We start from the raw sequence: 72089 nt of genomic DNA, 5'->3' as shown, positions 1-72089 counted from the left end.
CTTGAACCTGTTGATGATATGAAAATCACATACAAGCCATTGTATGATCAGTTCAAGTATGGTCACTCCTATGATATTAGGATCACATCACATGCCAAAAGCTTTCACATAACACACACTAATCATGTAACTCAGAACAAAGATAATCATGTTGTTCCTCATATCTTTTATAATGCTAAACCCAAGTTCAATCAGAACTTGAGGAGAACTAACAAGAAAGGACCCAAGAATATGTGGGTACCTAAGGAAAAGATTATTCCCGTTGCAGATATCCTTGGCTGCAAAGAAGACAAAGAGAAACAAGTCATGATACCTGGACTTTGGGTGCTCTCTACACATGACGGGAAGAAGGTCTATGCTCCAAGACCCGGTGCTTAAATCTGCTGGAGTAGTTAAGTTCAGACGAGATCAGAAGGGCAAGATAATTGGCTCTGGAACCATCAGTATTGGTAACTCTCCTTCTATAACTAATGTTCTTCTGGTAGATGGATTAGCTCATAACTTATTGTCCATAAGTCAATTAAGTGACAATGGATATGACATAATCTTTAATCAAAAGTCTTGCAAGGCTGTAAGTCAGGAGGATGGCTCAATCCTATTTACAGGCAAGAGAAAGAATAACATTTATAAGACTGATCTTCAAGATCTTAAGAACCAGAAGGTAACCTGTCTTATGTCTGTTTCTGAAGAGCAATGGGTTTGGCACAGAAGATTAGGACATGCTAGTTTGAGAAAAATTTCTTAGATTAACAAACTAAATCTTGTCAGAGGACTCCCTAATCTGAAATACCAATCAGATGCTCTTTGTGAAGCATGTCAGAAGGGCAAGTTCTCCAAACCTGCATTCAAGTCTAAGAATGTTGTTTCTACCTCAAGGCCGTTAGAACTTCTGCACATTGATCTGTTTGGCCCTGTCAAAACAGCATCTGTCAAAGGGAAGAAATATGGATTAGTCATAGTAGATGATTAATGCCGCTTTACATGGGTAAAGTTCTTAAAACACAAGGATGAGTCTCATTCAGTGTTCTTTGAATTCTGCACTCAGATTCAATCTGAGAAGGAGTGCAAAGTCATAAAGGTCAGAAGTGATCATGATGGCGAATTTGAGAACAGATTATTTGAGGAGTTCTTCAAAGAAAATGGTAGTGCCCATGATTTCTCTTGCCCTAGAACTCCACAACAAAATGGATTTGTAGAGCGAAAGAATAGGACTCTACAAGAAATGGCCAGAACCATGATCAATGAAACCAATATGGCTAAGCATTTCTGGGCAGAAGCAATAAACACTGCATGTTATATTCAGAATAGAATCTCTATAAGACATATTCTAAATAAGACTCCTTATGAATTGTGGAAGAACAGAAAGTCCAACATTTCATATTTCCGTCCTTTTGAATGTGTATGTTTTATTTTGAACACTAAAGATCATCTTGGTAAGTTTGATTCTAAGGCACAAAAGTGTTTCCTTCTTGGATATTCTGAACGCTCGAAAGGCTACAAAGTATACAATACTGAAACATTGGTTGTAGAAGAATCAATCAATATCAGGTTTGATGATAAGCTTGGTCTTGAAAAGCCAAAGCAGCTTGAGAATTTTGCAGATTTAGATATTGATATATCAGAAGCTGTAGAACCATGAAAAGCATCAGAAACTGAGAATATCAGAAGCAAAGAATCAGAAGATCAAGTTGCTACATCTTTAGAGAATCTGAGAATTTCTGAAGAACCAATAGTTAGAAGATCTTCGAGACTTACGTCTGCTCACTCAGAAGATGTCATTCTTGGAAAGAAGGATGATCCTATCAGAACAAGAGCATTCCTTAAGAACAATGTTGAATGTCAATTAGGTCTTGTTTCTTTGATCGAGCCAACTTCTGTTGATCAAGCTCTAGAAGATGCAGACTGGATAATTGCCATGCAAGAAGAGTTAAATCAGTTTACAAGGAATGATGTTTGGGATCTTGTTCCTAGACCTAAAGGCTTTAACATTATAGGTACAAAGTGGGTCTTCAGAAACAAGTTAAGTGAAAAAGGAGAAGTGGTAAGAAACAAAGCCAGACTGGTGGCTCAGGGATATAGTCAGCAAGAAGGGATTGACTATACAGAAACCTTTGCACCAGTGGCCAGGTTAGAATCTATTCGTCTATTAATTTCTTTTGCCACTCAACATAACATCACTCTATATCAGATGGATGTTAAGAGTGCCTTCTTAAATGGTTATATAGATGAAGAAGTTTATGTTCACCAACCTCCTGGTTTTGAAGACTCTAAGTCTCAAAATCATGTTTTTAAACTAAAGAAGTCATTATACGGATTGAAGCAAGCTCCTAGAGTTTGCTATGAAAGACTGAGTTCTTTCCTTCTGGATAATGGTTTCACTAGAGGAAAAGTGGACACTACTCTCTTTTGTAAAACCTTTAAAAAGGATCTTTTAATTTGTCAAATATATGTTGATGATATTATCTTTGGAACATATAATGCTACACTTGGAAAGGAGTTTGCTAAGTCTATGCAGGCTGAGTTTGAGATGAGCATGATGGGAGAACTCAAGTACTTTCTTGGGATTCAAATTAATCAAACATCAGAAGGAACTTATGTTCATCAAACCAAGTATGTGAAAGAACTTCTGAAGAAGTTTAATCTTTCTGATAGCAAAGAAGCAAAAACTCCTATGCATCCAACGTGTATCTTAGGTAAGGATGAGGTAAGTAGGAAGGTAGATCAGAAGTTATACAGATGTATGATTGGATCTCTTTTATATCTTACTGCTTCTAGACCTGATATTCTATTCAGTGTTTGTCTGTGTGCTAGATTCCAATCAAATCCTAGAGAATCTCACTTAACAGCTGTTAAGAGAATTCTTAGGTATCTAAAAGGTACTACTAATGTTGGTTTAGTCTATAGAAGATCTGAAGAATACAACTTAGTAGGTTATTGTGATGCTGACTACGCCGGAGATAGAATTGAAAGAAAGAGTACTTCTGGAAGTTGTCAATCTTGGAAATCATCTAATCTCTTGGTACAGCAAGAAGCAAGCTACCATTGCTCTATCTACTACAGAAGCAGAATATGTTGTTGCTGCTGGATGTAGTACACAGATGCTCTAGATGAAAAGTCAGTTAGAAGATTATCAGATACGTGAGAGTAACATTCCTATCTTCTGTGATAATACTTCTGTTATTTTTTTGTCTAAAAACCCTATATTACATTCCAAAGCTAAACATATTGAGATTAAACATCATTTTATAAGGGACTATGTTTAGAAGGGTGTCCTTTCCATAAACTTTTTGGATACAAACCATCAATGGGCTGATATCTTTACAAACCCCTTACTGAAGATAGGTTTAAGTTCATTCTGAAAAACATCAGTATGGACTTATGCCCAGAATGAGAAGATGAGAAGTTCTGATATATGGATTAGCTCTGAAATGATTTTGTTGTGTTATAAGAAGTTCTGATGATGGTCAATTAGAAGTTCGATTCTGTTATTACTAATGTTTCATTATCTAAGTTGATTCAGAAATTCTTTTAAAGCAAAACATTTGTCACTAGCTTTCCAGATGCTAAACACGTGTTTACTCTATTTGGAAAAGCATGCTCTCAGCTAAGGAGACTCCGCCCTAGGTAACTGTGCTAATCACTTCTTTTATCATAATTCTCTCACCTAATGTCACGTTGCATTAAATGCATTTCATCATTTCTTTTTTAATCTCTCATTCACATTTCATTTCATATTCATTTACCTTTTTCAATATTTCTTTTAAAATCATTTCATTTCTCTCTCTCTCCATTCATCGTCTTTTCATTTTTTATCTCTCTCTCTCTCTCTCTCTCTCGTTTAAGCTTCCTCATAGTGCATATACCCAGTTCTTGACCGAATCTCAGAAACCCTAAGTTTATTCATCTCCTTGCTTTCAACATGACTTCAACACAACTGGTTCACCATAAGTTTGTTTTCTCTCCTTTGAAGACGTGCTCCATTCCTGTTAATGAACTGGAAGTTTTGTGTGAATCTTCGGTAGAGTTTGAAAATCTAAGGTTACATGGTTTCAACACTGATACTGAAACAATGGCAGAAGGATGGTCAAACTACCTTGATAGATTGGTTGGACCCATTTATCCTGCTCTAGTAAAAGATTTATGGGTGCATGCAACAGTTACCCCCACTGCAATCATCTCTTTCGTGTTAGGGCATGAAGTTGTGGTTATTGAAAAGTTAATCAGGAAGCTGTATAATCTTGATGATTCAGAAGGAATCACATGCGCTGAACCTGGTAGAATTTGTTGGTCAACAATTGAGAGACAAATATCTAATGCTTCTGGTATTGAATCTCATAATACTGGTTTGCTAAAGTCGTCCTACAAAGTTTGGACTGAGATTATTCTAGGATCTATCTATCATATAAAGAGATCTTTTACCTCAACCTACAATAATCCGGATCATAAGTATGCTCTTTTCTGCATTGGAAGATGGATTGAAGTTAACATCTCAAACATTCTGTTTCAGAATCTGAAAACAAGTATTGAAGAATCACGAGATGATGAACGAGAGAAGTTTCCAGACTCCAAGAAGAATGCTATTCCCTTCGCCATAATGATTTCAGACATTCTGATAGAAAGTGATTTGTTGGATCCTCTAAGTACTATTGGATCTTCCAGTTTCTTTGGTGTCATTCAAGGACACGTTATGAATGGTTTTGATCTACAAAGGGTGCGTCTAATTGAGCGGTAACTACTGTTCCCAGAATATTTCCAGATATTTTGACCAGAAGGGTTCCTGTTGAAGGCTTTGTTTCCTTGTTCAAAGAAGAACTTAACAAGGCTATTAAACATTATTTGAGCACTCTTCCTGTTGAAGGATTCGAGGAAGAGTGCTTCCTACTCTGGCTGAGCTGCAGTAGAAGGAACAGAAGAAGAAAGAAGCAAGATTGAAGAGAAAAGCTTTGGAAGAAGAAGCTAAGCAAGCTAAGAAGCAGAAGATTACTTTTGATCCTTACAAAGTAAATTCTGAAGAATTCAAACAGAAGCGCATCAGGGATTCTTTCCGTGCTTCAAGAGCTGGTAATTACTCTAGGCAAGTATACTCACCTCCTTCTTCTGTACCTCATAATTCTCTCACCATCCCTGATATTATCCAACCACCTCCTTCTCCTGTTATTCTTAATCCCCAACCTCTAAATATCATTTCCCCAAATCCTTCTGATATTCCATCTTCCTCCACCTGTACCACAGAATCTACACCGTCTATTTCACATCCCCTACCCTCCAGAACATCCAACCCATACTGCCTTCTCTACCCAGACTACAAATTTACCTTCAACCCTCCTAAACATTCTTCTCATATCTACTTTGAGTTGTTCAAATGTGAATTCACCAGCTGGATGAAGATTCTGGCAGATGCCTTCTACAACAATCTGGATGAGAATTCTTCTCGAAACCTTTGGAGATCTTTTCGTCAGGCTTTTCAGGTTGAATCTATGGAAGTCCAAAGAAGATTCATGGCTGATGCACCTGGTGCTCCTGGATGCTTCTTGGAAGATCCTGGTGTATACTATCATCCCATCAGAAACAGGAGAGTTCTTGAGGAGAGAATGTATGTAGATGAGCTGGATGGAAATCCTTGCAGAGCCATTGTGGTCTAAAAGCCTCATTATTTTGTGTTGACTGGAGACTTTCTATGGCTATTCAACTGGATAAGAATGAATCCTTCTGAGGAAGCATCAGATTTGGTCATTCCTGAAGTTGTCTACCCTGCAGAAGTTGCTGGTCCATCTCCTCCAAGCAATCTGGCTGCTATTCTTCAAGCCTTGGAGAATGGAGATTCTGGGATTCCTGATCCAGAATATGCTGAAGTTGTTTCTGAGTCAGAGTCAGGTGTTGAAATGGAAGATGCAAATGCTGAGATTCATCCTGCTGAAGATATTCCTGCTGAGGAAAATCATAATGATGATCTCACTATGGATGATGTGGAGAATGTTGTCCCTCTGAACAGAAGTGGTAAAGCTTCTTCTGGAAAACCCTCTCTTCTGGTGAAGACCTTAGAGGCGATCCAAAAGAATCAAGCTGACCTAGCTTCTCGCTTGGACAAGCAAGAAGATACCAACAATGAGTTCTGCTCATTCATGCAGAAGCAGTCTGAGAGCAATTCTGAGAGTCAAAGCCTTCTAGCCACCATAGTTTCTAAACTAGGCTAGTCGTATTCATTTGGTCTTAGTTGTCTCTTTTTTGTTTGCATCTGTTTCTTATGCATCTTTTGTATCTTCTGCTTCTATCAAATTAATGAAATCGTCTTTCTTCTCATATTTGTTTGTTCTTTCATCTGAATCTTTTATGCTTTTTGATGTTATGATAAAAAGGGGGAGAAGATGTGATAGTTGATTTGATTAATTATATCAGTTGCTGGGAGTAAGTCTCCACATTCCTAACAGAATTTGCAAGCTCTATGTTTTTGAGATTTTTGCAGGATTGAAGATATTCTAAAAAAGCTCAACATGAGAAGCAAACTGAGTGGAATTTGAAGCAAGCTGAGTTCTGTGAAGCTTCAAGATCAAAAGCAAGAAGGACGAATGTTTTGATATTCTTGTGACATAATATGCTCTAACACATTCTCACTCCTTATATGTTCTGATACATTTGTTTTATGTGCTCTGATACATATCTTATGTTCTGATGCATTCTGTATGCTCTGATACATATTATATGTTCTGATTCATTCATGCTCTAACTCTTGTTGTCTAGTTTGTTTTGAAACATTTCAGGATGTAGAGATGCTCTGATGACGCTCTGGTACATTCAAGAATGTTCTGATACAATCAAGCATGCAATGACTCTAGAAGAAATTCAAAGCTCTGAAGCTGTCCTATGGAAGCAAGAAGCAGAAGCTCTGAATGTTCTGAAGTTATAAGCTTATGTGAACGTCTCAACTGAAATGAAAAATAATCAGGGAAGTCCTGTTAGAACAAGATTTGTTCTGATCAATTATCTTAGTTTTGATGATAACAATAATATGAATTTTGCTTAAGATAATATGGTACTCTAATCCAATGCAATTTCCTTTTCAGGAAATATATAAAGAGTATGCATAATTCAGCGCTCAGAAGCTTTGTCTCAAATGATTCAGCATGCAACATCAGAACATGGTCTGGCAAGACATCAGAAGATGGTCGAAGCAGAATCAGAACATGGGTCTATGGAAGCATCAGAAGAACATGAGATCAGAAGCACTGAAGTTCTGATGGTATCACGCTCAGAAGCACTTCAAGGTCAGAAGATCAGAAGATGCTTTGCACCAAGCTGTTTGACTCTGATGATATTCAAACGTAGTATTCACAAACATCAGATCAGAAGGAAGTACAAGTGGCAAGCTACGTTGACTGACAAAAGGAACGTTAAAAGCTATTATAGGCAACGTCAGTAGACACAGCGTGAACAAGGCTCGAGGTAGTTGACAAAAGCGTATAACATTAAATGCGATGCTGTACGGAACACGCAAAGCATTAAATGCACTCAACGGTCATCTTCTCCAAACGCCTATAAATATGAAGTTCTGATGAGAAGCAAGGTTAACGATTCTGCACAAAACAACTCATATTAACTTGCTGAAACTCTGTTCTACTCAAAGCTCAGAATCTTCATCTTCATCAAAGCTCACTACATTGTTGTTGTAATATATTAGTGAGATTAAGCTTAAACGTTAAGAGAAATATAACAGTTTGTGATTATAGCTTTTAAGAAGCAATTGTAATACTCTTAGAATTGATTACATTAAGTTGTAAGGAACTAGAGTGATCGTGTGGATCAGAATACTCTAGGAAGTCTTAGATGTTATCTAAGCAGGTTGTAACTAGAGTGATCATGTGGATCAGAATACTCTAGAAAGTCTTAGAGGGTATCTAAGCAGTTGTTCCTGGAGTGATCAGTGTGTGATCAGAAGACTCTGGAAGACTTAGTTGCTGACTAAGTGGAGAACCATTGTAATCCGTGCGATTAGTGGATTAAATCCTCAGTTGAGGTAAATCATCTCTGCGGGGGTGGACTGGAGTAGTTTAGTTAACAACGAACCAGGATAAAAATAACTGTGCAATTTATTTTTATCTGTCAAGTTTTTTAAAGCTACACTTATTCAAACCCCCCCTTTCTAAGTGTTTTTCTATCCTTCAATTGGCATCAGAGCGCCGGTTCTAAGGTGCAAGCACTTAACCGTGTTTAGAAAAGATTCAGGAAGAGAAAAACGCTTCAGTAAAAGATGGCTGATGAAAGTGCAAAGTCTACACCTGCATCTACATCTGGCTCTGCTGAGCAACACAACGGTAACAATGGTTATACTAGACCGCCGGTATTTGATGGTGAAAACTTTGAATACTGGAAAGATAAACTGGAAAGTTACTTTCTTGGTCTAGATGGTGATCTATGGGATCTTCTGATGGATGGTTACAAACATCCAGTAAATGCCAGTGGCGTAAAGCTGACAAGGCAAGAAATGAACGATGATCAGAAGAAGCTTTTCAGGAATCATCATAAATGCAGAACTGTTTTGCTGAATGCTATCTCTCATGATGAGTATGAGAAGATATCTAACAGGGAAACGGCCTATGACATATATGAGTCCTTGAAAATGACTCATGAAGGAAATGCTCAAGTCAAGGAGACTAAAGCTCTCGCTTTAATCCAGAAGTATGAAGCCTTCAAGATGGAGGATGATGAAGACATTGAAAAGATGTTTTCAAGATTTCAAACTCTTACTGCTGGATTGAGAGTTCTTGACAAGGGATACACCAAGGCTGATCACGTAAAGAAGATTATCAGAAGCTTACCCAGAAGATGGGGTCCTATGGTGACTGCATTCAAGATTGCAAAGAATCTGAATGAAGTTTCTCTGGAAGAGCTTATCAGTGCCTTGAGAAGTCATGAAATAGAGCTGGACGCAAATGAGCCTCAAAAGAAAGGTAAGTCTATTGCATTAAAATCCAATATCAAGAAATGCACTAACGCTTTTCAGGCTAGAGAAGAAGATCCTGAAGAATCAGAATCTGAAGAAGAAGATGAACTGTCCTTGATCTCCAGAAGGCTGAATCAACTCTGGAAGAACAAGCAAAGGAAGTTCAGAGGCGTCAGAAGTTCAAAGAAATTTGAACGTGGAGAATCTTCTGATGACAGAAGATTTGACAAGAAGAAGGTCATGTGCTATGAATGCAATGAGCCTGGACACTTCAAGAATGAATGTCCAAAACTTCAGAAGGAAAATCCCAAGAAGAAGTTTCATAAGAAGAAAGGTCTTATGGCAACCTGGGATGAGTCAGAAGATGATTCAGACTCTGAAGATGAGCAGGCTAACTGTGCGCTGATGGCGACAGAAGATGACGGATCAAAATCTACATCAGAATCAGATTCTGAAGAGGTATTTTCTGAACTTACTAGAGATGAGTTAGTTTCCGGTCTAACTGAACTTCTGGAACTCAAGTCTCAGATCAGTCTCAAATACAAAAAGCTGAAAAAGCTATTTGAATTTGAAACAAAGAAGCTTGAGTTGGAGAATTCTGAATTAAAAGAAAAACTTTTAAAATTATCCAATAATGTTGGATCTCCTTCTGATTCAGAAAAATCCACTCCTAGTCTAAACCATATTCTGAAAGAATATGATTTAAGTTTCGGGAAGTTCTTATCTAGAAGTATTGGCAGAAGTCAGCTAGCTTCTATGATATATGCTGTGTCTGGAAACAAAAGAGTCGGCATTGGTTTTGAGGGTGAAACCCCATACAAACTTGAACCTATTGATGAAATGAAATTCACGTACAAGCCATTGTATGATCAGTTCAAGTATGGCCACTCCCATGATATTAGGCACACTTCACATGCTCAAAGTTTTCACATAACACACACCAAAAAGCATGTGACACAACCTAGGAAATATCATGAAACTCACATTAAAAATTATCATGCTGTTCCTCCTATTGCTTACAATGTTAAACCCAAGTTCAATCAGAACTTGAGAAAATCTAACAAGAAAGAACCCAAGAAGATGTGGGTACCTAAGGATAAGATTATTCCTATTGCAGATATCCTTGGCTGCAAAAAGGACAAAGCACAACATGTCGTGGTACCTGGACTCTGGATGCTCACGACACATGACAGGAAGAAGGTCTATGTTCCAAGACCTGGTGCTTAAGTCTGGAGGAGAAGTCAAGTTTGGAGGAGATCAGAAGGGCAAGATAATTGGCTCTGGAACTATAAAGTCTGGTAACTCTCCTTCCATTTCTAACGTACTTCTTGTAGAAGGATTAACACATAACCTCTTATCTATCAGTCAATTGAGTGACAATGGTTATGATATAATCTTTAATCAAGAGTCTTGCAAGGCTGTAAATCAGAAGGATGGCTCAATCCTATTTACAGGCAAGAGGAAGAACAACATTTATAAGACAGATCTGCAAGATCTTATGAGTCAGAAGGTGACTTGTCTTATGTCTGTTTCTGAAGAGCAGTGGGTCTGGCACAGAAGATTAGGTCATGCTAATTTGAGAAAGATTTCTCAGATTAACAAACTGGATCTTGTCAGAGGACTCCCTAATCTGAAATTCAAATCAGATGCTCTTTGTGAAGCATGTCAGAAGGGCAAGTTCTCCAAACCTGCATTCAAGTCCAAGAATGTTGTTTCTACCTCAAGGCCATTAGAACTCTTGCACATTGATCTGTTTGGCCCAGTCAAAACAGCATCTGTCAGAGGGAAGAAATATGGATTAGTCATCGTAGATGATTATAGCCGCTGGACATGGGTAAAATTCTTGAAACACAAGGATGAGTCTCATTCAGTGTTCTTTGATTTCTGCATTCAGATTCAATCTGAAAAAGAGTGTAAAATCATAAAGGTCAGAAGTGATCATGGTGGTGAATTTGAGAACAGATCCTTTGAAGAATTCTTCAAAGAAAATGGTATTGCCCATGATTTCTCTTGTCCTAGAACTCCACAGCAAAATGGGGTTGTAGAACGAAAGAATAGGACTCTGCAAGAAATGGCCAGAACCATGATCAATGAAACCAATATGGCTAAGCATTTCTGGGCAGAAGCAATAAACACTGCATGCTATATTCAGAATAGAATCTCTATCAGACCTATTCTAAATAAGACTCCTTATGAATTGTGGAAGAATAGAAAGCCTAACATTTCATATTTCCATCCTTTTGGATGTGTATGCTTTATTCTGAACACTAAAGATCATCTTGGTAAGTTTGATTCCAAAGCACAAAAATGTTTCCTTCTTGGATATTCTGAATGCTCAAAAGGCTACAGAGTATACAATACTGAAACATTGATTGTGGAAGAATCAATCAATATCAGGTTTGATGATATGCTTGGTTCTGAAAAACCAAAGCAGTTTGATAATTTTGCAGATTGTGATATTGACATATCAAAAGTTGTTGAGCCAAGAAGCAACGCATCAGAAGCAGAGCTTCTCAGAAGCAAAGAATCTGAAGATCAAGTATCAGCTTCTCTGGAGAATCTAAGCATCTCTGAAGAACCATCTGTCAGAAGATCATCCAGACTCATCTCTGGTCATTCAGATGATGTCATTCTTGGAAAGAAGGATGATCTAATCAGAACAAGAGCATTCCTTAAGAACAATGCAGACTGTCAATTAGGCCTTGTATCTTTGATCGAGCCAACTTCTGTTGATCATGCTCTAGAAGATCCAGACTGGATAATTGCTATGCAAGAAGAACTGAATCAGTTTACAAGGAATGATGTTTGGGATCTTGTTCCTAGACCAGATGGATTCAATATAATCGGTACAAAATGGGTCTTCAGAAACAAGCTCAGTGAGAAAGGTGAAGTGGTAAGGAACAAAGCCAGACTGGTGGCTCAGGGTTATAGTCAGCAAGAAGGGATTGACTATACAGAAACCTTTGCACCAGTGGCCAGGTTAGAATCTATTCGTCTATTAATTTCATTTGCCACTCAACATAACATCACTCTCTATCAGATGGATGTTAAGAGTGCCTTCTTAAATGGTTATATAGATGAAGAAGTTTATGTCCATCAACCTCCTGGTTTTGAAGACTCTATGTCTCCTAATCATGTTTTTAAACTAAAGAAATCGTTGTATGGATTGAAACAGGCTCCCAGAGCTTGGTATGAACGCTTAAGTTCTTTCCTTCTGGATAATGGTTTCATTAGAGGAAAAGTGGACACTACTCTCTTTTGTAAAACCTTTAAAAGGGATATTTTAATTTGTCAAATATATGTAGATGATATTATTTTTGGAACATCTAATGCTACACTTGGAAAGGAGTTTGCTGAGTCTATGCAGGCTGAGTTTGAAATGAGCATGATGGGAGAACTCAAGTATTTCCTTGGAATACAAATAAATCAAACATCAGAAGGAACGTATGTTCACCAAACCAAGTATGTGAAGGAACTTCTGAAGAAGTTTAATCTTCTAGACTGCAAAGAAGCCAAAACTCCTATGCATCCAACATGCATCCTAGGTAAGGATGAGGTAAGTAAGAAGGTATATCAGAAGTTATACAGAGGTATGATTGGATCTCTTCTATATTTGACTGCTTCTAGACCTGACATTCTGTTCAGTGTTTGTTTGTGTGCTAGATTCCAATCAGATCCTAGAGAATCTCATTTAACTTCTGTTAAGAGAATTCTAAGGTATCTGAAAGGTACTACTAATGTTGGCTTAGTTTACAGAAAATCTAAAGAATACAACTTAGTAGGATTCTGCGATGCTGACTATGCTGGAGACAGAATTGAAAGAAAAAGTACTTCAGGAAGTTGCCAATTTCTTGGAAGTCATTTGATCTCTTGGTATAGCAAGAAGCAAGCAACTATTGCTCTATCAACAACAGAAGCAGAATATGTCGCTGCTGCTGGTTGCAGTACACAGATGCTCTGGATGAAGAGTCAGTTAGAAGATTATCAGATATATGAGAGTAACATTCCTATATTCTGTGATAATACTTCTGCTATATGTTTATCTAAGAATCCTATTCTTCATTCAAAGGCTAAACATATTGAGATTAAACATCATTTCATAAGGGACTATGTTCAGAAGGGTGTTATATCTTTAAACTTTGTTGATACAGACCATCAATGGGCTGATATCTTTTCAAAACCCCTGGCTGAAGATAGGTTTAAGTTCATTCTGAAGAACATCAGTATGGATTTATGCCCAGAATAAGAAGATGAGAAGTTCTTATGTATGAGTATCCTCTGAAATGAATGTGGATTTTTTAATCAGAAGTTCTGATTGAAATCTTTTAGAAATTATGATTCGGTTATTACTAACGTTTCATTGTCTAAGTTGATTCAGAACCTCTTTTAAAGCAAAACAGCTGTAACGTTTGATCTCAGGATGGTAAACCTGTCGTTACTGTTCATGGATAAGCGCGCGTGCAGTTGAAGGGACGCCGACCATAGGTAACTGTGCCAGTCACCTCATTTGTCTTTATTATCTCTCCTCATGTCACGTAACATTAAATGCTATCCATCATTTGTTTCATTTTATTTTCTTTTAAATACTCTTCAAACGCTTATCTTTCCCTCTTATATTTTCTCTTTTACACTCTGTCTGTGTTCTCCTTCTCTATCTCTTTGCATTCCTCATCAAGTTTTTCTCTCTCTCTTCCGTTTTCTTCTCTTGCTCAAACAAAATTTTTCTTTCTTTTAAAAATCCTAGTTCAAACCTAGCGTTCATCTTGAATCCTTTGTCTGGATCTCTTAATCATGCTCTAAGCCTGTTGAAGATCTATGACTCAAAGGCGGCAGATCTCTGCATATCTCGGGATGGCTCTCCTAATACCTCTCAAGTCAGACCTCTTCTTTGATGTTGTTATCAACTTTCACCCAAAGACAGAAGACTTTCTTGAGTTATGGGAAGAGGTTAAGAATGATATTCTTAACTTCTATGTTAAGGGAAAGCCCCGTTTGCAACAGCAGTTCTCTGTCTGTGAACTGTCCCTCTCTTCCTCTTTGGTCTCTTGAATCTCTCCTACAGTGGAGGTTCTAGTCTGGAAGACAAGAAGACCACGGGGATTCTTGATGGGTTGACACAGAATGTGTCTTGCTAGGGTTTTGTTTTTAATTTTTGTAGTCATTTCCTCTTGGAATGACTTTTTATGTATTTGCTAGGAATGTTTCTCATCTTGTTAAACATAGGAACCTTTTGTAATTTCTTTTGATTATCAATGAAAAGTTTCTTTGTTTTTTACATTCCAGTGATTTTATTTGTCGTTTTATTCATCTGAATCTTTTGATATATTCTTTTTGATGTTATGACAAAAAGGGGGAGAAGATAAATGATAAATGATTTGATTAATCTATCAGTTGCTGGGTAGAGCTCCCACACATTTACTAACAAGAACTGCAAGTTCTATATGGTTTAAGTGTTTTGCAGGTATAAAGAAGTGAAGAGAATCTTCAAAGCAAACACAAGAAGCAAAACCATAAGAAGTGTTATTCTGTAAAAAGAATAAGCTCATGGAAACTGAAGCAAGCTGAGTGCTGTCAAGCTTCAGAAATCAGAAGCAAGAAAGAAGAATGAATCAGAAGCACTGATAATAGAATTTGATCCATATTTGTCTATTTGCTCTGACAAAATTCTATTTGCTCTAATACATTATTTTAGCCTATATGGCTCTGATACATATCATGTGTTCGAATATACATTTTATGTTCTGACTCGTTCATGCTGACTTTTGTCGTTTAGTTTTGTTCTGTAACATTTCAGGATGTAGAGATGCTCTGATGATGCTCTGGTACATTCAACAATGTTCTGATACAAATCTAGCATGAAGTGATGTTGGTAGAAATTCAAAGCTCTGAAGCTATCCGAGGGAAGCAGAAATCAGAAGCTGTGAATGTTCTAAAGATCCAGAAAACTCAAGTTCTGAAGCTGTCCTAAATGGAAGCAGAAATCAGAAGCTGTGAATGTTCAGAAGATCAAAGAAATTCAAGTTCTGAAGCTGTCCTAAATGGAAGCAGAAATCAGAAGCTGTGAATGTTCTGAAGATCAAAGAAATTCAAGTTCTGAAGCTGTCCTAGATGGAAGCAGGAATCAGAAGCTGTGAGTGTTCTAGGGATCTAAAGAAATTCTAGTTCTGAAGCTGTCCAATGGAAGCAGAAATCAGAAGCTATGAATTCTCTGAAGACAGAAGCTTATGTGATCGTCTCTACCGAAATAATCAGGGAAGTCTTTTATTAAAGTTCTTCGAGTATTTATTTCAGGGGGAGATTATTTATCTCAGGGGGAGATTGTTAATCTCAGGGGGAGACATATTCATATGCTTATGCTATAGCTGTGTAATTTGTCTTTTGCCGTCTGCTCTTTCTGATCGCAAATTCATATCATTTATATATGTTTTTGTCATCATCAAAAAGGGGGAGATTGTTAGAACAAGATTTGTTCTGATCAATTATCTTAGTTTTGATGATAACAATAATATGAATTTTGCTTAAGATAATATGGTACTCTAATCCAATGCAATTTCCTTTTCAGGAAATATATAAAGAGTATGCATAATTCAGCGCTCAGAAGCTTTGTCTCAAATGATTCAGCATGCAACATCAGAACCTGGTCTGGCAAGACATCAGAAGATGGTCGAAGCAGAATCAGAACATGGGTCTATGGAAGCATCAGAAGAACATGAGATCAGAAGCACTGAAGTTCTGATGGTATCACGCTCAGAAGCACTTCAAGGTCAGAAGATCAGAAGATGCTTTGCACCAAGCTGTTTGACTCTGATGATATTCAAACGTAGTATTCACAAACATCAGATCAGAAGGAAGTACAAGTGGCAAGCTACGCTGACTGACAAAAGGAACGTTAAAAGCTATTATAGGCAACGTCAGTAGACACAGCGTGAACAAGGCTCGAGGTAGTTGACAAAAGCGTATAACATTAAATGCGATGCTGTACGGAACACGCAAAGCATTAAATGCACTCAACGGTCATCTTCTCCAAACGCCTATAAATATGAAGTTCTGATGAGAAGCAAGGTTAACGATTCTGCACAAAACAACTCATATTAACTTGCTGAAACTCTGTTCTACTCAAAGCTCAGAATCTTCATCTTCATCAAAGCTCACTACATTGCTGTTGTAATATATTAGTGAGATTGAGCTTAAACGTTAAGAGAAATATCACAGTTTGTGATTATAGCTTTTAAGAAGCAATTGTAATACTCTTAGAATTGATTACATTAAGTTGTAAGGAACTAGAGTGATCGTGTGGATCAGAATACTCTAGGAAGTCTTAGAGGTTATCTAAGCAGGTTGTAACTAGAGTGATCGTGTGGATCAGAATACTCTAGAAAGTCTTAGAGGGTATCTAAGCAGTTGTTCCTGGAGTGATCAGTGTGTGATCAGAAGACTCTGGAAGACTTAGTTGCTGACTAAGTGGAGAACCATTGTAATCCGTGCGATTAGTGGATTAAATCCTCAGTTGAGGTAAATCATCTCTGCGGGGGTGGACTGGAGTAGTTTAGTTAACAACGAACCAGGATAAAAATAACTGTGCAATTTATTTTTATCTGTCAAGTTTTTTAAAGCTACACTTATTCAAACCCCCCCCTTTCTAAGTGTTTTTCTATCCTTCAAGTCCTTTATTTATATAATTCTTCCAGTATTTATTTCAGGGGGAGATTATTCATCTCAGGGGGAGATTGTTAATCTCAGGGGGAGACACATTCACACTCAATAATTATATGCTTATGCTATAATTGTGTAATTGTCTTTAGCCGTCTGATATTCTGATAGCAAATTCATATCAATTATATATGTTTTTGTCATCATCAAAAAGGGGGAGATTGTAAGAACAAGATTTGTTCTGATCAATATTCTTAGTTTTGATGATAACAGTGTATATGAATTTTGCTTAAGATAATGTGGTACTCTAATCCTATACAATTTCCATTTCAGGAAATATAAAAAGAGTATGCACAAATCAGCGCTCAGAAGCTTTGACTCAAGAAGTTCAGAATGCAACATAAGAACATGCTCTCGCAAGACATCAGAAGATTGTCAACCAGAATCAGAACATGGTTATTTGAAGCATCAGAAGAACATGAGTTCAGAAGCAGAAGCACTGAAGTTTTCATGGTATCACGCTCAGAAGCACTTCAAGGTCAGAAGACAAGAGGATGCTCTGCACCAAGCTGTATTGACTCTGATGATTCAAACATTGTATCTACAAAAGATCAAATCAGAATCAAGTACAAGATGGCAGGCTACGCTGACTGACAAAAGGAACGTTAAAAGCTATTAAAGGCAACGTCAGTAGTCACAGTAAAAGCAAGGCTCGAGGTAGTTGACAAAAGAGTGAAACATTAAATGCAATGTTGTGCGGAATACGCAAAGCATTAAATGCTCCCAACGGTCATCTTCTCAAACGCCTATAAATAGAGGTTCTGATGAGAAGCAAGGTTACCAACTTTGAATACAACACTTTGCACAAACATACTGAAACGATGTTCAAATCAAAAGCTCTCAAACTTCATCAAACTCACTACATTGCTGTTGTAATATCTTAGTGAGATTAAGCTTAAACTTTAAGAGAAATATCACTGTTGTGATTATAGCTTTTTAAGAAGCATTGTAATACTCTTAGAATTTGTTTATATTCATTTGTAAAGAACTAGAGGAGATGAGGTTGTGATCGGATTCTCTAGAAAGTCTTAGAGGTTATCTAAGCATTGTGTTCCTAGAGTGATCAGGTTGTGATCAGAATACTCTAGAAGACTTAGAGGTTATCTAAGTGGAAAACCATTGTAATCTTCAGTTATGTATGTTTATGTTATAGGATGTCAAATTAAGTGTTCCATTTTAGAAAAAACGAATATAAAAAAACTTGTAATATTTTGAAAAACGGTTTTAGAATATCTATTTTCAAAAATACAAAGAAAAAATCCATTTTTTAAAGCCGAAACAAACTGCCCCATTGTTTGTGCTTGGAAAAGAAGTATCTAGACTAGAAGATGTTTTTAGACTTTCAACATCTTTTGTTAGTTTTAAAACTTTTTCCTTGAGTCCAGAGTTTTCTATCTCAAGTCTCTTAGTTTCAGATGCAAGGTCCTTTTTGAGACTTTTGTATTTGATACTAAGCTTACTCTTGATTTCCAAAAGTTCTGAGAGACTAGAAACAAGTTCTTCTCTAGATAGTTCAGAGAATACCTCTTTAGAATCTGAGTCAGAGGCAGATTCTTCTTCACCGTTAATAGTTGCGATGAACGCTATGTTTGCTTGCTCATCTTCAGAGTTAGACTCTTGATCAAAGGAGTCAGAGTCATCCCAAGTTGCCATCATGCCTTTCTTATTTTAAAATTTATTTCTGGGATTTTCTCTCTGAAGCTTAGGACATTCATTCTTGAAGTGTCCTGGTTCACTGCATTCATAACACACTATGCCTTTCTTTCCAGATCTTCTGTGTCCAGAAGATTCTCCCTTTTCAGGTTTCTTGAAGCTTTTAAATCATCTCTGCTTGCTTTTCCAGAGTTGATTTACTATTCTAGAAAGAAGTGATAACTCGTATTCTTCTTCTGACTCTGATTCGTCAGATATTTCTTCTCTTGCCTGAAAAGCGTTAGTATAGTTTTTATTATTTGACTTTAATGCAATAGATTTACCTTTCTTCTGAGGTTCATTTGCGTCAATCTCAATTTCATGACTCCGTAGAGCACTTATGAGCTCTTCAAGGGATACTTCATTTATATTCTTGGAAATCTTGAAAGTTGTATCCATTGGTCCCCATCTTTTGCTCAAGCTTCTGATTATCTTCTTGACGTGATCAGCTTTGGTGTAGCCTTTGTCTAGAACTCTTAGTCCAGCTGTCAGAGTCTGGAATCTAGAAAACATTGCTTCAATGTTTTCATCATCTTCCATCTTAAAAGCCTCATACTTATGGATGAGAGCTAGAGCTTTAGTCTCCTTTACTTGAGCATTCCCTTCATGAGTCATTTTCAAAGAATCAAATATCTAATGAGTTGTTTCCCTGTTGGTTATCTTTTCGTACTCAGCATGAGATATAGAATTTAACATAATATTTCTTTCTTTATGGTGATTTTGGAAATATTTCTTTTGAGTATCACTCATAGCTTGTCTGGTGATTTTGACTCCACCCGTTTCTGGATGTTTGTAACCATCCAATACCGAATCCCATAGGTCACCATCTTGACATAGAAAGTAGCTCTCAAGCCTATCTTTCCAATATTCAAAATTTTTACCATCAAAAAATGGTGTCATGTTGAATTCATTGAAGTTGTTGTTACCATTGTTGTTTTATTTAGTAGGAGGTGGAACTGAGGTTTCCATTAGCGTGTTTTTCTCCGGAATCTTTTGTCTAGCATTGTTAAGTGTTTGCACCTAGAACCAAGGCGCTCTGATGCCAATTGAAGGAGTGAAAAACACTTAGAAAGGGGGGGTTAAATAAGGGTTGTTTCTTTTTGGATGATAAAAATAATGAACATAATTATTTTTATCCTGATTCGTTTGAACTCAAACTACCTCCAGTCCGCCCTCACAGGTGATTTGCCTCCACTGATGATTTAATCCACTAATAAAAAATAATTAAAATGGTTCTCCACTTAGAAAAACCTCTAAGTCTTCTTGAGTCTACAGATCACAACTTGATAACTCAAGGAATTTTTATTTTCAAAGATATAATCAAATACAAGAGATTAAATGTTGCTTCTAATAACCCCTAAACCACTTTAATAATAACGTCGTGTTGAAATCGTCCACCATTTTAACCCCTAAACCACCATTCTCAACAGATTGACAAATCCTATCCCATCTGACCCAATGAATCTTTCTTTTTCCTTCCTTTTCTCCCCATAGGAAACTCGATTGAATCCTTTGAATATCCCTACACACCTTCTTAGGAGCCCGGTAAAAAGAAAGCTGAAAAATAAAAATGCTAGATAAAGCGGATTTGGACAAGGTTATTCTTCCACCTAGACTTAAACATCTATTTTTCTAATTGCCAAGCTTAGCTTCAATTTTCGAACGAGAGGATTCCAAGTTGCACAAATCCCCGGATTACAGCCAATTGGGATAATCAACAGATCATAACTTGATCACTCAAGGAATTTTGGGTTACAAACATATAATCAAATACAAGAGATTAAACGTTGTTTCTAAAAAGCTATAATCTAGTTCATCTGCAAGCGCATAAATTTATCAAAGTAATATAAAAGATTGTCGAACCACAAAGACCAATGTCAACCTACTGTAATCTATCGTTGCTTTGTAAAGCTAAGGCAAATGAATATTTAATTTATGGGAAACTAAGAACTAAAACTGAAATAAATGAACTTAGAAAATAATACTAAAACGGGGCCGCGATATAATTTCCGCGTTCCTAAAGGACTAATAGAAAACGGGTACTAATTACGACTATAAATTAGTTCCGTAAAATATATCAACTTAAAGACTCTGCCTCACGCTCTCGCGGTATTAACTAAAGCCATACTTCCTAATCCCAAGATTTTTCTCTCGCTCGCCCGATAATTAAGAAATATATTTTGAAAGCCCATGATATCCTAAAAGCATATAAAGAGCTCTCGCTGTATTTAGATTTGTTTCCTAATTTCCACTATCCGGTTCGATCCCCACGCTCTCGCAGAGCCGGATCTAACCTTAATTGATTTCTCACTCTCGTGACAAAATCGTGTTAAATAACCTCTCACTCGTGACAAAGCTATTTAAATTGGATTTGGGAATTAAAACCAAAACGAAATTTCAATAATGAATTCGTACCTATTATTTTCTACCGAGTCCCATCGGTATTGATGGTCCTCATAAACCAGACTCAAAACTACTTAGCTAAACATAATGACAGAAAGAAATAAACAATTTTGGGTTTTTAGATTAAACAAAATAACATGAGAAGCAGTTTAATATAATTTAAATCGAAGTTTGAAAAAATATGGTAAAAACAGGAAATGATAACAATAGCTGAAGGATAAAGTATAAATATAAATAGTAGAAAATAAAAGCAAGAAAGTAGATTGCTGTAAAATTAAATGAACCTGCAATTAATCGGAAAGCTGGAATTATAATATGCTGGCTGAATTAAATCCTAAACGTAAATTAATGCAGAACTAAATCCTAAGACTATATTAGGAATAGTCCCCGATATGAAGAACTATTTCGTTTACATCGTGAATAAATAATTGCCTAAAAACGAAATAGAAATCAAATTTGGAATAAATGGTAGAAAACGGTCGAACCCTCATTTTGTTGATTTAGGTTTCTTTAATAGTGTTAGGTTGTAGCTGCTGAAAAGGAAATTCAGGAAAATAAAATGGAAGTGCTTGCAGTTGAGTTGCTGGAGAACCAGACTCCCAAAATTTGCTGAAGAATTGGTGGAAGTTGCTGAAATCGTGGGAAACTTGAACTGGGTAAAATAACGCAAGTGGAGGGGGCCACTTGCTTAGGGACGGACGTCCCTTTTCCTTGATGTGTGGCACAGGGGCGGGGGCCACTTGGGTGAGGGTGGGCGCCCCCATTTTTCTTCATCATGCACAATGCTAAGTGTGGTTTAAAGGTGGGGGCCTTGCTAGAGGGTGGGTGCCTCCACTTCTTTTCTTATTATTTTTTTCTTCTCTTTCTTTTTCTTTTCTTTCTCTTTCTTTCCTCTCTTTTTTCTCTTCCTCTCATTTTCTCTCCTTCTTTTCTTCTCAATTTAAATAATGGGTCTCCTATACGGCTTTTGAATTTCTCCATTTCTTCACCAAATAATCCTTCAAAAATACTATATTTCTGTTCTTTTTAATCGAACTCGGGAAAAATTAAATACCTGAAATAATATGAAAATATTAGCATAATACTAAAATAAAATAATATAATTAAAATAAAATAACGACATAATTTATGTTAATCGAGTCAAATATACGATATAATTTTGTGTTATCAAATTCCCCCACACTTAAACCATTGCTTGTCCTCAAGCAATTAACCAACACAGTAAAAGAAATGATTAAGCGTGGTTTGAAACAAAGGCACGACACGACTCCTAATCATATGTGGCCGCTAAGCTAATGTTAGATCGATTGATTCTAAGTATTCAATACCAAGGACACGTTGACGACACAATATTCATAGACTCCCTCCTTATACAAAACGATTTGAATCATGCCATTATAACTCAACCTACATCCCTCTTTATTTTTCTTTCGCTCTTTTTCATTCAAGTGAAATCACATTAAGCCCATTATCCGTACACTCACATAATAGGGGAAATCGGTTAGCGACTATAATCATTTTTCTTTAGCAAGGGTTCTAGTTTTTAAGTGGTGCAGCCCCATTTCTCCCAACTGCGGTTGCGAGGGATCGGACTGTAGCCCGCCCTACTAAGTCCAGTACCAGTGACCTTAGTGTCAACCAACAGTTGGTGCTAATTATTAAATCCTTAAAGGCGTAACAACCGTTGGGCTAAATGACCGGGTGAGGGTCACCTAACTTAGAAGGTTGTTTTTCAATTAAATCATTTATTTATTAAAAACAGGATCATTCACTATTATTCATCAACTCCTTACGTAATTTGTGCTTAAGATGGTGCTGACTGCTAATATAAACTACTTAAGAGCTACTTTAAAAACTTGAGCCTAAGGTCTCGGCATAATGGGTACTCAAATTGGTTCACATACTTAGGGGGCTTGGGGTGTCAAAACAGTATCGATTTTATCGAAGATTTCCCAAGTGTCTCTAACATAGACTGAAGTGTGACAACCTCTATACTTTCAGAGTGTGTACTCCATGCATCAAAAAGAGAATATTTATTGGTGGTTAAAATTTTTTAAAATTTCGGGAAAATTCAATAGCAACTGAAAATCTCGTATAAAAGCTTGACAATACATGCAATAAACTAGAAAATAAATAAATCAAACTAAAAAGCAATAAATAGAGAGTGGTAATGTTTCTCCCCCACACTTAAACCAAACATTATCCTCAATTTTTGATAAAAGGTGGATAAAGGAAGGACATAACCTGTATGGATGCTATTGGCGGGCTATCACGACCAAATCCGCTCCGCGTTCGGAGGAAATACCTTCTCCTATCATACTCATCAACGGTGTCACCACCAGAAGCAATATTTGTAGGAATGTGTGTGGAGACCGGCTCATTTTTTAGATGATCATCTATAGATTTTTCGCCTAGATATGGTCGATACGTGACAAGCGATCCATATTTTTATTTTCTGCAAGTTCAAACAATAAAAGGAAAACATCAAATTGAAAGCTCGTGGGTTGCCTCCCACGCAGCGCCTTGTTTAACGTTGATAGCTCGACGGCCCAGTAGTGCAAGCACTCAAGGTGGTTCTCTCGAGAATGACTCCTCAATTGAACTTTTAATAAACTTCGCTTTCCATGGCCAGTTATCAAGCCATCTCACATATCCCTCACCTTTTCTTTTCTTTCTCATATGGGATGGTTCATTCTTTTTAACTTGTGGTGGTAGTTCGGGATCTATCCTAAGTATCAACTTTTCAAGTTTTAGCTTAGTGATTTTTTCTACCACCTCAAAGGTTAACCTTACCCTCTTAACAGTAATGATATCCCTAGTTTCATGGTCCTCTAACTTTCTCTTTTTTTGCAAGACTTCAAATAAGAGCTCAAGTGGTAGTAGGAATTGCTATGAATACGTACTTAACCCCTAGGTACGTGGTTCGATTCCTGCGGGAGGCAAAAACAATATTTCTTGGGCAGCCGATAAGCAGACCTAGGGGGATTATTGATTAAGCTGGTGACATGCTCGGTTGGCCAACACGGTTGATGCGTGTAGCGGATATCAGGGTGTTACAGTGTAGATATTTTCCACATACATCTTGGATCGTGAGTTTATCGTAGCTTCCATAAAACTTTGCGGGAAAGGAATCAGTGGGGTATAGGGAGGAGGAACAATAATAGATGCTTCATTCTCCAACTCTTTGACAACCTCCCTTTTGGGTGGTGTCGGTGGATTTTCCTTAATCTCTACTCTTTTCTCACCAGAACTTTCCTCAAACTCATCATCACTCTCCTTATGATTTTCACTACTTTGTTCACTATTGGTGGTAACTTCATCCACGTGCTCCTCGAGGAAGGGTCCTAGAGGTTTTTGTTCAAGCAAGGAGATTTGAGTCTCCAAAGCCATGTTGTGAATTGACCTGACCATAGTTGTTAGATGCCTGAGGGATTCATTAATTCGAAGACTTTGTTTGCTAAACTCTTCATTTTGGAAAGTTTGTGTCTCTACGAAGTGATTTAACATAGATTCTAGCCTAGAGTGATCTAGCGTTGCATCAGAATCCTCCATTGATGTTTTGAAATTGAAATTATGGGATTCTTGCGGTTCTTCAAAGTTAGTTGAAATTATGTTTCCACAAGGCACTCCGTCATCCTGGATTCTAGCCTAGAAAGAGTTTGCGTTTCAATAAAATTCCCCATTAATATTTCAAGGTCGGATTTATGGTATTCTTGCGACTCCTCAAAATGTTGGTTGTGGTGATTGTAGAGGAAATTCGATTGAGGATAAGTTAGTGCCGCATTGAAATCCTCAATAAGTGTATCGAGGTTTGAAATATGGGATTCATGTGACTCCTCAAAATGTTGAGATTGGTGGTTGAAGAGGTAGTACGGGTGAGAATCAGATAGTGACACTTTGAAATTCTCCATTAGTATTTCGAGGTCAGATTTATAAGGTTCTTGTGATTCCTCAAAATACTCGGAGTGGGAATTGTAGATAAAATTTGGATAATCCATCTACATAGGATTATAGGAATATATATATTTTTTAAATAATGTCTTAGTCTATATGGTAAAACAATGGAATAACAATATTGACTGTTGGTCCCCGACAACGGCGCCAAAAACTTGGTTCATCCACAAGCGCACGAATTTGTCGAAGTAATATAAAAGATTGTCGAAGCACATAGACTAATGTCAACCTACTATAATTTATCGTTGCTTTGTAAAAATAAGACTAATGAATATTTAGTTTAGGGGAAACTAAGAACTAAATCTGAAATAAATAAATTCAGAAAATAATACTAAAACGAGACCTATATGTGATTTACGTGTTCCTAAAGGACTAATAGAAAACGGGTACTAATTACGACCACTGGCGGTTCTATGGCCCAGCCAGCCCGGGCATGCGTCCGGGCTCAACCCCTATGTTCTTTGTACTCTTCCCAATTTAATGACTAATTTTTAGATAAAATTAGGGGCAAAATTAATAAAAATAGAGTGTGAAAATTAAAACAGATGAATAACCAATAGTCCAGACCCAACCCAATTAATTATTTATGAATCAAAACAAAAATTAAAAAAAAAAATCTCTTAAAACTAAACAATGATTACAACAGAGGTTCTTGCTAACGAGTGTCCTCAGGGCACTCGTTAAGATACTCAATAAATTTTTTTTTTTATAAAAGTCAATATTTTAATTTCTAATACATTTTTAATGGATTAAATACACACATTTTTAAAAAAAAACTTCTCATTTTAATTACTTAAAGAGTGCTCTTGAAGCACTGGTTAACATTTCCCTAATATATATAGGACTTGTCTTATATATTCCTTATATATTCCTACGTCAGTATTATTTTTTATTATTAGTCATGACTATCATAAAAATAAACATATATGATAATTCTATAACATGAATGTATTGCTTTGTTAAAACATATATAAAAAAAAAGTCCAAAAAATATTTAATGCATACACTTAAATCAAAATAAATAAAAGCAAAAACAAGTCCCTTTTAGTTTATTAGAATTATTTTATTTAATCTGTTGTCTAATTTACTTAATTTATTTTAGTGTTAAAAAATATTTTAAAAAACAAAAAAAAATGTTTTCTTTTATTATTATTAGATTATTTATTTTATTAAAAAATAGAAAACGTGTAATTTTATTTGATTAGGTTTTTATTATTCAATAAATTTTTTATTTAATTTTGTTTTGCTACTGTTTGTTTCTTTTTTTTAATTACTTAATTTCTAATAGTTTTATATCCCCTATATAAATTAATTGATAGAACAGTCTACTAAGGATATGAGGTTTGTAAGCTCCTCCTAAGTTAAATAGTCTATTAAGATAAGGTTTGTAAGCTTTTCTCAAGTTCTTTCTTAGTTAAGTTTATTATTAAATTTAAGACAATTAAATTTATTCATAAATTAAATAACTCAGAATCTTCTGAGAGTTCAGGTTCACATGCATTCCAACTGCATCAGTCTCTCCTTTAGTAATATATTAGTCTACAAATTCATTGAGTTGACTTTGATATTACCGGTGTCGACAACATCCGTTGAAAGAGTTTTTTTCAGCAATGAGGATTATCAAGTCTAATTTGCTCAACAAAATCAACAATTTGTGGTTCAATGACTTGATGATATGTTACACCGAGCGGGAGATATTCAAGTCAATTAAAGATGTTGATATTATTCGAACATTCACCGCAAAGAGGTCTTAGAGAGGACACTTACCTCCTAATTTTATTTAGCACAATATTCGCATATTAGGTTTCATCTCTCTAATGTAGCACACTTTATGACTATTTATATATTATATCACATGTAATTTGGAGTTAAATTTTTTCCCCATGCTATCTAAAATTCCTGGCTCCGCCACTGATTACGACTATAACTTAGTTCCTTAAAATATATCATCTTAAAGACACCGCCTTACGCTCTCGCGGTATTAACTAAATCCATACTTCCTAATCCCAAGAATTTGCTCTCGCTCGCCCGATAACTAAGAAATATATTTTGAAAGCCAATAATATCCTAAACACAATGTCATACCCCAAAATTTGCCTCACACTATTTCTCCTATACAAATACAAATAAGTACATAAAGCTTCAAGACACATTCTCCTATACAAGGCTCTAAAACTAGGGTTTGGCTCGTTCTAAGGAAAATCAGTGAATCAATGGATCCAAGACATCTCATATGGCTCAATACATCTCAAATTATCTCTATGACAAGTATCTAGGCTCATTTCAAAGAATTGGTCACTCAATTGTTCAGAAAGTCAACAGTCGACTAAGTTAACCTAAAAGTCAACTGTGGTCAAAGTAAAGTCAAAACTCCTGATTTTTTGTCAAGATCCTCATATTGAAGTATCATTCACCATTTTATCAAGAATAGATCATGGTTCATCAAGGAAAGATCAAAAATCAACAAATCAAAAGGTTTCTAAATTAGGGTTTCTTATAGGAAAAGTCAACTAAACTTTGACCAGCCATAACTCCTACATGGAACTTCAAACATTTTCCATCCAAATCTCACTTTGAGGGAAATTGGATCCTCTACAACTTTGTGTCTCACATGCCAAGTCTAAAAATGCTTCGTTTAAGAGATATGGACCAAAACACTATAGGTCCTTTTCAAAAGTCAACAAAAAGACACTTTTTTCAAAAGGGCATAAAATGAGCATGGAAAATAATTTTTACACGAGATCAAAGACACTGGTTAGAGGACTCTCTAAGGTTTCTAAAAAGTCCTAGAACACTTCCATACCTCAAAAATTGAGGGAGATAGGGCTTGTCAAAGATGGACCATTTTGGAGGGAAAAATGTGAAAAGAAATGGCTCAAAATGAATTTCTTTGCAAAGAGGCCCAATTTTTTATGGCCCAAACTTGTTACTCAAGTCATCTAGAAGCTCCAACCTCTATGCCACGAAATTTTGATCATTATTTGATTTTTAGTGAATTTTATTCATTAAAATTATGGTTAAAAATCAAAGATTTGAAGAAAATTTAAAAAGATTGGATTCATCTTTAATTTCCAATCATAATCAATCATGTAAATATCCAATATTCACTAACAAATTCGTGCAAGAGTTAATTGATGGGAAAAAGATTGGATTTGGCCAATTTTAGAAATTTTTAAAACATATTTTCAATCAAAATTCAATCAAAGATTCAAACGAGATTGGAAGCAATTTTGTTTCCCTAATCCACTCACTCATAAATAGTTGATCAGTTCACAACAGGAGGGGGGATTTTGACACGGTTTTGCATCCAGAAAAACTTGAGGGAAGCTTGCAAAATTCTCTAAAAAATCCAAAATCGGATTCAAGGTTGGAGGGGAATTCAAGACTTTGCAAGGGATCAAACATACTCCTGAAGGTGTTCTGAAGTTGTACCAAACCTCACGAAAGCCTGAACCATCGCGAGCCCTTACCAACAAGTCACGGTTTGTTCTTCAAATTTTGGAATTCGATTTTGTTGATTTGCGATGCATAAATACATTCTGAATGCATAAATATGTTTAACATGATGCTCTTAACGTTCATGATTGTTTAATTTGATCAATTCTTGCTTGCGGCGTTATATACCATTATTAGGGTTTTGGATCTTGAATTAGGGTTCTTTGATTTAGACCGAATTAGGAAGAAATATGGATACCGGTGACTTCGTGTGGACAAGACAAACTGGAATATGGTATCGGTTTTAATTTTTATGCGCGTATGGAGATTTTGACGATTTACAGGTTGTTAGCTACGAATGTACTCGTAGCTAATTCGTAGCTAAGTTTATCCAGAATCTGCAGGTCCTGAGGTAAGAGATGATGGCGTGTCAACGCATCATTCGAGAATTTGAATCACGCGCCTTTTTTTCTTTATTCATGTTTTTTTATATATTTACTAGTCCAAGTATACTTTAAACACGTTGAACGTCGCGACGAGGTGGTTAGTGAGTTCGCTGGTAAAGGTAAGGACGTGGGTTCGATCCTCGTCCCTTACTGTCTTTTTGATGAATTAACAAACTGCTAGATCCCGTGCGCGTGACTTGGAGGAGTCTCAGGTGTGCCATCGTGCAATAGCCCTCAAATCAATCTCCACGCCAGATCCAACGTACAATAACGTGATGTCCACCATACACCATCATGATGCTGCCGTACCAGATTCCAGCTGAGTTCTCTCTTCTTTTATTTTTCTTTTTCTATTTTCTTTTCTTTTCTTTATCATATAATTTGTTTTATATATAAGCCCCTTTTTTAGAAAATAACTTTCTTTTTTGCCTAAAAATTTCTATTTATTTTTGTTCTTAAATAATTGATTTTATTTGTTTTAAATTATTTTAATACATTTAAATTATTTGTTTGATTGATCAATTATCCTATTAATTGAAAAAAAAATTATGTTAGGGTTAGATACTTAATCGAAGTCCTTATTTTCATTGATTTAATTAATTAGGTAGAATACCAATAATTAATTAGTTCGATTTTAATTATTCTATTAATCAGAGTTTACAAAGACCATGCCTACACTAAAAAATGTTATTCTGTGTATTCTTTTCAGGATTATTTTCAAATACTGTCCGACTGTGCGCCACGTCAAAACAAAAGTTAAGTTCTATCCTTTCCTTATTTAAATTTTCTTTTACCTTTTATTTATTTTTAGGGTTTGATTCCCGCTGTCAATGAACTCCTCCTACACTTACTTCTTCTTTTTATTCTGTCGCCAATTCTTTAATGGTCAGGGTCAGTGCTTCATGCTCAAGGCAAATCTTTTCCCATCGACCTTCATCAATCGAAGCTAAGTGCTTTTTTCCCTTATTCTTACTTTTATTTTTAGGGTTAGCCAGGTTTGTCTCCGAACCGATAATGCACTCACCCATTTTTCTGTTTATTCTTTCTTTTCCAATTTTCAGGGTTTGTCGACTGCCAAAGCTACGAGTATTGGTAACCCTAAACCCTATCCTCAATTATTACTTGTGTTAAACCTTGTGCTTTTAATTATATCCCCTGGTTTCAATTCCCCTCTCCTCCGCTGGTTACAATTTCCCTTCCCCGTATTTGTTATGTTAATGTGTGGTTAGTAATCCTAGGGAGTGCAAGTCTTAATTGAATTAGATAATTAATTACAAGATAAAATTTCTGAATTAATCACGTGATTGTTGCACCCACGCACATTTTTGGGGTAACCTCTCTGTTGCCTGTTGCCTGTTGCCCATTGCCTGTTGCCTGTTGCCTTGTTGCCTTGTGTTTTTTGCAGAATAGCCATGTCCCTCGAATACGAGGATACCTCAGCCATGCTGCCTCGATAAATAAAGGTCATACGACCCTAATGATGCTGCCTTCGATACACTAAATATGACCTCGACCCTCGGAAGTTGCCTACGGAAAAGGCTGAGGTATCCTCTGGTTGCCTACGAATAAGGCTATTCTGGTCCTTCCCTTTGACTACCTGCCTTTCTATGGCATGGGACAGTCTTATGGCGAACGAAATTGCGACGACCCTTTAACCTCCATATGAAAGGCTTCCTGCCCTCTTATGGCAAGGATAGACCCTTTCACTCTGAAAGGCTAAAAGAACTGATTTTCAAACTATAAGGTAAATTGCACTTAATTGCTTTGCCTTGCTCTAAACCTTTTTTATATTCTTTCTCAAAATTATTCAAAAATGGCTACACTCATTTACGATCTAAAGTCCATTTTTCTTCTTCTTCTACTTTTCTTTTCAAAACGAGCAAAGCAATTAAGAGCCCATGGAAAACCATGGATGCAAAGGGTGCCTTACACCTTCCCTTTGCATAATTTACCCCCCGAACTCAAAATCTTTTTAAAGGTATTTTCCTGTTCTTTTAGCCTTTCCGATATTTGGATAAAATAAAAGTCGGTGGCGACTCTTGCTTATCGCGACATTTTTCGATTATAAAAGTCAGTTCACCGTATTACACGCAACTAAAATGCTCTCGCTGTATTTAGATTTCTTGCCTAATTTCCACTATCCGGTTCCATTCCCACGCTCTCGCAGTGTCGACTCTAACCTTAATTGATTTCTCACTCTCTTGACAAAATCATGTTAAATAACCTCTCACTCTCGTGACAAAGCTATTTAAATTTGAATTGGGAATTAAAATCAAAACGAAATTTTAATAATAAATTCGTACCCGTTATTTTCTACTGAGTCCCGTCAGTAACAACAGTCCTCATAAACCATAATCAAAACTATTTAGCTAAACATAATGACAGGAAGAAATAAACAATTTTGGGTTTTTAGATTAAACAAAAACATGAGAAGCTGTTTAATATAATTTAAAGCGATGTTTGAAGAAATATGGTAAAAACTGGAAATGATAACAATAGTTGAAGGATAAAGCATAAATATAAATAGCAGAAAATAAAAGCAAGAAAGTAGATTGCTGTAAAATTAAATGAACCTATAATTAATCGGAAAGCTGTAATTGTAATATGCTGGCTGACTTAAATCCTAAACGTAAATTAATTCAGAACTAAATCCTAAGACAATATTAGGAATAGTCCCCGATGTGGAGAACTATTTCGTTTACATCGTGAATATATAATTGCCTAAAAACAAAATAGAAATCAATTATGGAATAAATGGTAGAAAACGGCCGAACCCTCACTTTGTTCATTTAGCTTGCTTTTATAGTGTTAGGTTGTAGCTGCTGAAGAGGAAATTCAGGAAAATAAAATGGAAGCGCTTGCAGTTGAGTTGTTGAAGAATTGGACTCCCGAAATTTGCTGAATGAAGAATCAGATTCCCAAAATTTGCTGAAGAATTGGTGGAAGTTTCTTAAATCGTGGGAAACTGGAACTTGGTAAAATAACGCAAGTTGCGGGGGCCACATGCTTAGGGATGGACGTCCCACAGCGGCGGGGGCCACTTGGGTGAGGGTGGGTGCCCCCATTTTTCTTCATCATGCACGTTGCTGAGTGGGGTTTGGGGGTGGGGGCCCTTGCTAGAGGGTTGGTGCCCCCACTTCTTTTCTTATTATTTTATTCTTCTCTTTTTTTTTTCTTTCTTTTTCTTTCCCCTCTTTTTTCTCTTCCTCTCATTTTCTCTTCTTCTTCTTTTCTTCTCAATTTAAATAATGGGTCTCCAATACGGGCTTTTGAATTTCTCCAATTCTTCACCGAATAATCCTTTGAAAATACTTTATATCTCTTCTTTTTAATCGAACTTGGGAAAAATTAAATACCTGAAATAATCTGAAGATACCAGCATAATACTAAAATAAAACAATATAATTAATATAAAATAACGACATAATTTATGTTAATCGAGTTAAATATACGATATAATTTCGTATTATCATAATCACCAAGTGATTTTTCTCTTAAGCTTAAGTTCTATATCTCACTAAGATATACAAAAGTATGTGAGCTTGATGATGAAGTTTGATAGTGTTCAAGAATGATAAGAGTTTAGCGTAGGTGTCCAAACTTCTCCTTGTGCAGAATTGTTCCTTTTTATAGGCACTTAGAATATGACCGTTGAATCACTTATGCATTTAATGCTATGTGTGTTCCGTACATGTTGCATTTAATGTTTATACTCTTTTGTCAACTTCCTCGAGCCTTGCATTAACTGCTACTTCTGACTTTTCCTTTTGTTGCTTTATATCTAACGTTCCTTTTGTTAGAGAGACAGACTAGTCTTTTCATCTTGTAATTTCTTATGGACTCAGACTTTATGTTATGCTTTGATTATCAGAGTTTCCACCGTTTGGTGCAGATTAGAACTTCAGTACTTCAGACTTTGGAAGTTCCTTTGAGTGTGATACCTTTTAGAGCTTCAGAGCTTGCTTCTCAAAGTCATGTTCTCACACCATCAAGACCATCTTCGGATGTCTTCAAGATCATGTTCTGATGTGGACATCCATAACATATGGGTCAGAGCATCTGAAGGATGAAATATTGCATACTCTTTTATACTTTTCCTGAAATGGAAAACGTAATCTATTAGAGTACCACATTGTCTTATACAAAATTTATTTCTAATGTTATCATCAAAGTTAGAAAATATGATCATAACATTTCATGTTCTAACAATTTGTTGCGCTACCATTGACCAAAATAGACATCCAATTAGAAAATATCGTAGCGTTCATCCACCGAATACCAAATCCCATCCTTTTCATAACAAATCTAAGATAATCCCAACTGACCCTGTCGTATGCTTTTTCGAAGTCGACTTTGAAGAGCAAACAACTTTGTTTTGACTTCTTTGCGAAATCCATGACCTCATTAGCAATTAGAACCCTACCGAGAAGCTGTCTGCCAATAACAAAAGCGCTCTGAGGCCCCGATGCAATAGATCCCAACACCCTTTTCAATCTCGCTAAAAGAATTTTGGCTAGCACTTTGTAAATGCACCCTAAAGGCAAATAACACTACAAAAAAAAAGGTCTCCTGCCACGCCCAAGAAACTGAGGTTATATGCAAAATAACCGTGGCGTAACGCTGAGGCCACGGTTTGGCCACGAAAATCCAACTGTGGGATATGCGGCTGTGGCCTAAAGTATAGTCCACGGTTTTTTGGTATATACCACGTTTTTTTTACAACCGTGGCTTTTATAGGCCACAGTTTAGATAGTTTGATTGAGGTCGCGGTTTATATTTGCCATGATTACAGAACTGTGGCAATATGGTAAAGCCACGATTTCAATTTAACGTTTAAAATACAGTTTTGATTCAAGATATAGCCACGGTTTGGTTATGACCACAGATTTAAAACCGTGATTATATGTTATGCATTCTAAACCATTTATTTTGCCACGGTTTATTTCTGTATCATTACATAAATATGTCATATTATATATATATATATATATATATATATATATATATATATATATATAAATATTGATCAATATAAAATTAACAATAATATTGATGATTAGAATCTAATTAATTACAATTAAGGCCAAGTTGGTAGAGAGATTGAAAGATTTCTATGAACATACATCATGTCAGTCAGCTTTATTTCTAGTTGAACATTAACCAATTAAGCACCTACAATTCATGAAACTGGTCTCAGACTGCTGCTCTGGAAGTTGAAGTTTCTAAACCGAGACCACGTCGAATGATCCTTGTCTTTCTCATGATGTCATTGCATTGGGCAAAATACTCATGCCTTAAAACTTCTTCAACACTAATCCTACTCCTTGGGTTCACTGTTAGACACTTGTCTATTAAATTAAACAGTGATTTCGGAACTTGATCCACAAACTCTGGTCTCTTTGTGTGAGTCTTGCACCAGCTTTCTATATTGTGTGATTGCAAGTATTGGTCATCAAATAACTCCTGTAATCAAATGAAGGCAAACGTTAACCATTTTGCTTCATTTTACCTTGTTTGGAAATAAGAGTTTCCTTCAGCATTTTCTACAGCAAATTGAATTCAAAGCCACAACAAGTAAAATGATGAGTTCAATTATTGATTGCAAATGGGAGAAAAACTTGATCAAATAGAATTTATGCAACCAACACCATCTTCAAACAATAATATAATTAACTAAGGGGCCATTTTTTCCCAGTAAACTTAGTCCCACATTGACTGTAGATAAAGTCTAAATAGAGCTTTAAAAGCCTAGTCAATCCTAACTTTAGAAGTCAATTTTGTGACTGCAAGTTGGACTTAAAATTTAAGCTAGTTATCCAAGGGTTGTATTTTGGAAAATGCTGGTTGCAGACTTGCGGGCACTACTAAAAGAATTAGATGGTTTTTAAATTTCAAACAAAACAAAATCTTTTTGAAATAAATTTTTTCTTGAGATTAATAAATAATGAGCATTTTAATTCATGAGGATAACCTCACTTTAATTCTTTCCTTTCTATTTGGTTAGTGTTTCTAAAATAAGGATTAATAATAGTCACTGAGGTGCCAAACGATAAGGAATTTTAAAATAAGGATTAATAATAGTCACTGAGGTGCCAAACGATAAGGAATTTACCAGTGGAAATGATGCCTCGCGGTCATGCAGCTTGGCCTACTTTGTTATGTCATGAAAGATGTCTGTCTGCTATTAACAAGATCCAAGATGGATATTAACATACCTCTTCACAAATTGGAGGAAGCTGTGAGGTGAGATTTTCCTCCAACTTAGAATCCTTGTGGTCCTCCTAGAGTACATCCACACATCAATCAGTTAAGAAATTCATAAATACCAAAAAAACACTAAGAGTTGTTGGAATGAGCTTTCTCACCTCAGGAACTGTGTTCTCTTCCTTAACATGAGACTCAGATTTTCTTGAACATTTGTGAACACCATTCTGAACCATCTGCAATTCCATTCATACGACTTAAAGTGACTCACTGAAATTATAGAGATGCAAAAAGAAAAGAAAAAAAGGTAAGAGAAAAGAGCTGTGAGCCCACCTTTATTATATCTGCATCTGTCCATGGTTCAGACCGGTAAAACTATATCTAGATGAAACAATTACATGAATCTGAACCTAAGAGATATTTTTTGATAATACCACCATGTGAAGAATATTCTCTCACGGTGGTCTTAGGTGATAAAGACTGAAAGTAATGATGATCAGAGAATTTCGGCCTAAAAAAGTACTCCCTCCGTCCCACAATGAGTGACCCAGCACACCATTTCACACGGATTAAGAAAAGTGTAAAAAAGTAAGAGAGAGAATATTATTTTTACTATAGTACCCTTATTATGTATTGGGAATTGTGAACTTTTTATTAATTAGACGGTAAAATTGGAAAAAGTGTATTGGAAATTGAAATGGTTCATTCATTTTGGGACATCATTTTATTCCATTTGGGTCATTGATTGTGGGACGGAGGGAGTATTTTGTTGGTTGCAACAACAAAGCCCATCTCCGATCTTGGCACTATATTCTCCTCAATTACATTGAAGTTATTGCCTTTCTCCAACTTTTACTATGCAGTCGTCTGACAATTAACATGGTCATAAAACACAAAGTTCAGCATTAGATAGTTCTTATAACCAAACAGAAACTTAGTCTCTTTGGAGTAATGTGAGTAATTGTAAACCTAACTCTCGCACCAACTGCTTCCTGCACAAATCAAAATGCAGTATGGCATCAAGAAAGAGTATGGAATCATAGAAAATGCTGTTAACCATTTGTCGGAGATGCCGCAACCACTTGCTGCAGACGCCATAACACCGCTAGCATTGAATCATCATCTGAAAATTTCATTAGATTCATTTTCATTAAGTCGTTAAAGATGCAAACATTTTAAACAAATATTGATAAAGGTAAATTCACAATTAACAATTAATTAATGTAAATGGCTTTTAGTATGTTAATAGCAAAGTCAAATCTAAACATCTCATGCATCTCACAAACCAGTTCATCCAACTCTTTTACTGAAGTAGCTTTAAGTCTATTATGGATGAAACTTGCATACTCCATAACTTTTCTCAAGTCTGTATAAAAATGTTCAACATAATTGTAGTACTCAGTTTCAATTTCAATCATCATCAAGCATTGGTGGACAGTGCTTTATGTACACTTCATAATCATAAAAGCAATGTCTTTTACAAACAAAATCTAGATATTCAACAAAATATTAGTTTCAAATATATATACAAAGTTGATGATAAAACTTACATTCTCCACAATGATCTTTAACAACAAATGCATCAGACATTGCTTCTTGAATCCTAACACTTTGATTATTCCCATGATGAACCGCCTTCTACTCCTTATCCAGCTATAATTATCAGTGAATTCTATATCTCCAACTGCTGCAGTTTAATCTCTCATTGTGATGTTCAATTCTCCAACAAGCAATGGTCACTTCCCAAATCTTCTTTCGTTATTGGAATTGGCCCTAACCTATTAACCAACTATCAATTGTTCAAAAGCAGCTAAAGCAAAGTTGTAATGTCAAATCAACATTTATTTCATGGCATAAACCATGTCCTAGGATGCTTTGTCATGCTATAAGCGATTGCACAATGCATATTTGACAAAATCTTCTTTCCTGCACTAAGCATATTTGACTAAAACAGCGAACAATACAAATCGAATTGATTATCTTCACCAATTTGATTGGTAAAATATTTTCCATATGTCTTCCAATGAATGAGACGAAATAACTAAGATGTGCATCTGTCACTGAGCCTTTGTTCACATAATCAACTAAGGTGGTTGCAGAATGAACTCATGACAGAAACAACATCATCCTGAGAAAATTATTAATAACAGTGATAATACCAGAAAAGGACATAATTTGGAAAACAAACAAGCTAGAACAAGGGAAAATGTGTAAAATCATATAATCAATTTGTTGTCAACATTACAAACAAAATCATTGCTTGTTAATAATAATAATAAATTCACACCCACAGGGGTGGCCCTGAGCACGGGCTCGCAGGGCGGGAGCCCAGGGCCCCATAATTTTAGGGGCACCAAAAAAAGTTTTTTTTAATCCCTATATGTATTAAAAGAGAATTTTCTATTATAAAAATACTTGCTAGAATTTTTTTTTTGAAAAATACTGGCTAACAAAATTATAGGAGCACTACAAAGTCAAAATTAATAAAAGAATGTAATTTCCCTAGAATAAATTTAGAGTAGAATAAAATCAATTAATTCCCCTAAAATAAAATCAATTAATATATCCATAATTTTAACAGCTAAAAATTTTAATTGAGGAACTAAAATTAAAATAATAATATAGAGAATATTTTATATTATTAATAATCTTAGGATAGTTTTAGTTACTAGATATCCTGCTGAGCAAAATTTAGCATTTCATGAAAAAAAAAAAAAGAAGAGAGGATTAATGTGGATAAAAATGAAAACTTTCTTTTTCTGTTGAAATGATTGCAGAATGGGATCCTGTCATACAAATTTTTTTGGACGTATTAAGAATAATGAAATTCATTATCATTATCTTAGTTATAAGATTCAAAATGAATTGATTAACATGTTAGGTAATGAAGTCAAAAGTGCAATAGTCGAAAAAATCAAAGAAGCAAAATATTTTTATGTGATTTTTGATTGTACTCTTGATGTAAGTCATCAAGAACAAATGACTCTCATTATACGCTGTGTGAATGTTTCTACAAGTCCAATAAAAATTGAAGAGTTTTTTAAAGAATTTTTTAAAGTCTATGACACAACAGGTCAAAGATTGTTTGAAGAATTACAAAATGTATTAGAAACTCTTGGTCTAGATACTAATAATGTGAGAGGACAAAGATATGATAATGGATCAAACATGAAAGGTAAATATCAAGGTTTGATCTAAGTATTTGAAAAAATATTGAGAAGAAGAAGAAGAATAAGTTTCTTTATAGTGATTTATGTTTTGATGTAGTATAAATATTGATTCAAAGATCCATACTTGTATTCTTTTTGCATAATGTTAAATGAAAATGTGTTTTTTTATCCAATTATTTCTTTTATCCTTGTGCATTTATTGTTAAAAAAATTATAGGGGCATCACTCTTTTGATTCGCCCAAGGCACCCAAATTCGTAGGACCGGCCCTGCACACCCAAACATGACATAATTTGAAAAACAAGTATGCTAGAACAGGGGGAAAAAGTGTGAAATGGTGTAATCAATTTATTAGCAGCAGTACGAACAAAATCATTGCAAAAATATAAATAAGTAATTCACCAATATCACAAATTCAGATCAATAAACCAATACAACAGCTAATGTTGAAACAAGAAAATAATAAATTCAACATAAATGGGTTAAATAATGCAACCTATATACCATTAGTTCAGTAAATTGATTGAACCCTAACTAGAATTTTGAAACACTTATATGAATTATCAAAACAAGCCTAAAGAATTGTGATAGTTATGTTACAAAATCAGCATTTCAGTTGAAAAGAAAATGATGCAATATATCGTTCCATCGGGAAAGAGGAGTGGTTTGAAGAACAGAATCAAGATCATCATTCATAGTAAAAACCAAAATAGGACCTTCAAAATCAAGAGGAATTGAATCTCCACGTTTCACAAGAACGTCTTGGCCTTCTCCCATGTCTTGTAAAGCCTTTCCAACTCTTCCGCCGCCGAAAATGACGGAGGGGACTACTTTAGTGGTGGTGACGGTGAAAACCATGGCAGAGACTTTGAATCTGAAAGAGGGAAGAGTGGAAAAGCTAGAGATAGTTTTGAGACATTGGTGTTATTGAGTGGAAAAGTGACAACTATGGGACGAGGTAGTGCCGTGGATCTGTACTTCTTCGTCAAACCGAGAAGATTTAGGGAAATTGATTTAGGGTTTACAATGCAAAGAAGCGGAGAAGATTTAGGGAGAAACGAAGAAGGTTTAGGCTATGTTTGGGAGTTTGGAGCAGAGGGGAAGTCTTTGAAATCGAATTTTTAAAATAATATAGAAAAATATTTGACATTTTTTGAAAAAATGATTTTGTTTAGAATGATAAAAGACTCATTATCATTACAAAATTTTTAATTTTCAAAATAGTATAACAACCTAAACAATATTTACAAAATTTATGTAAGTCCTTCAAAATCCTCCAAAACCCTCCTTTAATACAATTTTTGAGTTCCCCATTTTATGGGGTTTTTGGTGTTATGAATAAAACCAAATCCTCCAAAACCCTCTGCCCAAAATCTTTTTTATTTTTTTCACCCAATTCTTCCTATTTTCCAAAGCCCTCCCCTCCCTTCCCCTCCAAACTCCCAAACATAGCCTAAGGGTTTAAGAATGCAGAGAGTTGATTAACGGAGATGACTTTTGGATTTTTTGAGGAAGAATCGGTGATACAGAGCTGTGAGCGAGAGGAGAGGAAGAAGAAAGGTCACCGGATCAGAAACGTGTTTGATGAATGAGGGAAAAGTGTTTGATGTTTTAATGTTTTAGTTTTTTTTAATCTTAAAAAAAATAGAAAAATGTTTTTATGTTTTAAACTTTTTTTCTTTTTTTAATTTAAAAAAAAATAGAAAACAAAATAATCAAGAGAGGGAAACTGAATAAAAGAGGGAAAATCTGGCGGTGTATAATTTTTTGGGCTTGCGCCAAAGTTTGAAGTCAAAATTATACGCCGCGGTTTTACCTTGTGGCTTAGGTGATTTAGGATAATTTCTTGCTTTTGTAAATAATACTTGTGGCGAAAATAATACACATGGTATGTTGGAAGAAAATTGATTTATATCATATCACTTGGGTTTTTATGATAACAAAGTATTTAATGAATAATTAGGTACACTAAGATATGTTCAAGTGTGCAGGATCATTAGTCAAAGAATTTACCGGACTTTGACTCTAATAGGAACATATGAAGAGAAGCTTGAGACTCAGATTATGAAAGATTAGAATATGATGACTGAAATTCTGAATGATAAGATTTTAATGTCTCACATCTAGGAAACCCAGCTTCTGGTGGAAACTTAGATTCTGAAGACCATGTGAAAAGGAACTCAACCTTTGACCCGTACTTAATTTCTGAAAGCAGGTCTATCTTGTCAAGTCCCGTCATAGTTTAAAAATACGAAAAAAATTGTTTGAAAAAATATTAAAAGAGGGACTAACACAACTCAGTTAACTTTTATAAGGGATTAAATAGAGACCTTTTTTTTCTAAGGGACATATTTGGACTCTCCTTTTTGTGATGGACTAAAATGGATATTCACTGGTGGTCCAGTCACGGTTCAAAAGTAAAAAAAAAAAAAATCGGTTTGAAAAAAATATTAGTAGAGTAACTAACATGGCTCGTTTAAATTTTTATAAAAAATTTAATAGAGATTTTTTTTCCAGGGATTAATCTCTCCTCTATAATTATTTTGAGAGACTAAAATATCTTACTTCATTTTATTACCATGAAACAGAAAAACAAAAAAATTCAAATTATTGAATGGAAACACAAATATTACACGACATCATAAATAGAAAATCTTAAATATGAACCTAAATACAAAATCATTCACAAGCTAAATCTAAACTTTTAACACGTTTACATCGTTTATTAATACAAACAGCTTTATATGATTTCTTACAATGAACACGTAAACAATCAGCATCTGTCAAACATTTGAAACCTTTAGGTGCTGTAAAAAAGAGAATAAAATAATTTAAATAATATTTGATAAAATATATTAATTATACAAATTAAAAAATGAAGTTTATAAAAAATATAAATAGTTTACCTTCAATGATTGGTGCAAAGAAAAATATGAAAATAAATACATTAATCATACCATAGACAAACTTGGAAACTAAAGCCATTTATTTTGCTTTATGAATATGTAAAATTGTATCATTTTATAATTTATAAATCCAGACCTCTCCTTACATTACTACAGTGTTTGACCCTTTTAGTTCACTAAAATCACTAACTAATTTGCAACCTTTAATGATATGAATGGGTAAAACATAAAATATGAATAATTTCTTTTAATAAACATATTTACGAATTTGTGAAGTGTGATGTTTGATAAAATTTATAGAAAAATTCTCTCACTTAAATGCACCACCATATTGGCATTTTAACATGCTGCTCTTATATGTGTTTTTGTGCAAGTTCATGAAACTTGCCAAGTTCTTCATTTTTTTTATTTCCTTCCAAATTTTGTGCAAAAAGTGCCCTAAATTTTATTTGGGTAGAATAATTTTAGAACATTTAGCTTTTTCATAATTCTTCAAAGTTATACTGAAAAAATAATAAACGAGAGTACCCTAAATTTTTTTTGGTTAGAATTATTTCAGAACATATCAAGCTTTTGTACAATTCTTCAAAATTTGACTAAAAATTTACAAAAAAATAAACTATTTGTAGAAAAGTACTTAAAATTAATGTAAACCCTATTTAAAATCATAAAATTATAAATATATGCCTTGACATGAATCTTTTTATTTTGAGGATTGACGAAAGAAATTCTAAAAAACATGAATACAAAAAGCAGAAAAGAAAATCAAACTTTCAAGTCTCGGAGTCTTATTATTTTTATTTGAGTGTATTGTTAGATTTTTTTTTTAATAAGTAATGAGATTAAAAACCGGATTAAAATCGGAAACTGAATACACGAGCTATCACCTCTTTATACAGGATAGAGGGAAAGTATGCCAAGCATAAAAGTTACAATTTAAAGAAGATTCGTTAACTATTCTAAACCACTTCCACGAGCTCATAACGATCGCCGAGAGGCATTCATCAAAGCAGAATATAATGCCTTTAAAGATGATGGCGTTCCGCATCAACCAAACATTCCACAGAGTCGATAACCGAATAATTCCCACAGTTAAACGATCTTCTTTAGCCTTAACCTTATCAGCATGATCCAAAAAATTCCTCAACTCCTCCAAGGACAAATTCACAGAGTCACCCAGCCATTGACCCACCTTTGTCCAAATTCCTCTGGTTACCGAGCAAGAGTCAAAAAGATGACTGAGATTTTCTGGAACAGAGGAGCAGAAAACGCAGCCACATTCGGAATCATTGCCAATGATTCCTCTCGCCTTCAGAAGATCTCTCGTAGGTAACCTCCCCAACACAAACCTCCATCCGAAAATACCCACTTTAGAAGGTACACTGAGTTGCCAAAGAAAACTTAATTTTTTCAGCACAATAGAATGCATACCCAGATTCACATCCCTCCTGCATATTTCAGAAGCACACCTTTTAAATGAAAACCCATTAGTTTCATCCGGTAACCAAACGATTTCGCCCCTACTCAAATTGTTACAGTCTAGACTTGGGAGGCACTGCAGCAGCATCGTCAAAAGATATTCATCGTCGTGGTCGTAGTCCGACAGCCACTCATCCGGTTTCCAGCGCCAAACCGGCCCGTCCCACCACCCAGCTTCAGCCACCAGCATGAACGGCCTGATAGCCTTCGCGTATAGCTCCTGGAATGCTTCCGAGAGGGGCTGCTGATCCACCCATTTGCTGAACCAAAAGGATGTAGCCTCTCCATTATGAACCCTGCAAAGAAAAACATCAGAAACAGAGTAAATATCTAACATGATGCATTAGCACTCTTAAATATTATACATAGAGAAAAAGTACAATATATATAAAATGAGTATCCTATATAATTTAATATGGCAGAAAACAATTATTCACATAAAATATATAAAAGATATTAAAAGTAAAATTAAAGTTATATAATAGGAGAATTAGTCATACAAGAGAATTGGTACTTGAAATATAGATCTTTTGAAGGTAATGACATTATATCCAAAGATAAAAGACCATGTAATCTTATATAGTTGGCATGAAGATGCTTGAAACTATGTGTACAACATAACATAATCTATAATATAAGAAAGAAAACTGTGCTGGATTATACAATTTAACCCTTGCTTTATTTGGTGACAAATCTCACTTATGGGGGAAAATTAGGTCCAAAGTAACCATTTGTCAGACAATTAGATGGTATTAGTTACATAATTGGTACCTTTTGTGCCATTCATTGGCTGTCTCCATTATTTTATATTATTCAACCCATAAACCGGTTGCATATGGACGAGAAAAAGTAGAAAAGTTTCCTCTGCAAAACAGCAATAGCAGTCATGGTCTTCCCAATGAATACACTGTTTGCAGGTATCATTCTTTCTTTCCTTCTCTTTCTTTCTCGTCCTTTCCTTCACTTTCTCTCTTCTTCCTCCTTCTCCCTCTTCTTCTTCCTTCTTCCTTCTTCCTACAGATGCAATTTGTATTCTTTCCTGACACGGTTTGTTCTGTTGAGTGCTGAGGACGATGATGAACACGATGATGGTGATGTTGATGTTGTTGGGTTCGTGATGAACGATGTTGAACGATTTTAGATGAATGAGTTGAGTTGGTTGAAGATCTATGAAGATGATGACGAAAGCTACGAATCTGAATCTCGGGTGAGGTATTTCTGGTTTTTCTTCTTGATCTCTCTTCCTCTCTCACGATTCTGAAGGGTTTTGATTTTAAGGGAAATGATTAACAAATTGTTTAGGTTTTTTTATGAATATTGGGATTTATCTGTGTTTGAGGTTTTGATGTTTGATGAACAATGTTCTTCTGATAATTTCTGAAGGGTTTGTAAAATTGGGAAAATGATGAACTAGGGTTTTGGTTATTTTTGCCCTGCAGCTGTTTTCTTGATGATTTTTGACCTTATCCATTGTCAATTCTCATTAACATGACTTTTTTTCCAGATCCGACCCTTCCACGGGATTAGGGTTTCAGGAGATCTCGGTCGCAAGTTCTTTTCCAATATGGTATGTTTCAAGTTCCAACCAATGTTTTGTTGTTCTATAATCTTCATTGTTAGATTGTTGTGTCATGAATCTTGGTACAAAGACTATTTACTTTGGCTGAACCGACTTTTGGTTTTTGTTTAGTTTTGTTTTCTGCAAGAACTTTTTGTGGTGGTTATGCAGATTGGTTAGCAAAATTTTGTGGGAAGTGGCGGTTTGAGTCGGTGATGCAGCCTGTTTCTTCGGGAACCAGTTTGTTATTCGTTTCGGTTGAGCTTTATGCAGGGCTGCAGTTCTCATAAGACCATTACTTGAACATTATAGTAAAATAAATTCTTACTTCTTGCAGAGATTTAAGCTTCAATATGTTTTCTGGTTCAATCCCAAATTCAATCCAGGGATTGAAAAGGCTAAATTACATGTAAGTGAACATTCATTTACCGGCCGACCATAAGATTAACCAAAATAATACATCTATATGTTGATATCTAAAGAATTAGCTGTTTTTCCTTTGTTGATTTAACTTTGCTGTTTGGATGTAGGTTTATGACAAATAATTCTTTGAGTGGACCGATTCAAGACTGGATACTTAACTTCAAATTCAATAATTTTGCAATCTGTGAAATAACTTCACTCATTTTTCTTTTTGGAATACCTTTATTTATATTCATTTGAAGCATCAAACATGTCTCTTTGATTATAGCGGAAAAGTGGATGATTCCATAGGCAATTTCTATTCTCTTAGTGTAGTCATTTCTTTTCATCTTCCCATCACCTCCCTGTTTGATTAATTCACTACTATATTGCAGAAGAAGAATAAGATGAAAGTGGATTGTAAGGTGAAGTGGATAGCTGTAGCAGTGAAAATCCGTTTTGACTGTAGCGACCTCAACGAAACAGAAGGCTGCAGTTCCGGAACAGTTTCAACTGAACGATGCACTTGATCTACACACTTTGCTGATTTTGATGGTGAGTTTTTGTAATTTCTGGATTTGAGATCCATTTCGTGAAGTTCACTCCTTTTAAATTGTTTAATACTTCGTCTTAGCATGCTGATAACACTGTTTTATATTCTTCTTGAAAGTTATTTGATCTCTCTGAAAGTCCTTGAACCTTCTTACTGAACCTATATTATTAGATCTTGTGAGATTAATAAACATTGAATTCATGCAGAAAGAGATAGAGAATAAGATAGATGATCACCATCTAGAACAATAACTGAAGCATCTTGGGTTTGTGAGAATTGCTGCTATTCATGCTTTTGTTTGCATGTCCAGTCTTTATGATTATGCAAAACAGAATTCGGGATCTTTGAGATCTGCTGTTGGAACCGTCGAAGGTACTGTTACTATGTTTTGCCATCTTTTTTTATTTTGTTTAAATTGTATTGTTTGGATCTAGATTTTTTTCGTGTTTGTTTAAGGAGAAGGAAGCACATGCATTGTTAAATGCTAAGGCCAAAATCTGCTCATTAATGATGTATGTGATGTAGTTTTGGAACAGAGTCTCAATGGTACCCTATTTAAACAATGACAAATTGACAATGCTGTTGTACAAGTGCATTCACATGACCTCAACATATCAAACAGTGTTCCTCTTAGTTTTCTCCTCAATCTTTATCTTTTCATTAATTTACTCTCCCATTCCCTTCCTTTAGGTTGTCCAACTGCATCTGCCGCTGCTCCATCAAAGCGGTAATACTAACTGGCTCTGGAAATCGGCGGAGGAAAAAAGACAGAAGCTTGCCGGTATCGCTAACAAGAAGCGATTGATATGCATGTTCTATTCATTTTAAAAATTATACTAAGCTTGACATTGTTGCTTCTGAATATTATTATTGTAGATTTGGGAGTGCCATGAGTTTTTCTCTATTGGTTGATAACTATTTACTTTTCATGCAGAAACAATATGACAACAAGATTGTTGGTGAATTTTTAGAGTGACAACAAGATTTTTACTTTCCAGCAAGAGTTGCTTTATTCTTTTATCACTACTACTCAATTGTGGCTTACGGTTGCTGTTGGAGTGTTTGAAGCACGTCGTATATTAGAGGCAATTTGAACTCGGGTATTGTTATTTAAACGCAGTTCTTTACAAATGCAATTTGTTTGTATTTGGTGTAGAGCAGTATGAGCAGGCTATCAAGTATGAGAAAGGTTCATTTGTTACTTCTGATGGAGCGTTGGCAACACTTTCTGGTGTTAACAAGTCTTTCTCCTAGCGACAAAGGCGTCTTTATGGATGACGTTACTAAAAGTGAACTTTGGTGGGGGAAATTACGTACTATATATCCCAGGTTGGGTTTGAAACTATGACCTATGATTAACTGAAAGAGATCTCTTGTCATCTCATTCAATTGTTATTGTGTAGTAATCATATGATTTTTGTGGTTTTGATTTTAATTCAAGTGCAGGTTCCAGTTGCACAAACTCACGATCCCAAGGGTAAGCCTGATTGCTATGGTGTCTTCTGCCTTACCTATGATTTCAAGGCTATGAGTATTCTTCTTCACTACCTTTATCTATTTATTACATGTATATATGGTGTTTGTCAATAAGTGCATGCTGATGCATAATTTCCTTTATGTAATGTGTATAGGCAAAGTTTATCCACAGTTTAATTGTAAAAATCTTTTGGATCCTGTGTGGTAGCCCATATTTGGTGAAGCACACACGATCTATTGTCTTTAATGGCCATGCAATTTATCTCCACAGAGTTGATTTCTTATCTCAGCTTGCATTCGGTAATGGCAAATTTTTGAAGAACTACAAGTAAGCGTTCAATCTTAATTTTCGTTTCTATCGTTGTGGGGGTATGCCATGACAGATCCTTGCCATCAATCTTCTATTCTGATACTGTCAGGATTACAAACCTATCCTATAATAAATGTATTTAAGTCGTCATGATTTCCTCATCACAAAACTCACATTGTAGAATCTATTTGGATCAACATCTGTGTATGCCTACATTGAAGGCATTTTCAGTTCTGTTGTTGGAACTACAACATCTGTGTATGCTTACATTTTAGGTACAATATTCGACTTTATTTCTTGCATGGAGAAATACCTTGAACTTTTATGCTTCTTATCTAATAAATTTTTTTTGGCATCTCACTTTCACGCAAATTCGGTGCCTTTTTTGCATCGATCCCCTACCGATAATTGGTGCTATATACTGTGTTTTATTTGGCATTGTTGGTAAGTGTAGGCCAAACACATATAATTTTTAGTTTTAATATTTATGTCGAGAGAGAGTACTTGCATATATGAAAATATAATCCAATGATTTTATCTTTATAGGTTACTAACAGGATCAATCATGGCTCATGAAATGATGCATAACCTGGTTTTATGTTTGGTCTGTAGGTATCCTATATGCAGAATCCCAATGGTCAAACATTAAGATAGTAGGATTGGTTATGTAACTTTGATGGGGTGACTGATAATTGTAACTTGCTGGGCTGGTCTTGATTTTATTGTATTGAGTTGGTTCTGCATTAGTTTGGGTACAGATTTATATATATATATATATATATATATATATATATATATATATATATATATACAAGCTCCATTGTTTAGCAAAAAAAACAAAACTTCAATTTCAATCTTATTTGCTCACTCTTTTACTACTCTTTATCACAAACAATGCAGACACATGTGCACACTATTGTATCTAATGTTGGAGTTGAAGGTGTTGTTGTTGCTGGAAAACTTTAGGAACAGAATAATTCTAATCTTGGTTATGATGCCAACAAAGGTCAGTGTTCCCCATTTTCTTTTTCGTTGTTGTCGTGTTTAAATAGTTTCTTTTGTTTGTGTTATTATTATTGATTATGTTGTCAACTATTTTTCTTGCAGCTTTGTAATTAGGTGAATATGTAGATATGGTTAAGTCTAAAATTATTGATCCATTGAAGGTGGTTAGGACCTTCTTGGTTGACATAACCAGGTAGGATATTTACAAATTAGCAGTGGATACTAAAGTATTTGGTATGTTATATAACCACTTTGCTTACCATCATTTTTCTGCAGTGTATCGTCTTTGATGATAACAACCGAAGTTATTGTTTCTGAACTCCCAAAAGAAGATAAAGACAGTCCTACAATGCCTGACAACATGGGTGGTATGGATTATTAGCTGCTATGAAGACTTGAATTAAAGTGGTGTTTCGCCACTATTATAGCCTCTCTTTTTATATTTGACATAAGGCATTCATGTAATCATAATGAGAGATGAAAGTTGTAGGTGGGAAGATTTGTGATTGTTATTGTATATGATATGATTGAGATATTCAGAATAATTTGCATTCCAAAATAGTTAGGAATTATTCCCTTCATAAGTTGTCAAATGAAACCAAGGTCTCAATTAAATTCTTTCCCAAAAAGGTTGTTTTATTAATACTTTTAAATTGTTGATTTTTTCCGACTAAGTATTAAAGTTGTTGATTTTTAGTTTATATCTTTTAATATTTATTTATTTAATATTTTTTAAATATTTATTTTTATTTATGTTCTATTAAGAGTCATAAATATTCTTTAATATTTTTATGTTATATTAAGAGTCATAAATATTAATTTTTTTAAATCTCCTCCACATTTTTTAGACGTAACACCAACTTTCCACAGCCACATAATTTCTTTGCAACGAAAATCAAAATTTAAAATAGTCTCTAAAAATAGTCTCTAATATTAATAATAATTAATACAAATATTTGTAACCAAAAGAAAAGATTTTTATTGAGTTTTCTTGATAACTGCATTTTTATAATACGTTTTAATATTCTCTATTACAAATTATAATTAATACCAATAATATTCTCTATTGAAAAAATAATATTTGTGTACGGGGTAAAATATATTTAATCCATGTATTTTTATAAATGGTGTTATTTTTATAAATGGAAAAAAAAATCTATTATTTATCTAAATATTTTTATATTCAAAAATTTAGTATTGATCCAGATATTTTTGTAAATGATACCTAAGCATAAATAATATTTGTATACGGGAAAAAATCTATTATTGATCTAAATATTTTTATATACGAAAGATGGTATTTATGATCCAAATATTTACGATCCAAAAATGGTATACAAGAAATAGTCTATTATTGAAAAATTTATTTCAATTAAAATAAATTTAAAAATATACTTGAAAATGTGTGTTATTGAATAAAATAAAATACAAAAATGTGTGTCACTTATCATTAACTTTAATTTAATGATTTAAAATATAATTATATTATATTAATATATGTCATTAATAAAGTTTATACAATTAAAATAATATTTGCACAATTAAATATTAGAAAAATTATTTGTTATTGATGTCATTTCACAATTAAATATTTTATATACAAAAAATGGTAATTACGATCCAAAAAATTTGATTCAAAATTTGATTTTAATTTAAAATAAATATATTATGTAAACAAATTCGCGTACCAAACCAGTACCCGTGCGTACGCACGGGTATCCCGCTAGTTGAAATTTACAATAACCAATATTTTTTATGGGAACACGTTTCGTCAATATGATGAGCGTTCTTACGCCTTTAATCCCAAAACAAAAAGATAATAATATTAATTAAATAATGAAACACATGAAATCTAAAGAAAAAAAACTAAAAGTTATAACATTGTTGAAATTGACACTAACCACTACATCATTTTCATGATATGAAGATGATTCTTACATTTGATGAGAGCTCTTGCACAATTAATCTTAAAACAAAAAAATAACAATATTAATCAAATAAACGTTGGAGAACATAAAAAAAAAAGAAAAGGATAAATACCTTAAACGAAGAAATCAATGTAGTTTTTATGGAAAATAATGAGTTCATGAGAAGGTAGAAAGGCATAAAATTAGAATGAAATCCAAGGACTCTATTCCTAGAATCCCAACCTCTTTTCTACAACGACAATTGCTACTAGCAAGAATTCTGCAAAATTTTAGGGTTTTAATTGGATTAGATTGAGTGAAAAATTAATTTGAAAAGAAATTACGAGCAGTGTTATGTGAAAATTTATATCATGAGATGAGATGAGAGGAAGAAGTAATGTTCAATGTGGAAGAGAGAGATAGAAATAATGACAGAGGGGACACATGAAATTTTTGCCAACGTGCCAATATTTTATTTAGTAGGAGATATAATAGATGAATTGTCAAAAATTTGGAGTTTAAAATATATATATATATTAAAATGAATAGTAAAACACTATAGCAAAAATTGAAATTACTAAAAAGAGATAACCATAGGCTTGTCTCCATCGATAATATTTATGTATAGAACTCTGAGTCGTGCTAATTTGTAGGTAAAGGTGTCAATATGAAATGAATATCTCAAATATTATCCACTACATAGTTGGGAGTAGTTATCCACGTACCATAGTAGGGAATAATAGTGAGTTACTTTCGATTTAGTGTAGTTCGTGTCATATCCCAAATTTTACCCCTAATTTTTATTTGTTAATAAGTTCATCCATCAACATAGCATCTAGTCATAATATATACATTTACATCATTCTATCCGATTTTTGTTGCTTACTCTTATAATTCATTTGCATCCATTATCCTTTTATTATTTATTTTAAATATTTGTTTTATTTACTAATTGAAATGTCATATTTTGATTGTTAAGTAAATAAGTTTAAAATTAAATAGTAAATTTGGAAAATTAAAAAAAAAACAATGAAATTTTGTTGCCCTTGACTTACTTGCATTATATTCTTATTGTTACATTTTAATTAGAATTTACATCTTTTGTATCTTTTTATTTAATTGAATATCTTAATTTGCATCATAAGTTATTAGTTTAGAATTTCTATCCATTCATAAAATAAAACAAAATGGCATTACCCATCTCATGAACAAAGTATAGTCCCACGAGAGCATTACAACATCACTTTCATGTACATAGCAAAATACATCAGACAAATTACACCGAGAAAAGGAAAAAAAAACATGAAAGAGAATTTTTCTTCAGCGCATCATCATCTTCATGTATGCCTGAGGCCCATTTTCATCATAACTCAGACCCATCATACCACTAAAATTCAAATCAAAAGAAATTCACAAAGTTAACAAGAGTTCATAAAAGACAAAAAGACCAATTCTAAAAAAATGCAGGCCTACACATTTTACAACCTTAAAAAACTAGAAGCAAGCAAAAATCAGTACAAATTTGCTGCTCCACTATCCCACTACCTCGGCAAACAATTCAAATTCCTCCACTAGAAATTTTGTCCTTGATCTTATCCTCTCAATTCTCTCATCAAAAACCCTTAATTCCAGCATATAAATAACAACATTGTTTCAAGAGGAGGAGAAGGCAGTGACAAGAACAAACCATAGTGAAACTCTGCCTCAATCCACCTTTAACCTTCTTCCACACATAACCCGCACACTCAGAACACCACTCATAACCAGACCCTTCAACACCACTGGAACTCACCCTTCCAACAACACATAGTCCCTGAAAAAAAAACTCTCCATCAAACCACCCTCACCCAAATACTCGGTAAACACTTTAAACCTCACAATACCCTCTTTACTCAAACTCAACCTTACTGTGTTCACTCACAGCAACCACCGAACTAGCTCATGTCACTCAAACCGCAACCTCCCAAACAAACCTCACAACACTCAATAACGCCTCACAAATTCAAGCCACAAAAAATTGAAACAAAGGAAGACGAAGCAACGTAAGCAGATCGCATATTAGAGAGAAAAATTGAAGAAGGTTACCTAAAGTGTTATCGCTGAGCTTTCAATTTCGTTTTTGCCTGTATCGTTCCATTTTTCATTTGTCTGTTTAATTTGCAATCATGTAATCATCAAGAACAATAATGAGATTAGGGATTTAGGTTTCTCTGGGATAAAGGTTTATTATTTATTGCTTTATGAATTGTTGTTGTTGTTAACGAATCAAAGAGATCCAACCACAAATCGAGAGATATCGTGAGAGAGGCGAGAGTTTCATGTTGTTGTTCTTTCAATTTCAGTGTGTCAGTACATAAATCTAGCAAGGGATGTTGATGGCGAAATTGAAGGAAAAATCCTACAGATCAAGGGTTTGAACCCCACAAAATTGGGTCTATAAGGGAACTCAGAAAAAGGACGCAGAGCAATGAAGGGATCAAATAGTCAAGGTCGACAAACCTTGAACAGTGCATCGACTTTGCTTCTGTCGACCATGCAGAGGATTGAGACTTAGGGAAAAACGGGTGGTTAGGCTTACGCTGGGGACAACTTCGAATGGAAGGATCGAGCAGGGAATTTGAAATTCAAACTTCAGCAGTTAGCAAAGACTTGGCTCCTAAAATGAACGCGAGAAGCACAAGGAGTAGTTACATAGGATCTTGCAGCTGGTTATGTGGTTTATAGGCAGTTATTACGTGGTTGTATAGTCTGTAGGCAGTTATTTCATGGTATTATAAATAAGAGATCCCACGAAGGGGCTCGTGTGTTCACTTGTGGCAAAAAATCACTTGTAGAAACTTCATATTCCCAGAGCAAGGAAACAAAGTTTTCAAGAGTGCTAATGTACGTGAATCACCATTTTCACTTCAATGCAATTTCCTTATTTTTCTATCGTTCCTTTTGAACACTTTGTTTTATTTTCATTTACTTTCAAATTGTCTTTTTACATTGTTGTTTACATTTTTGAACATAATTCTATCACGACAATAGAATTCACCAAAGATACAGTCATTGTGTATTTCTTTTGAATGTTGCAATGTCTTGTTGGTCACGAGTGACCTTCAGTCGATAGCATTAACTTATGCGTGTGGAAACTGTACTTGGTCAAAACTTTGTAGGTAACTATCTCGTTGTAAAGTAAGAGTCTGTGTCGATTTGAGAATGTCGAAACCTTGGTTACATTAGCACTTGTCTTAGGATTAACTAGTCAATCCTGCGAGTAACTCTTAGTTTGTAGGCTTTGAGAGGACTAGCGGTTGTTTATTAATTTCCACAGTAAACAAAATGGCACGCCTAGTGGGACTTGTGCTGATCTAAGTTTATGAAGCTTAGAAGTGCGAAACAATATAGTAGACCACATGAAACATTAAGAATGTCAAATTCCAATGTAGACGTAATACCACCAGGAACATTGACTACCATAGATCCAGTAGTTTCGCAGGTCGCAACTTTGCCTCCGTTGACAAATGTAGCCATAACAAAGTCGACTACAGGGAAAATGGTGACACCTATCCCTTTGCCTCCATCGGTAAGTCCAGGGTCAACAATGGCGATAAATATCCCTTTCAGGTCTAATATACCCCATTTGGCACGTTAGATCCTATTTATGGAATGCTGTATTCCTTAGTTCCGGGATATCAATCAACGTCGAATGCAATACTGGTAGCAGATAACACTCAGCATATAAGTTCTTCTTTGCAGGGATCTGCAAAAAAATGCTCAAAATAGAGACAATCAGAATAGAGTAGTGTCATTGTTGAATACTTCGGTAGTGGTGCTTAGGCAACAAATGGATGATAGTAACCATGAGTTAGTTAATATGTTAACTAACCAAATGGGTACTGTTTTCAATCCTATGATGCAGGAATCTGCTGAATTGAATACGCAACTGGTCAACCAGTTGACTCGCTTATGCAATTTCTTAGGGGCACCTCAAACACCGGTTCGAAAGGCACCTCAAATAAATAGGAAAAATGTGGTACCTACACTACTAAAGGCAAATTTAGTGGAGGAGGAAATTGTACACCAGGGACAAATTCCCAGACCCCAACAATACCAAGGTGTCGAGTTAGAAAGACACCAACCATTGGTGTTAGTAGGTCGACTACAAAAATGTTGATCAAAAGGCCATTATATGCGTCTCCACTGGCTGAATTTATTCTTCAAACTGAATTACCCAGGGGAACTAAAGTACCCAAATACAGTATGTTTGGGGGAGAGTATGGCGAATCAACAATAGAACATATTACTAGGTATCTAACTAAGTCACAATATTTGGCTCACAATGAAAGTCTAAGAATAAAAAACTTCCCTTCGTCCTTAACGAAGGAAACTTTTACATGGTTTACTTCATTGGCCCCAAATACAATTGACTCATGGTCCAAATTGGAGAAGAAGTTCCATGAACAGTTTTATGAAGGCATTCCAAAATTATTTTGGCAGAATTGTCAGGGATCAAGAGAAGGTTTGCTGAGAGCATTGATGATTATTTAAATAGGTTTTGGTCATTGAAAGTTAGATGTTTTACGCAATGCCAGAACATGAATTTGTTCAGATGGCTGTTGAGGGTTTAGATTATTCCATTAGGAAGAAAATTGACCCAAAATTTGTAAAGAGTATGTCACAGTTAGCTGATAGAGTTCGACATCTCGAATAGCTAAGGTTGGAGAAAGTTAAACATACTAAGTATAAAAAAGATAAAGTAGCTTTTGTCGATTACGATGCGACAAATCCTATTTATGAGGCTGATTATGCCTCACCAACTGAAGTAAATGTCGACGTGGTTGAGATGAAGCCAGGATCTGCATATGAATGTCGATCCTTGGTACCTACACAAGGAAAATATCCCGTAGAAAACAATCCAAAATTTCCTTCAAAATCTAATACTTTTAACGTAACAAAATGTGAGGAAATTATTGATGTGTTTGTTAAAGATGGTCAAATGATAGTACCACAAGGTACTAAAATGCCATAATTAGAACAAAGGAAAAAAAGGGGATTTTGTAAATATCATAATTATTTGGCCCATAATACATCTAAATGCTATCTTTTCAGGGATCTTGTTCAGAAGTTAATTCAAGAAGGCATGCTGAAGTTTGCAGGTCGCATGATGAAGATTGACGCTGACCCTCTTCACCAGGAATAAGCTTTGTTTGTTGACCTAGTGGAGATCAACATGGTCGAAATCACTGAGTATAATGAGGCTGATATGGTGGAAGAGACTGGTGAAATTCCTAATGTCGATTTAGCTGAAGTGTATCCAATGCCTGATAAAGATTTGGCGGATTTTCTCTATCGATGCAAAAACAAGGGTTCACAGGTGTGTCTGTGCCCTAGGTGTAGTGTTGTCACTAATAAGGTTGCTGCTGAAAAGTTTCAAAGGCTACAACTTGGAAAGGGGAAAAGCAAATCGGCTGGCCAGAGGCGCTATCCCATGAGAGAAGAGACCTCAAGAAAGATTGGTGGGGGAGTTCTGAATTTAGTCCAAGGATTTATGTATCGTCGGCTAGGGCTCATAGGGGCACTGGATTAAGCCTCAGTGAAAGTTGGAAGTGCCACAAGGTACTGCTACTACTGCTAGAGGAGGCTTAGCTGTTAACTACAAACATGAGTTCGGGTCTGAAAGGAAAGCTCATGTATCTGAAAATTACTTAGGGAAAAATCCTATGACTAGAACTCAATGGAAACGTTTTCAACATTGCAAGCAATCTGATAGGGAAGCTGCTAAAGAGAGGTATGAGGAGAATGTGGCTTAAAGGTCCAACTCTAGAAGGAGGAGCCTGCTATATCTAACAGCTAGTAGACCTGATATTTCCTTTGCAGTTGGTGTGTATGCTAGATATCAAGCAGAACCCAAAGTCAGTCACATAAATCAAGTCAAGAGGATTCTAAAATATGTGAATGGAAGACAATGTCAACTTGTTCTCAGCTGGTAGCAGTTGTTCTCAACTTTTTTGGATGAAACAAATGTTAAGCGAATACAATGTCACACAGAATGTCATGACATTATACTGTGACAATCTAAGTGCCATCAATATATCCAAGAACCCCATTCAGCACAGGAGAACAAAGCATATTCACATTGAACATCACTTCATAAGAGATCGTGTGGGAGACAAAGTGATTACATTGGAGCATGTGGCCACTGAACTGAAGCTTGCTGACATTTTCATAAAGGCCTTAAATGCAAATCAATTTAAAAACTTAAGGGGTAAGTAAGAATTTATCTTTACGAGGGATTATAGAAAATAATCATATATGGGAACATCGTTAAGGACATTTTAGATATTCAATATTTGAATTTATTTCTGATTGGCCACAAAATTAATTTCCCTCTCCTTTTACAATCTTACCAAAAGTGGAATAGTCACACGCTTACACGCTATCCCATTCCTATTTCCATCATCAACCACTCCCTCATCTTCCATACTCACCCCAAAATCTACAGCTACTATTTGTTCATCAATTTTCGGTTGATCAAGATGTCTCAACAACCAAGCTCATCATCTCCCAAGAATATGTCCTCTAACGTTGATCTTTCATCCGACTCTAGGGCACAAACTGTGAACCCTAACGAAGTTCTGGACACTGTCCCTCTGAGGATGGTGACTGCGGATGATCTGAAGGTGCAAAAGCCAATAACTCCTCTTACAAGAAGACCTAAGGAAAGATTTACTAGTAATGTTTATAAGTCCTCGTCTCCCACTCCTTCTGGTGATAAGACTAGGGAAGGATCTAAATATGTTCATAATGCTATCAAGGAACTTTTGACTAGAATTTTGAGTGAAAACCATGATGTTCCTGGAGTGTCTGTTCCATTGAATCAAGAAATTAATGAACCTAATATGGAAGCTGAACTAGATGTTGTTCACGATGTTGAAACAATGGAGGATACTGAGTTGGATCCTTCTAAAGAAAAGAAAGTTGGTGTTGATGTGAATGTTGTTGTTGAAGACGATACTGAAGTTGGTACTGAAGCTGATACTGGTACTGGTACTGGTACTGAAGTTGTAGACCTTGATGAGTATTTTGATAATGGCCTTATAGCTAGTATAGACCCTAGCATAGCCAAAAGGTTCATGACTACAAAAGGCAAGAAGGTAGTTGGTCAAAGTCCCTCCAAAAAGAAAGCTGGTATTGATTCCTCCAAAAAGGATACTGTTGGTCCTCCAAGAACTTGGAGCAAAGTGATTCCCAAGAAGAGAAAGGTCAATGTTATCTCTAGCTCTGATACTGATGTTGAATGTGATGTCTCAGACATCCCTCTTAAAAAGAAGCCTACTTCTAGCAAACTTGCAACTAGAGTTCCTGATGTACCCATTGATAACATCTCCTTTCATTATGCTGCAAGTGTTAACAAGTGGAAGTATGTCTACTGTTGTACCCCGATTTTTTACCACTGAAATCCTACCATATCTTATATACTAGGATTATCATTATCATCATAATCATCATGCATTTATCATTTGCTAACAAAAATACAAAAGATTGTCGTTTTTGCTTGTGTCCCAAGACAGGAGACAGATCAAGAAGAGATTGGGCAAATTAGGGGTTTGAGGCCCAAAAAGGAATTCAACATTCTTCTATGATTCAAAGGATTCTCTAATCAATATCAAAGTCCAAGGATAGTTCAATGCAAGATCAATCACCTTCAAGTTTATCAGAAGCTTCAATTAGGGTTTTTGACCTAATTCCATTGGATGGTTGACTTTTAATCAGGACATGGTTCCAAGACTCAAAATATGATTCAAGGACATTCAAATCAACATTATAATCCGTTCCCATCATTCATTTGAAGAGGAGACCTTGATTCATAAGAAAATCACAAAATTGCACTTTATTTGGAAAAAGTCAATTGTGCAAGTCAACCTTTGACTTTTGAGTAAAATGGTCAACTATGAAATTTTAAGGATTAAAATCATCATAATATTATTATTGAATACATTTGATCAAATAAAATTCAAAGAATTCATTAAGAATCAAAAAGTCAAAATTAGGGTTTTAAGTGATTTTTAACCTAATTTTGGGAACTTCAATTTTTGCCTACAAACTCGAAAATCTCCAAACATGAAAGTTGTAGGTCTTGACAAAACAAACAACTTATCAAAATGCAACTTTTGGTTAAAAGTGATTATTTTGAGAGATTTTGGATTAATAAGGGACTGATTGCAACCAAAGGGCAACCGCCCCACATGGATGGGCCTCCCGCCCCACACAAAAAGTGGGGTCTTCCCAAGGGACGTCCGTCCCATGTATATGGGGTCCCTGTCCCTAATAATTTTTCCTCCTCGTTCTAGTTTATATTTTCCTTCTGATCTCAGTCTTAATCAATAATTTTAATCCCATAACATTAATAGTCACGACATCACTAATCCATTCACATCACAAATAATCATTCATCGATTATAATTCACAGACAGTGCAATTCAATTATCACACAGTAACAATTTCTACAAGCAATTTCCAGCAAATTCACACAGCAATATCACGGGCACTAATAATCATACCAACATATAGAGATAATACTAATACCATAAACCCCACATATGGTCCATCATATCTCCGTTTATAGAGCAAGAACCCCACCCTTACCTTTTATTCAGAGTCCGCTCTATAATTCGTTCCTCAGATTGAAATTACGGTCGAATCCAAGCATTCCGATCTTTGCATAATTCTCCAATTTCTTTCCTCTTCACGGCAAAGCTTCGTGCCTCCTCTCTTTTCTTTTTTATCTCCTCCTATGATACTTTGCTATTTCTCCACAATGTTATGATTCTGGTTTTCTAAAATCTAAATGGCATGCCTCACTTCTCCATTTTAATTGGGCCTATAAAATTACACATGCAACACTTACCTCTAGCCCATTTAATTATTTCAGTATACTCCCTTTTTACTCAATGTCTCATATTTTTTCCGGTCTATTCTTAATTATTCAGAAAATTCCATAAACTTCAAATATTATTCTAATAATATTTCCAATACTAAAAATATTAAAATTCTCGATTCACTATCGATCCGCTATCCCGAAATAATACCGACTCGGTCACTCAAAATACGCCAAAACTCAATAAATACAAAATAGTCCTAATTAAATAATAAATCAAAATACGGGCATTACATTGAGCATCACCTACATTAGATTTATTGGCCGCATTTGAGAAACCTTTGCTGTGGGCTGCACCACTAGATATAGGTTGAGGCGAATCAATACCAATGTTAGGTGGAATATCAGAATGGGCAGAAGAATCAAGAAGAGTGATTTGCTTGTCTTGCAAATAAGGAAAACATTAGATCAAATAACACAATAATCGAAGGAAATAATATATATATATATATATATAATGCTTCCTTTGGTTCATCAGGGTGCAAAGCAGTGCTTCCAATATGCTCCAAGACAACATTGCCAGATGATTGGGATTTTATATCCTTCATGGGTGTGAAGGATAGAAAAACACTTAGAAAGGGGGGGGGGGGGGTTTGAATAAGTGTAGCTTTAAAAACTTGACAGATAAAAATAAATTGCACAGTTATTTTTATCCTGGTTCGTTGTTAACTAAACTACTCCAGTCCACCCCCGCAGAGATGATTTACCTCAACTGAGGATTTAATCCACTAATCGCACGGATTACAATGGTTTTCCACTTAGTCAGCAACTAAGTCTTCCAGAGTCTTCTGATCACACACTGATCACTCCAGGAACAACTGCTTAGATACCCTCTAAGACTTTTCTAGAGTATACTGATCCACACGATCACTCTAGTTACAACCTGCTTAGATAACCTCTAAGACTTCCTAGAGTATTCTGATCCACACGATCACTCTAGTTCCTTACAACTTAATGTAATCAATTCTAAGAGTATTACAAATGCTTCTTAAAAGCTATAATCACAAACTGTGATATTTCTCTTAACGTTTAAGCTTAATCTCACTAATATATTACAACAGCAATGTAGTGAGCTTTGATGAAGATGAAGATTCTGAGCTTTGATTTGAACAGCGTTTCAGCAAGTTGATATGAGTTGTTTTGGTGCAGAATCGTTAACCTTGCTTCTCATCAGAACTTCATATTTATAGGCGTTGGAGAAGATGACCGTTGAGTGCATTTAATGCTTTGCGTGTTCCGTACAGCATCGCATTTAATGTTATACGCTTTTGTCAACTACCTCGAGCCTTGTTCACGCTGTGTCTACTGACGTAGCCTTTAATAGCTTTTAACGTTCCTTTTGTCAGTCAGCGTAGCCTGCCACTTGTACTTCCTTCTGATCTGATGTTTGTGAATACAACGTTTGAATATCATCAGAGTCAAACAGCTTGGTGCAAAGCATCTTCTGATCTTCTGACCTTGAAGTGCTTCTGAGCGTGATACCATCAGAACTTCAGTGCTTCTGTTCTCTTGTTCTTCTGATGCTTCCATAGACCCATGTTCTGATTCTGCTTCGACCATCTTCTGATGTCTTGCCAGACCATGTTCTGATGTTGCATGCTGAACCCTTTGAGACAAAGCTTCTGAGCGCTGAATTATGCGTACTCTTTATATATTTCCTGAAAAGGAAATTGCATTGGATTAGAGTACCATATTATCTTAAGCAAAATTCATATTATTGTTATCATCAAAACTAAGATAATTGATCAGAACAAATCTTGTTCTAACAATCTCCCCCTTTTTGATGATGACAAAAACATATATAAATGATATGAATTTGCGATCAGAAAGAACAGACGGCAAAAGACAAATTACACAGCTATAGCATAAGCATATGAATATGTCTCCCCCTGAGATTAACAATCTCCCCCTGAGATAAATAATCTCCCCCTGAAATAAATACTCGAAGAACTTTAATAAAGGACTTCCCTGATTATTTCGGTAGAGACGATCACATAAGCTTCTGTCTTTAGAGAATTCATAGCTTCTGACTTCTGCTTCCATTGGACAGCTTCAGAACTAGAATTTCTTTAGATCCCTAGAACACTCACAGCTTCTGATTCCTGCTTCCATCTAGGACAGCTTCAGAACTTGAATTTCTTTGATCTTCTGAACATTCACAGCTTCTGACTTCTGCTTCCATCTAGGACAGCTTCAGAACTTGAGTTTTCTGGATCTTTAGAACATTCACAGCTTCTGATTTCTGCTTCCCTCGGATAGCTTCAGAGCTTTGAATTTCTACTAACATCACTTCATGCTAGATTTGTATCAGAACATTGTTGAATGTACCAGAGCATCATCAGAGCATCTCTACATCCTGAAATGTTACAGAACAAAAACTAAACGACAAAAGTCAGCATGAACGAGTCAGAACATAAAATGTATATTTGAACACATGATATGTATCAGAGCCATATAGGCTAAAATAATGTATCAGAGCAAATAGAATTTTGTCAAAGCAAATAGACAAATATGGATCAAATTCTATTATCAGTGCTTCTGATTCATTCTTCTTTCTTGCTTCTGATTCTTGAAGCTTGACAGCACTCAGCTTGCTTCAGTTTCCATGAGCTTATTCTTTTTACAGAATAACTCTTCTTATGGTTTTGCTTCTTGTGTTTGCTTTGAAGATTTTCTTCACTTCTTTATACCTGCAAAACACTTAAACCATATAGAACTTGCAGTTCTTGTTAGTAAATGTGTGGGAGCTTTACCCAGCAACTGATAGATTAATCAAATCATTTATCATTTATCTTCTCCCCCTTTTTGTCATATCATCAAAAAGCAAAAAAGATTCAGAGACAAACAAAACGAAACACACGGAGGAAGAAGATGATTTCATTGAAGTTCAAACAGCAGGTACAGAAGTACATGAAGATAAGAAAGATCAGATGCACAGAGACAGATGCAACGAAAAGAAAGAAACAACACAGACTCAATCTAAGATGGCCCTAGCTTTGACAAGATCTTGGCCAGCATCTCTTTAACCTCATTGTTGTGTCCTTCTTGCCTCACCATGAAAGCGTTATACTTATCATTGAGTGAGCTTTGCTCATCCTGTCTCTTCTGAATTTCTTCCAGAGTCCTTGCAAGACGAGAAGATTCATCAGAAGAAGCTTCACCACTTTCAACCACAGGAATAGCAACTTGATCTGTAGCTTCCATGGATAGATCATTTGCAGGGATTTCCTCAACAGGATCTGATTCAGCAACATGATCTTCAGCATCTGCTTCTTGCATAGAAGCATCTCCATATTCTGCAGCAGGAATTTCCGAGTCTCCATTCTCAAGTGCCTGAAGAATGGCAGTTAGATTCCTGGGAGCAGAAGGACCTTCAACTTCTGGTGGGTCAACAACTTCTGGAATGACCAAGCTTGGGTCTTTCTCAGAAGGGTTTTCCCTCAGATAGTCAAAGAGAGTCTTGAATTCTCCGAGCAGAACAGGATAATCAGGAATAAAGATCACGATATCCCTGCATGGATTTGCTTCCATTTCAGCAGCCAGTTTTAATTGTTCCATCTCATCCAAGAAGGGCTTCTCTTCCAACAGATGTCTGCCTTTGAGACTAGCAAACCAGAAGTCTTCATAATTCCTCAGAATTCCACGCGGCCGTGGGGCAGCAGCTACACAGGCTTCCTGAAGTTCTAAAAACAGAGCATCTGATTCTCTGCGAAAGATCCTCCAGAAGTTCCGCATAGCAACATCATTCAATCCAGAACTTTCAGCAATTCTGAGAGTATCAAAGGTACTTCTGAGATTCCTCTTTGTGTTTTCAAAAACTACACCAATAGGATATACAGGGCGGAATTTTATTTGGGTTTTTGAAAAGGCAGGGTTGGAAGTGAAGTACGGATGAGGTTCTCTATCCAACCTATAAGAAGATTCTGCTTCAGTATCAGAATCTAACACTACCACTTCAGCTTCAGGACGAGGCTTGGGAGTGTAATTGCAATCACGGAGCAGCTGCTCATGTGATGCAGAGGTTGGAAAAGGAGAATCACAAAGATTGTTTTGAGAGGTGGAGGGAGTATGTTCAAGGGTGGCATTGAGAGAAGGTTGAGATGGAAAGAGAGTTTGAAGGGGTGGTATATCCAGAACAGGATTTATGGTAGGTGGAGAGGAAGGAATGGTTATAGGAGAAGATGGAGGTGTAAGAACATGGACAAAGACAGGTGATTCTGATGTGGCTTTTTCTGGTTCAGGTGTAGGGACAACCTCTATTGGTGCAACTTCTGAACGAACAGCAGGAACAGAATCAGGTTCAGAAATACATATACCTTTGGAACCTCTCAGAAAAGCTTTGGTCACATCCTCAGTCTTCTTCTGCTTCTTACTCTTCGGCTCTTCAACAATCTTTGCTTTGCCGCTAGCGATTTCTTTCCTTCTGACATATGCCAGAACTTCTGGTTGATTCTCAGCCTCTTGAGAGACATTTTCTTCATCAGATTCTTGAAGAATCATCTTTCTTTTTCTGGTTTTCTTCTTCTCAACAACTTCAACAATCTCAGCATTGTTATTTGACTTCTTCTTCTTTTTCTCGGCTTCCTTCTTTTTCTTCTCAAAATCAGCAGAGACAGCCTTAACAACCTTTGCAATGACTTCTTCTGGGACCACTTCTTTCTTGGTGGTAGCAGCAGGATGATCAAACTTTCTTTTGGTCCTTTCTTCCTTCTTGCGATTCACTTTAATAGGAGCACCTTTGTCTTGATCTTTAAGACTCTTATCCTCTTTTTGTGACTTCAGATACTTAGTTCTGACTTCAGGTACCTCACTATTGAAGAAGGTTTCAAAGTCAGCTAGAACTGGTTTTCTTCTGATTCTTGTTCCAGCTAGAGGTTGAGGAACTTTGAGGATAGTGTCAATTATTTTCATCTTCTTTAAAGAAAAAGCATTTAGACAGGCTCCAGAGGTGACAGCAAGGTCTTTGATAATACCTTCAGACTCCAGACTCTCAACAATCTTGGAATGCACCAGAAGGTTTGTAATAATTCTACCAAAAGGAATGATTGTTCCACCATTTTCTTTTCTGAAAGCGTTTCTGGAATCCTTTACTGCTTTCCACATATGGTTGAAGATAATGTAAATCGCATCAACCTTCTTCTGAGTGGCAATGCAATAAAGAATATACCTTTGATCATTACTGATGAAATCCGAGGCATGTGTTGCTTTCCTATGGTAGAAACACCCAAGAAGGATCTTTGTCCAGATTCTGTAGACATCTCTCAAATCCTTGACGTGTTTTGTTTTCTTGACATTTGGATAGAGAGTGGATAGAACATCTCCCAAATCTGCCCTTTGATCAAACTCATAAACCCCTTCAGGGTTTTTCAGATCAAACATCATTCTTAGGATGTTTTCAGTAATAACAACAAACTTTCCATGGACGAAAGAGAGTATAGATTTTGGAGCAACCACAGCATGTGCCCAGAACTCCTTGACATGATCCGGATAAACTGGACCAACGAACTCAGCAAACAACGAGGTCCATCCTTGAAAGATGATGTCTTCTTTAAGGTGAAATTGGTTTTCTTCAATGTTGTCAAAGTCAACCATGAGTTCACACAGAACTTCCAATTCATCTTTAGGAATGGAGCATGCAACAACAGGGGTGAGTTGCAAAGTTTCTTCTTGGAGATGATGAGGAACAGATGACTCAGCATTTTGGGATGAGAAGGCAGCCATGGATGCAGAATGAACAAAAACGAACAAGAAAAGCGAACTGGGTTTTCGATTAGGGTTTTTAGAAAACGGCTAAGAACTTTTCAAACGAGAGAATGCAAGAAGAGAGAGAGACAAGGGAGCGAAAAAAAATATATGTGATGATTTGAAAAGAATATATAGAGACGGATTTGAAAAAGAAAATAATAAGAAATATAAACTGAACAGTTCCAGAATCAAAAGAAATCAATTTTATTTAAATGATGAGTGACGTAAGGAGAGAGAACGTGGTAAATGAAATGATTTAATACAGTTACCTAGGTCGGCGTCTTTTCAACTGCACGCTTTGTACTAACCGTACAGACACGTGTTCACCATCAGATAATAGATGACAGCTGTAAAATATGAATAGGCTTTACGCCTTTTGATTCTGATCACTGCTTCTGATAGTCATTCTTAAGAAATGATCTGGTTCTGATAGGATCATCTTTCTTCCCAAGAATCACATCTTCTGGATAAGCTGATGCAAGTCTAAGTGATCTTCTGTTAGTTGGTTCTTCAGAAATTCTCAGATTCTCTAAAGATGCAGCAACTTGATCTTCTGATCTATTGCTTCTGAGACTGCCAACTTCTGGAGATTCACTTCTTTGTTCTGCAGCTTCTGATACGACAAAATTGTATCTGCAGAAATTCTTAAGCTGCTTTGTTTCATCAGAAACAAGTTTATCATCAAACCAGATATTTATTGATTAGTCCACAATCAATGTTTCAATATTGTATATTCTGTAGCATTTAGAGCATTCAGAATAATCAAGAACGAAACATCATTGCTATAGAAACAAACAAAACAGATGGTTCCAAGACTAATAAGCTTTCTTTTCTGATCTCCTACGAACATAGTTTCTTCAACAGATTTAAGTACCAGAACTTGGAAGACAGTCCTTCTTCCCTTCAAGTGTTGAGACCAACTTGAGTCCAGGTGACATGTCATGTTGACTTTTATCTTCTTTGTGGCCAAGAGAATCTGCAAAAGAAATAGTCTTTTTCTTTGGTACCCACATCTTCTTGGGTCCTTTCTTGTTAGTTCTCCTCAAGTTCTGATTGAACTTGGGTTTAACATTGTAAGCAATAGGAGGAACAGCATGATAATTCTTAATGTGAGTTTCATGATATTTCCTAGGTTGTGTCACATGCTTTTTGGTGTGTGTTATGTGAAAACTTTGAGCATGTGAAGTGTGCCTAATATCATGGGAGTGGCCATACTTGAACTGATCATACAATGGCTTGTATGTGAATTTCATTTCATCAACAGGTTCAAGTTTGTATGGGGTTTCACCCTCAAAACCAATGCCGACTCTTTTGTTTCCAGACACAGCATATATCATAGAAGCTAGCTGACTTCTGCCAATACTTCTAGATAAGAACTTCCTGAAACTTAAATCATATTCTTTCAGAATATGGTTTAGACTGGGAGTGGATTTTTCTGAATCAGAAGGAGATCCAACATTATTGGATAATTTTAAAAGTTTTTCTTTTAATTCAGAATTCTCCAACTCAAGCTTCTTTGTTTCAAATTCAAATAGCTTTTTCAGCTTTTTGTATTTGAGACTCATCTGAGACTTGAATTCCAGAAGTTCAGTTAGACCGGAAACTAACTCATCTCTAGTAAGTTCAGAAAATACCTCTTCAGAATCTGATTCTGATGTAGATTCTGATTCGTCATCTTCTGTCGCCATCAGCGCACAGTTAGCCTGCTCATCTTCAGAGTCTGAATCATCTTCTGACTCATCCCAGGTTGCCATAAGACTTTTCTTCTTATGAAACTTCTTCTTGGGATTTTCCTTCTGAAGTTTTGGACATTCATTCTTGAAGTGTCCAGGCTCATTGCATTCATAGCACATGACCTTCTTCTTGTCAAATCTTCTGTCATCAGAAGATTCTCCACGTTCAAATTTCTTTGAACTTCTGAAGCCTCTGAACTTCCTTTGCTTGGTCTTCCAGAGTTGATTTAGCCTTCTGGAGATCAAGGACAGTTCATCTTCTTCTTCAGATTCTGATTCTTCAGGATCTTCTTCTCTAGCCTGAAAAGCGTTAGTGCATTTCTTGATATTGGATTTTAATGCAATAGACTTACCTTTCTTTTGAGGCTCATTTGCGTCCATCTCTATTTCATGACTTCTCAAGGCACTGATAAGCTCTTCCAGAGAAACTTCATTCAGATTCTTTGCAATCTTGAATGCAGTCACCATAGGACCCCATCTTCTGGGTAAGCTTCTGATGATCTTCTTTACGTGATCAGCCTTGGTGTATCCCTTGTCAAGAACTCTCAATCCAGCAGTAAGAGTTTGAAATCTTGAAAACATCTTTTCAATGTCTTCATCATCCTCCATCTTGAAGGCTTCATACTTCTGGATTAAAGCTAGAGCTTTAGGCTCCTTGACTTGAGCATTTCCTTCATGAGTCATTTTCAAAGACTCATATATGTCATAGGCCGTTTCCCTGTTAGATATCTTCTCATACTCAGCATGAGAGATAGCATTCAGCAAAACAGTTCTGCATTTATGATGATTCCTAAAAAGCTTCTTCTGATCATCATTCATTTCTTGCCTTGTCAACTTTACGCCACTGGCATTTACTGGATGTTTGTAACCATCCATCAGAAGATCCCATAGATCACTATCTAGACCAAGAAAGTAACTTTCCAGTTTATCTTTCCAGTATTCAAAGTTTTCACCATCAAATACCGGCGGTCTAGTATAACCATTGTTACCGTTGTATTGCTCAGCAGAGCCAGATGTAGATGCAGGTGTAGACTTTTCACTTTCATCAACCATCTTTTACTGAAGCGTTTTTCTCTTCCTGAATCTTTTCTAAACACGGTTAAGTGCTTGCACCTTAGAACCGGCGCTCTGATACCAATTGAAGGATAGAAAAACACTTAGAAAGGGGGGGGTTTGAATAAGTGTAGCTTTAAAAACTTGACAGATAAAAATAAATTGCACAGTTATTTTTATCCTGGTTCGTTGTTAACTAAACTACTCCAGTCCACCCCCGCAGAGATGATTTACCTCAACTGAGGATTTAATCCACTAATCGCACGGATTACAATGGTTTTCCACTTAGTCAGCAACTAAGTCTTCCAGAGTCTTCTGATCACACACTGATCACTCCAGGAACAACTGCTTAGATACCCTCTAAGACTTTTCTAGAGTATACTGATCCACACGATCACTCTAGTTACAACCTGCTTAGATAACCTCTAAGACTTCCTAGAGTATTCTGATCCACACGATCACTCTAGTTCCTTACAACTTAATGTAATCAATTCTAAGAGTATTACAAATGCTTCTTAAAAGCTATAATCACAAACTGTGATATTTCTCTTAACGTTTAAGCTTAATCTCACTAATATATTACAACAGCAATGTAGTGAGCTTTGATGAAGATGAAGATTCTGAGCTTTGATTTGAACAGCGTTTCAGCAAGTTGATATGAGTTGTTTTGGTGCAGAATCGTTAACCTTGCTTCTCATCAGAACTTCATATTTATAGGCGTTGGAGAAGATGACCGTTGAGTGCATTTAATGCTTTGCGTGTTCCGTACAGCATCGCATTTAATGTTATACGCTTTTGTCAACTACCTCGAGCCTTGTTCACGCTGTGTCTACTGACGTAGCCTTTAATAGCTTTTAATGTTCCTTTTGTCAGTCAGCGTAGCCTGCCACTTGTACTTCCTTCTGATCTGATGTTTGTGAATACAACGTTTGAATATCATCAGAGTCAAACAGCTTGGTGCAAAGCATCTTCTGATCTTCTGACCTTGAAGTGCTTCTGAGCGTGATACCATCAGAACTTCAGTGCTTCTGTTCTCTTGTTCTTCTGATGCTTCCATAGACCCATGTTCTGATTCTGCTTCGACCATCTTCTGATGTCTTGCCAGACCATGTTCTGATGTTGCATGCTGAACCCTTTGAGACAAAGCTTCTGAGCGCTGAATTATGCGTACTCTTTATATATTTCCTGAAAAGGAAATTGCATTGGATTAGAGTACCATATTATCTTAAGCAAAATTCATATTATTGTTATCATCAAAACTAAGATAATTGATCAGAACAAATCTTGTTCTAACAGGGTGGAGGTAGATTAGTTGGTTGATAGGAAGCATCAGTACAAGTCTTAGTGTTTTACTTTTTCTTCTTAGCCTTAAAGGGAGTGAGGAACATTCTCATTATCATCATCATCACCTTCGTTAACCACTAGATCTTCGTCAATAACTTTCCTTTTATTGTGAGATTTTTGGGGTAAGCCACTAACTTGAAAAGACGTTATAGTCAGAAAATATATAAAGAAATTGATAAGAGTTTTTGAAATATTACCTTTTTACTCTTTGATTTCTTGGTATCTGGAGAAATTTCTTTTGTAGAAGGGACATCCTCGGCAGAAGTGGTAGTCTTTTTGGAAGTAGTAGTCGAACTTGCCTTGGTTGCAAGTTACTCTTTCTTAACTACTTTTCTTCAACAACTAAAAGAACATAAATCATTAAGGTTAGTCAAAACATTAAATGATTAAAGAATTTTTAAAAGATAATTGAAAGAACGAAGAAATCCTTTGGCTCCACACCTTCACGGGTTTGAGACACAATTTAGATTGCTGATAAGTCATAGTGAAGGAAATCTTTAAAACTCTCCAGAGTATGCTTAGTCGAAACCACCCTCTTGGCAGGTTTTTAAGAATCATTTTTTAGTACATTAAAAATGTTTCAACAAGTGAACCAACTTGGGTAAGGTGGAGAAAATGCTAAACCAAAATCAGCAGTGGCAATTTTGGAAATTTTGGTGGTTTCCATTGAAAAGCTAGACTAAATATATTCTCAAGCCTCATAGAGGGGGGGGGGGGATTTTTAGTTTTGGAAGTTGTTTGGTAAACTTCCCCGTTAGGGTTTTCGCTGCATTGGAAATGGTTCGACTAAGATCATTTGGGTCATAGACAGTTTCAAAGTATTTCTAGAATGCATGGATTTTTTTTATATGTGTATGCTTACCTTTCTGGATATGTTCTTGCACAGACGAAAAAGCTTTTGTTAGGTGTTTTCTAATCAGAAGAGTGTCAAACATTTTGTTCATATAAAATCTTGTCCACCAAGTATGAAAGTCCTTCGTCATACATAGAGTTAAACTGAAAGGAGTAAGCTTAAACTCAACAAAGTTGGCATGATAACTTTTACAACGCAAAGCTCTCCTTTTCGACTAAAGAGATGTTAAGGGATGTGTTACCATAGTCCAAATTATAGAGACACAAAGTTGGGTTGATAGGCTAGTAAGTAAACATGGCTCTTCACTAGCATAATCCTAGAAACTAAAAGTCTAGGGAGGATAAATGCACACCATATGTCTTCGACTTTTGTTGGCAAAGGGGGCCATAAAAGAAGTGAAATTATGACACTTCAAAAACATCATCACATAGTTGGTGAAGCAATTCTAAATATATTTTTATCATCATTAGGAATTAACTAAAGAAGGCTTATCCTTTCAATGGTTCGATTTAGGATGTCAGGATCTTCCTCATTCACTGTTCCAGAGGTACATGGTGAAGGTTCGAAGGTTGCATTCAACCATAACTGAAGGAGCCAGTATGGGCCAGCAAGAAACAGATTAGTGACATCTTCGTATCTTTTGTTTAGAAGTAGCAGACATTAAGCTTTCATAAATCCCAGCTAAGAGCAGTTCACTTAGACAGATTTTTCGACCAGAGTGTAGCTGGTTCGCAAAAGTAAAAAATCTCCTAGTTACTTGTAGGGATTTACAGCAGAAAATGTACTCGGACAACCATAAAGCAAGTAAAGCTATATGTTTGACATCATAAAATGTACTCGGATAACCATAAAGCAAGTAAAGGTGGCATTCTTGACTTGAAAATAATAGTATTATCTGATTGCAGATAAGGGTGGAATGCTTCTCTAGTAGGAGGATGTCCAGTGATTGCAACAATGTCAAAACGGGTAGGAATTATTATCCCACAAGGGAGATTAAAATTTTTGTAGGTACTATCCCATATATACAAGGATGCTAATAGTAAGGGGTTGGCAATAGCTAAAGCCTAGTTTTGACATTTGAATTAAGTCAAAAATACCTAAATCTTTCCAAATTTGTGATTTATTCTTTTCAACCTTGGTAAGCCAAGCTATGTAGGGCTTGTCTAATATGGGGAATCATAAAAAAGGCCTAAAATTATAAGTTATATAATCTAACTAGAAGACTTCTCTTTCAAATTTAGAGACTGAAGAAGTCTCTTTTGAAGTTTTCTCCTTAAGGTTTTTAGTTGGTTCCTCGTCAGTATCTATAGGAGGTTTGGTTTTGTTAGCTATGGGTTTTGTTACAAGATAAAATGGGAAAAACTCTGAATTTTTTTCTAAATTCCCAACAGGAATCAAAGCCCCGTAAACCTAGGGTTTTTCCATAAAAGAAAGAAGAAATGAGTACCTAAGAAGCATAAATGGCTCTCTGTTCTGGATTGAATTTCGGAGTTGATATGAACTCTTGATTCCTAGAAGTCACAAGCATGCTAGCAAGTCTAATTTGCGGATTGGAATCATTTGAAGTTCCTACTTCCTTCATGTTATTATATCTTTGTTGCTTTTTAGTTCGTGACATTTTTTGAGATTATGCGTTTTGTTGAAGTTTCTGAAAGAGTGAAATGGGTATGCTCTGAAAATATATAAGGATTTTAAAGTTGCAGAAACGAAAATGAAAGAAGAGAGAAGATGAAGTATTTATAGGGAGTCTTTGGAAGTTGAAAAGGCTACACCTCAAAGAGTTAGTGGGACACGTGTTTCTTCCCTATATGGAGAAAAAGAGGTTATTCTATGATTTCTTTAAAACTGACGTTTAGGTAGTAATGATGAAACTGTTGCACGCACGTTTGGGTGGACGTTTTTGGTAAAGCTGTGATCATTGCTAATGACGACAAAGCAGTAAATGATTATAATAATGGGCACTAGTCTGTCGAAATACACATTTTTGATGGGGAAATTTGTTAACTGATAATTTTGACCGTAGCTGGATCGAAAGAAAACGTGTATTTTTGTACTTTGGGCTTTCAATTGGATAAGATTAGACAACCGCGTAATTTATCAGGATCGAATAGAGTTGTATTCGTTGGCTGCTTTCAATTTGAAGTTGTTTGATGTACAATATGTTGAAGACTTGGCGCTTACAAGAGGAAAGAGTTTGAATTCAAATCAAAATGTTTTATTCCAATCGAAACCTTTATTCCATTCATTTAAATATTTTAGTCGAAACTGCTTTAGTTTACATTCTTCTTAGTCATAACATTTTAGAAAGCTTTAATATCTTCATCAGCGAAGTATTCTTGTTGAAATATTAATTCCATTGTAAGTATAAAAATTTAGACACATGTCCTAGGATCAATCTAGTTGACCTTTTAATTTACCAAAACATTTAATTTGAAAAACTATCGGTTGTTTACCAAAAATCACTGTAAACAAGGTGAAAAGGTAAGAATATTAAAGTCTTGGTTACAATTGCAAATACAACTTAAAACTATGTTTATAGAACTTTACGAGGGAAATTAAAAGAAACAAGAGATATAACAATTAGTGTTAAATAAATATGTTATAGATGAGGTGGTGTCATCGACCTTTGACACAATCCAAAAACTAAAAAAATCGAAGTATCAAAAAGTTTTAGAAAACTTAAAATTATTATGTAATTCGAGTTTAATCACATGCAAAGTTTCACTTTTATTTAAAATAAGTATATATTAAGTTTAGAAAGTTGATAGTGATTTTGTTGATATCTTGTTTTTTTACTTTGCAAGATTAACTCACCTTATATACAAAAGGAAGATCAACATTCCTAAAAAAAATCCATTGAAAAGTTTGAGAATTAAATAAGAGAAAATGAT

The 72089-nt window shown here is 35.5% G+C and overlaps 2 protein-coding genes and 4 long non-coding RNA genes across 7 annotated transcripts; 3 read left to right on the top strand and 3 right to left on the bottom strand.

Annotated features, from left to right (window-relative positions):
- Window positions 1-33615: 33615 nt before the first annotated feature.
- Window positions 33616-35298, bottom strand: LOC131628365 (uncharacterized). Its single transcript, XR_009291763.1, has 4 exons — window positions 35116-35298; window positions 34944-35018; window positions 34691-34859; window positions 33616-34041 (listed from the first exon to the last, which is right to left on the bottom strand). It is a non-coding gene; the product is annotated as an uncharacterized LOC131628365 (long non-coding RNA).
- A 250-nt stretch (window positions 35299-35548) lies between these two features.
- LOC131628366 (uncharacterized) lies at window positions 35549-39038 on the bottom strand. Its single transcript, XR_009291764.1, has 3 exons — window positions 38668-39038; window positions 36333-36560; window positions 35549-35905 (listed from the first exon to the last, which is right to left on the bottom strand). It is a non-coding gene; the product is annotated as an uncharacterized LOC131628366 (long non-coding RNA).
- A 2702-nt stretch (window positions 39039-41740) lies between these two features.
- On the bottom strand, window positions 41741-42882 carry LOC131628381 (uncharacterized). The gene is made up of 2 exons (XM_058899214.1): window positions 42851-42882; window positions 41741-42632 (listed from the first exon to the last, which is right to left on the bottom strand). Exons 1-2 carry the CDS (start codon window positions 42880-42882, stop codon window positions 41741-41743), a joined length of 924 nt encoding a protein of 307 aa, XP_058755197.1.
- A 216-nt stretch (window positions 42883-43098) lies between these two features.
- Window positions 43099-44040, top strand: LOC131628364 (uncharacterized). 2 transcript variants are annotated; one of them, XR_009291762.1, is made up of 4 exons: window positions 43099-43253; window positions 43399-43543; window positions 43841-43903; window positions 44027-44040. It is a non-coding gene; the product is annotated as an uncharacterized LOC131628364 (long non-coding RNA). The 2 variants fall into 2 exon arrangements; XR_009291761.1 differs by lacking the exon at window positions 43099-43253 and having other exon boundaries at window positions 43261-43543.
- Window positions 44041-46302: 2262 nt separating this feature from the next.
- Window positions 46303-48238, top strand: LOC131628363 (uncharacterized). Its single transcript, XR_009291760.1, has 4 exons — window positions 46303-47387; window positions 47536-47641; window positions 47743-47833; window positions 47917-48238. It is a non-coding gene; the product is annotated as an uncharacterized LOC131628363 (long non-coding RNA).
- Window positions 48239-56068: 7830 nt separating this feature from the next.
- Window positions 56069-56989, top strand: LOC131628380 (uncharacterized). The gene has a single exon (XM_058899213.1). It carries the CDS (start codon window positions 56069-56071, stop codon window positions 56987-56989), a length of 921 nt encoding a protein of 306 aa, XP_058755196.1.
- The last annotated feature ends 15100 nt before the right edge of the window (window positions 56990-72089 follow it).

Source organism: Vicia villosa, unplaced genomic scaffold, assembly GCF_029867415.1.
Source record: "Vicia villosa cultivar HV-30 ecotype Madison, WI unplaced genomic scaffold, Vvil1.0 ctg.000449F_1_1, whole genome shotgun sequence".
Lineage (NCBI taxonomy): Eukaryota > Viridiplantae > Streptophyta > Magnoliopsida > Fabales > Fabaceae > Vicia > Vicia villosa.
This window is presented reverse-complemented; position numbering and strand designations above follow the sequence as displayed.

Coding starts and splice junctions, on each gene's coding strand:
- LOC131628381 (XM_058899214.1), bottom strand. CDS start 42,882: ATGTCATTACCTTCAAAAGATCTATATTTCAA. Junction 42,633..42,850: donor TCAAAAGATCTATATTTCAA/GTACCAATTCTC, acceptor TTTTCTTTGCAG/GGTTCATAATGGAGAGGCTA.
- LOC131628380 (XM_058899213.1), top strand. CDS start 56,069: ATGTCTCAACAACCAAGCTCATCATCTCCCAAGAATATGTCCTCTAAC.